This window comes from Vulpes lagopus, chromosome 1 (assembly GCF_018345385.1).
Source record: "Vulpes lagopus strain Blue_001 chromosome 1, ASM1834538v1, whole genome shotgun sequence".
In the NCBI taxonomy this organism is placed as follows: Eukaryota; Metazoa; Chordata; class Mammalia; order Carnivora; family Canidae; genus Vulpes; species Vulpes lagopus.
Window position 1 is genome coordinate 118,527,200 of NC_054824.1, and position 70,602 is coordinate 118,597,801.

Genomic DNA, 70,602 nt, shown 5'->3' on the forward strand with positions numbered 1-70,602 from the left:
AGGTTTTTATCTTGATATTGGGACTATTGGGTCTGTTTCTGTTGTACTTTCACCTGGATTGTCTGTTCCTACTTTTAAATATGCCCAATAATTTGATTGGGTACTAATCACTATAAATTACAGTTTTAGGTTGCTGAAATTTTTAAAATATTCTTTTAAATAATATTGAATTTTGATTTCATGCCATTTTCTACTCTGGCTGGTGGGGACAGGAATTATTCGAAGCCCTGTGCAACCTTAGGGACTGTTTTGTCTATTATTTACTTGGAATCATTGAATCCTTTCAAGCTAAGTCCTTTCATTAAAGCTCAGTCCAAAGCAGTCTTTAATCTTGGAAGATTTTTCCTCTGCCCTATTGAGGAATCTACCTAATGCTCCATGTATTACTGCCAGATCTTTTTTTTTTTTTTTTTATCAGGAACAGGTGCTATTCCTAATCCTGTGTAACCGCCAATAATTTTCTTCCCTGTTTTTCCTTGTGTCTCTCAAATTTTTCTCATTCATGTGCCTGTTAGTATTCAGCCAAAGATTAGAAGGGGTTCCTCTGTTCTCTACCTCCACATTGGCCTTGGGCTAATAAAAATAAACACTAATTTTTGTCTCTTCAGCTCAGTAACACTGCAGCACTCTTTTGGGGGCCTGCCTCCTCCCCCTTCCCCTTCGCTGCCTTTGCACTATAGTCTGTAGACCGTGATTTGGTACAATTGTAGGGTGCATTGTTTCCCTAGTCTTGGAGATGATGAGTATGGTCTCCCTATGGTCCATTGCCTGAAGTCCTTTCTTCCAAATATTTGAGCTGGTTTTCTAGCCATCTAAGATGGTAGTATAAATCCTGTCCTTGTTATTTTATTTTCACTAGAAAGAGCAGGGCTATTATAGTGGGTTTTTTGGTTTTTGTTTTTAGGGTCATTAAATTAGAGGGCAACATTTGGAATAGCAGGGTAGGCCTGTCCTAGTATAGTAAGCTGATAACAGTACTAACAGTTTTCCAAACAAAGTTCACAGTTTGCCCTGGGTGAGTCCTGGATAGAATCCAGGGGCTAGTGAGGAAAGCAAGCAGATCCTAAAGTAAACCCAGATTACCACAGGAAAACAGAAAATGGATTAGTTTATTCTGATATTTACCTCTGGGATCCAGCCCTGAACATGACTCTGAAAGCTCAGAAGGAACACGAGCCACCTCACCTAGAAGAAAAACTACTTATATACCTGTGCTGCCACATGCCCCCCTCTTCCACAATCACCAGAGACAGGACTTCAAATATTAGCTTCACAAAAAGGTAAAATGTGATTCTCAATAATAAATACTAACAGGCAGGGGATCCCTGGGTGGCTCAGCGGTTTGGCCCCTGCCTTTGGCCCAGGGCGCGATCCTGGAGACCTGGGATCTAGTCCCACATCAGGCTCCCTGCATGGAGCCTGTTCCTCCCTCTGCCTGTGTCTCTGCCTCTCTGTCTCTCATAAATAAAATATTTTTTAAAAAAATAAGTATTATATTAGCACCATAAAAGAAATTAACCAAGAACTAACACTTGAGGAATCAAACTTAATGGAGGAAACAAATGAAAACTTTGTTTTGAGAAGCTATGGCATCCCATTTTTTTCAAAAAGGGTGAAGGTACACTGATCTCCTCATCTGTGGTTTTGGTTTTGCTTTCCCTGATTTCAGTCACCTGTGGTCAGCCTGCTGACCAGAAGCATTCTTCCCGATGAATCCACAGGTCAATAGCCTAACATACTGCGAAAATGCCTAGTCATCCAAATTATTTCACACCATGTAGACATTTTCTCTCACGGCATCACAAGAAGGGTGAGTACAGTAAAGATATTTTGAGAGACCATGTTCACATAACTTTAATGTATTGATATAATTCTAGTATTAATCTCTTACTGTGCCTAATTTGTAAGTTAAACTTTATCATAGGTATGTATGTATAGAAGAAAACATAGTATATATAAGGTTTGGTGTGGTTTCAGTCATCCATTTGTGGGGGGATCTTGGAATGTGTTCCCTGATGGTAAGAGGGGACAACTGTACTATGAGAAAGAAAATTTGGAACTTTAAAAGGGAAGAAAAATAATCCAACACTAAAGGACAAAAGTTGGGGTGAGTAAAAGAACACAGTTGGAGATCAAATCTAAGTTGGAATATTAAGCTAAGGAATATATCCAGAATTCAGTACAAAAGAATAGAGTCCAAAAGTTTTTTTTTTTTTTTAAGTATGGATAATAGATTCAGAAGTTCAGTATCAGGCCAATTAAATTCCAGATGAAGAAAAAAAAGATTGGGGACACCTGGTTGGCTCAGTGGTTGAGTGTCTGCCTTTGACTCAGGTCGTGATCCCCAGGTCCTGGAATCAAGATTGGGCTCACTATAGGGAGCCTGCTTCTCCCTCTGCCTATGTCTCTGCCTCTTTCTGTCTGTGTGTGTCTCATGAATGAATAAATAAAATCTTTTTTAGAAAAGAGGAAGAAGGGATCCCTGGGTGGTGCAGCGGTTTGGCACCTGCCTTTGGCCCAGGGCACGATCCTGGAGACTCGGGATCGAATCCCACGTCAGGCTCCTGGTCCATGGAGCCTGCTTCTCCCTCTGGCTGTGTCTCTGCCTCTCTCTCTCTCTCACTGTGTGCCTATCATAAATAAATAAAATAAAATTTAAAAAAAAAAAAAAAAAAAAGAAAAGAGGAAGAACTATTAAAATAGAGAAAATTCTTCCAGAGAACTGTATTGCTTCTGGTTGAAAGGATCCCTCAGTTGCAGAACATAATTTTCAAATTAATCCTCAACATAAGTAGTGGTGTGTGTATATATATATATATATATATATATATATATATATATGTGTATATATATATATATATGAAGATTTTATTATTTATTTATTCATGAGAGAGAGAGTGGCAAAGACACAGGCAGAGGGAAAAGCAGGCTCCTGGCAGGGAGCCAGATGCTGGACTTGATCCCGGATCCCAGGATCACACCCTGAGCTGAAGACAGATGCTCAACTGATGAGCCACACAGGAGTCCCAAATAGTGATATTTTAAAGCCACAAAGAGAAAACCCAAACATTTCCTAGAGAGGGGAAAACCCCAGCTTATTTTTTAAAGAATGGGACTCAGGGGCCCCTAGGAGGCTGTTGGTTAAGCATTGGACTCTGGATTTCAGCTCAGGTCATGATCTCAGGATTGTGAGATGGAGCTTCATGTCAGACTCCACACTGGGCATGGAGTGTGCTTAAGAGAATCCCACACCCTCCCTCCCACACCCCTGTCTTCTGGAGAAAAAAAAAATGGTACTTTAACACTAAAGTATTAGTTTGAACTAAGACTTTTATATAGTAAAACCAACATTCAAATAGAAAAAAGACATCTTCAGAATACAAAGTACTTAGAATTTATTAACCAAGCTATAGACCCATTTTGAAAAAAATTGAGCATATATTCCAGCCACACACACACATACACACACAGGTGGGTAGAGCAGGACAGGGAAAAAGACTTTTATATTAACATTTGGATTTCAGACTTCTGTGGGAAAATGAAAACTGGAGCTGACTGGCTACTTCTTTCAGACAGCAAAGGCCCTTAGCTGCAGTCATAGTGCCCTGTTGCTTCACTCCCTCCTATTTGCCGTGGGGGCCCACCCAGCCTCAGTAGGCATTTGAGTTGACCCAGATCTGCAGCCTTAAGCCAAAGGAATTCATCCAGCAGGGTTATATGCATCCTTGGGGAGCAGAGGTGATGTGAGCATCCCTGAAGATGTCCCTGCCCTACCCACAGAGACACAAATTGATAGAATAACAGCTACAGCAGTGCTTCCCAAACATTTCATTCTTCAAAGCCTTCCCCACAAGATATAAAAGGGGGTGTGCTGCACCTGAAAGCAAAGGATCAGTGTGCCTCCTTAGCTTTTACCATGTTCCCTCTTAGAGTCCCAGTCCAGAGGACAGAGCCCAGGATTTGCAGCCAGAACACTCTACCATTTAACCTAACTAGCTGTGTGGCCTCACTTAACCTAATTTCTTTGAGTCCCATTTCTTCACGAGTAAAATGGAAATGACCTTGCAGAGCTGGACGGTAGGAGGTAACGTATTTAAACGTACTAAATTGCAGGTAACTGCATCAGAAGGGGTGTAATATATGATGACTTGTTTCTTAATTTATCAGGTAGCAACCTGGGGCTGAGGTCACTTAAAGAAAGACATCTAAGATTTAAAAAAAAAAAAAAAATTTATTCATGAGAGAGAGGCAGAGTCACAGGCAGAGGGAGAAGCAGGCTCCCTGCAGGGAGCCCGAGGGGAGTCTGGATCCCAGGACCCCGGGATCACACCCTGAGCCAAAGGCAGACGCTCAACCACTGAGCCACCGGGCGTCCCACACCTAAGATTTTATAGCGTCTCCCGGGGCTGCACCCCTATGACCGCTGCCTCAGGTCAAGCCTGGAGCTCGTGGCCCAACTGTGGCTCCAGGCGATCAAACTGTAGTCAGACCCTGCTCCTTCCTCTCGGGCGCCGCTCCCGGACGGTTACTTCCAGGAGTTTCCAGGCCGGGCGCAGCGCCCGGGCGCCGACGCCGCGCGGAACGCCCCCCCCCCCCCCCCCCCCCCCCCCCCGGTCTCGGTGCACCGCGGCCCCGAGCGAGTCGGCGCGGGGGCGGGGCGGGGAGCCGGCCGCCCCGCCCCTCGGTGCGCCCGCGCAGCCAATCAGCGCCCGCGGAGGCGGGCTCCGCCCCTCCCGCCGCTCGCGGGGCCCCGCGGGCAGCTCCGGGCGCGCAGAGACATGGTGCGGGGCAGGATCTGCAGCCTGTCGGTGCGCGACGTGCGCTTCCCCACGTCGCTGGGCGGCCACGGCTCGGACGCCATGGTAAGCGCTGAGCCGCCCCGGGCGCCCTGGTCGGCGCGGGGAGCCCGGCGGGTCGCGCAGGTTCCCGGCTTTGGACTGCCGCTCTTGCAGCGGGGGAGGCCGAGAAGGGGGATCCAAGGAACCAGAAACTCTCCGCCCTCCTGGGCTTGCTTTCTTTCTGTTCTTCGTTTTCTCCTTGTTGACGTTAACATTTCCTGTTGTTAATTTACGAAATGCATTTTGCTGTAATTGGCAGAATGAGTAATACGCAGCAACAGCGAAATGCTCTTGTTGGACCCCCAACCACGCCACCCCAGGGATCCCGACCGCCTCTGCACTGACTCCTTGGTGGGGTTCGTGGCGGTGGGCTGCCCCCTCCGCACCTCGCTGAGTGACCGACCTAGAGAAGACGCCAACCTCCCTGGGCATTTGGGCCCATCTGTGAAATGGAGTCACACTGCCGTTGGGCACGGGAGGGGAGCTCTCGTGAAATTGCCTGAAAACGTTGCTAGAAAGGATTTGTCACTGTAGAGAGGCAAATGCCGGCCAGCCTCGGGAGATGCGGCCAAGGCACGGAGCCTTCTGAATACTGAAGGGTGTGTTTGCTTATCGACCGTGGGGGGCCACCCCCCATCCCTACCACGGTCTAGTGCAGTGGCCCCCAAATCTAGGAAGGAGTTCTGCCCTGGGTCTCCCCGAGGGCCGTCACCCACTGGATCCTCACTGCCCCTCTCAGTCCACCAGGGAGACAGACTTACAAGGGTCTGTAATGGATGTATGAACAAATGCTGGGAAGTGAAAAGCATCCATGTTAGGATATGGTTACGGGTACCTGTGCGGAGAGCGGGGAATGCATACCAGAGGCCTCTGATTCGCCTTCTCTTGGTTGGCTAAGTGGGTGGAGGACACACAGATATCATTACATTACCTATACTCTTTGTGTACTTGAAATAGATGTTTTTAAGATTTTATTTATTTATTTGAGAGAGAGGGATAGAGAGCACAAGCAGGGTGAATGGCAGAGGGAGAGGGAGGAGCAGGTTCCCCGCTGAGCAGGGAGCCTGATGCAGGGCTCCCTCCCCAGACCTTGGGATCAGGACCTGAGCAGAAGGCAGCCGCTCAAGGGACTGAGCCACCCAGGCGCCCCTTGAAATATTAAAAAAAAAAAAAAAAAAAAGGCTCGTAAAAAAAGGCTGACTAAACAAAGCTATTACATTTGAAAGTATGTCCTTTATCCTAAGATTAAATTATTCGCGATTTTTAAAATCTTCGTGTTCCTTCTTGTATTATGTTAAATGACTTAAAAAAAAAAACAACTCCCAGTTGGCAATCCTTTGTGGATCTGCAAATAAATGTTTGGGATTTCACCGGCTTGTAAAATTCAAACACCTGACCTAATGCAACCACTTTGCCCTTCTGACGTGTCGCAGCTATAGGTAAGCCACTTAATCTCTCTTCAGCTTTGGTTTTATCAGTAACATGGGCATAATAATATCTGCTTCAAGGATTAAATGAGATGCCTGTAAAGTGCCTGACACAGAGAAAGCCATCAAAAAATATTGGCCATAATTACTTATTACATATGAGGAAACGGAAGTCGAAGAGGCTCTGGTCTACATTTTCCTCTGCTTTGAATTTGTGAAGTGTTAAAGTAGCCTGGCTTTTAAGTAGAATAATTTAAGAAATGGAACTTGTTTCTGATCCTTGAGTCGTTTATGACCTCAGGATCAGGAGAGGTCATCTGATAACCTGTATCGCACACTCATAAATACTTATATTTATATCTTCCAGAGATACGGGGTATGTTGTGTGCCGATTCTCATGTGCTTTCTAAATAGAAGGTGCGACTTTGCAGTTCTTGGTCGTGTTGCTTCCCGAGCCCTCCTGGCGTGCTGAACTCAGCAGTTCAGCTCTGTTCAGCACTTAGCAGCAGCGTGAGCCTTCCTGATCAGAAGCAGGATATTTTCATGAAAGAGTCCTGAAACTGTCCCTAAATCTGTTAAAGGATTCCAGTTGTGATTTTTTTTTTTTATCGGCCTTTTAGGAAATGGGAGTTCTCAGACCCTCATTGTACTTACACTTTGCTTGCTTGTCGAGGCACTCATCAAAGTTCCAGACAACTCCAGGGCTGTGGGCTCACAGCCCAGCTTACCCCCCCCCCACCTCCTCCACCTCCCCCACCACTTGCCAGCTGTACTTTTCCTCTCCTTTCCTCATTGTCTGCTGAGCTCCTGGGAGTGGCTGTGCTCCGGGACCACTATCCCTCCTCCAGCTTCCATTCCTGCACCCCCAGAAGTTAGAGGGGTGCCCACTACATCACCGAGAAGATTGGAGACAAAGGCACCATGGGCCCCATCTCCACTCATCGGTCTCCAAAACAGCCCTCTTTTCTTCCCCTTTATTCTGTGAGTCCTGTCAAATCTCTTCTGCTGTGTCCCACCCTCCTGACTGCCGAGCCCACCCTCACCCTGTCCCCATCCCTTCCATCTCCAGTGTTTTCTTCCTCCATTTCTTTTCCTGGCGATTCTGTGTCTATCCCATCTAGACAAGGATTCCCACTTTGGAATCACCTTTCCTTGACCCTAACCTCTCTTCTTCCTTCTGTGTCTGCTCCTTCCCCACCAAACTCTAAATTACTGGTTCATCCCTGTTGCCTCCGACCTTTACACTTACTTCCTCCTTCATATGAAATCACCTTCTGTCTCCTTCTTTGTCTTGGGATTGACTTTGTTATTTCTACTCCCAGGGTCCTTTCTCCTATTTTGGGTGTCACATTATCTGCTGCCACCTCTTTCTGCTCTCACTCTGCATCCTGGCTGATGCCACTGCTTCCTATACTGGCCCCCTTCTTTCCTCGTTGAAGGCCTCAAGGGCCCTCCTGTCTCATTGTCCACTCCCAGTAAGACCCCTTCTGTGTGCACAGCTTCAGTGCCCACTTGTATGCCAGTGATTCCCAGATCTCATTTCTGGATCTTCCCTCTCAAGAACCCAGTGGCCAAACCAGGGTGTCACCAACCCTTAATACACTCCAGTCTTTCCCATTTCTGTCTCTTCACTGCCACGGTCACCTAAGTTATCCTTCCGTCCCAGGTCCTTCATGCCCTCTCCCACTGCTGGAAAGTTCCCCATCCTCAACCAACCGACCAGCTCACATTCTGTTTTCATCATAAAGCCTCCTGCAACTTCAAGTGCATCCAGCACTCTGCCGGCCTCCCACAGTTTGTATCTCTCCGAGAGACTTACTGTGTTCTCGTGTTATTAGAGTTTCTGTAACCATGGCTTCTACACTATAACTTTCTGAAGGGCAGATGTGTCTGTGTCACCTCAGCAAACTGTACAGTCTCTGATACACAGCTGGTGCTCAGCAACCCTTCACACCGAATGCCCTCCACAAGGCTTTGATGCCAGACAGAGGCCTCCTGTCTACCATGTGTGCCTCCCCTTCCCTGAACACAAGGGTTTAAGTTCTGCCTCTTTAAACTCAGTTTCCTTATCTGTCAGATAGGGATAATAGTACCTACATTTAATATTGTTGTGAGGATTAAATTCATTCGAGTCACTTTTCAAATAGTGTGCCAGAACAACAAATATTGTGTAGTAATCAGAATAATAACAATAAAACCAGTAATTGGTTATCATCACCCTATGCAAAATTCATCAAAGTTGCATCCTCCATTCCTTACTGATGCATTCAGACCTTGTGCCTGGCCTTCGGCGCTCTCCATCACCTGCCCCACACTACCTATATCTATCCAGTCTTGTCTTCATTCTCTTGCCACCGGGGGCCTTTTCACTTCTGTCTCACAAGGCGCGGGGATTTTTTTTTTTTTTTTTTTTTTTTTTTATGAAGAGAGGCATTTGCCTTTCTTTTTTTTTTTTTTTTAATTTTTATTTATTTATGATAGTCACAGAGAGATAGAGAGAGGCAGAGACACAGGCAGAGGGAGAAGCAGGCTCCATGCACCGGGAGCCCGATGTGGGATTCGATCCCGGGTCTCCAGGATCGCGCCCTGGGCCAAAGGCAGGCGCCAAACCGCTGCGCCACCCAGGGATCCCCAAGGCGCGGGATTTTGATCCTGTTCTCCCTTGCCCCGTGCCTTCCCTTGTCCCTTTGCCCATCCAAGTGGCTTAGTCCCCTTCTTCCTCTTTGCTTCCTCTTTGCTCTTCTGTGGTACTTGACTGACCACATAGTCACGCATGACCTTGCACTGTCATAGCAATTGTCCTCACTTGGTTCTTGCATGTTGGATTCTTCTCCCCACTCTGAGAAGTCTCTAGAGACAGATTGGTTTTCCACTTCTGCATCCCTCATATCAACAGGTAGTGTTGAGTTTCATAGTAGTCGCTCAGTAAACACTTTGCAAAATACCATATGATAGTAGAAAGTGAAGGGGCACCTGGGTGGCTCAGTCAGTTAAGCGTCTGCCTTTGGGCTCAGGTGGTGAACCCAGAGTCAGAGTCCTGGGATCGAGCCGCACATCCTACCCTACATCCTGCCTCTCAGCAGTGGGCTCCCTACTTAGCAGGGAGTCTGCTTCTCCCTCTGCCTCTGCCCCTCACCCTGCTCCTTTTCGCTCACTCTCTCAAATAAATAAAATATTTTTTTAAAGGAAAGTTAAAAAAGAGAACAAAACCAAAAGTGGGCTACTTTGTCTTGAGGTTTTAATACTTTGTTTTCCCCCACTGACCTCCTCTGAACCAGCGCTATTATCCTTTCAGCCCTGCTACAGGCTGCAGCGGAGATAAGTCTAATTTTCAGTGAGGCTTTCTGAAGCCTTGGCTGCTTCCACTGGAGGCTGCTTGTGAATACAGCTCTGTGCAGAGACCTGGCAGAGGTAGCTTGGGCAAAAACTCCTGGATTAAAATCTTAGCTGATCATCAGAGGAGGCATAATTACAAACTGTCACTAAAAATGTACACATTGCCCTTGTTTAAAAAAAAAATCCCTTAGGAAGACTTTCCCCTTTGTTCATTCAGAACTCCTCCATTTCCTTTGGGGTTACACCAAGGCTTCCTTCTGACTGGAGCTCTTCTTGTATATCCCCTGTTGTGTTTTCTAATCGGATGTGATGTCCTGAGGTACACCTTTGGATTTCTCACGTTTGCATGGTGGGGTGGGCACATTTTTCCTGTAGCACACAGACCCTGACTACTCGGCTGCCTATGTCGTCTTAGAGACTGATGCTGAAGATGGGCTCAAGGGGTATGGAATTACCTTCACTCTGGGAAAAGGCACAGAAGTTGGTGAGTTGAGCATCCTTGTAAGGTTCCAGAATGCTTAATTTTCACTTAGATTCCAGCTGTGACCATACTTTTCTCTGTATTTACTCCGCTCAGGGTGAGTAAAAACAATGTTTTGTGGTTATTTGTTTCACTGGAAGAAATGAAAAGGTGGCTGAACTCGGTCCGCATCCTTGCAGTGGTTAGACTGCAAAAGTATCTGGGAATCTGGGCCTGTTTCTCTGTCTGAGAGAGGCAGGCGGATGAGGGACATGACAGGGATAGATGGGCACATGTGTGGCATGACTTATTGTGATGTGCACAGTGAGATCTTCAAAGTACTTCACACCCAGCAGTTTCAGGTTCACTGCTCTTCTTGGCGTAAGGGCCTCTGGCTGTCCAGTTTCAGAGCTGTCATCTGGGCAAAGCATGTTGTGCAGAAGGCACATTGAGCTGTGAGTGAAGCCCTCTTAGAGTTGGTGAGAGCTCAGTGGTGGTCTTGAAGCTCCTCATTTTTTAAAGATAAGGAACATGAGGCCCAGACAGCTGCTCAGCTAGCCATTGCCTGAAGTGCTTTCTTCCCATAATATTTAAACACAGATTATCTGTTTGATTTTTGTTTTGAAATACATAGTCCATTCACAAGGTTCAAAATTCAAGAAATACAAAAAGGTGACCTTTGCCAGATCAGTTTCAATGGATCATTAGGGTCTGAAGCCAAATGATGACAGTTGGAAGAAGGAAGGAAACAGATTACCTTTGGTAGTGATGCGGTGCCTCTCCCATGGATATCTGCATTGTTGGCTCTCCCTTAGATGTAAAATATGAATCTTGCCCCACTGAAAGATTTTAATATTATCAAGGAGAGGAAAGCTGTGTGTATGTATGTGTGTATAAGAACAGGGAATGTTTCTTGCATTTTAAGTGGAGACCACCAGGATGGCCAGGTTCCATTCTTCACAGGGCTGTCATTCAGTTGTGCTCTCAGCCAGTTCCATAGCAGACTTCTCCCAAGTGCTCCCATGTGTCAGGCACTGGAGAAATAATTTTAATAACAGAGACAGAAAGGAGACAGAGTCCCTCATATACAGAGAAGAAATGAATAAACTCAGGGACACAGACATAAAAGAAATGATCATACAGTGTGAGAAGGACAGTTTTTAAAAAGCTGGTACAGGGAATCCCTGTGGCGCAGCAGTTTAGCGCCTGCCTTTGGCCCAGGGCGCAATCCTGGAGACCTGGGATCGAATCCCACATCAGGCTCCTGGTGCATGGAGCCTGCTTCTCCCTCTGCCTGTGTCTCTGCCTCTCTCTCTCTCTCTGTGACTATCATACATAAATAAATAAAAAAAAATAAAAATAAAATAAAAAGCTGGTACAAGTTACCCAGAGAGAGGGTTAGTTCCTTGTCTGGGAGGGTGTTGGGCAGCTTCAGAACGGAGGTGAGCCTTTGAGATTAGTCTTGAAGGGTAGCTAGGAATTTGCCAGGCAGCAGGCCGAGAGTCAACAATGATTCCCTGTCCCCCTCTCCATTAAGTCAACCATTTGCTGTTAATGTTTTCCCTAAGGCAGTGACCGCTGACCATGATAGGTTTGTGTGTTAGCTTCTGCTGCAACTTTAATGGTCTCTGGTGTCAGCTGAGTGCCTTACGAAGCTGCCCTCTCCGTATTGCAGACCATATTGGGCGGCCCCCAAAGGTCACATAAACTCAGCAAGCTTACGAAATATGTTATGGGACTGGCCATCAGAACCACTTTGTTAATAGCCGAGACTTTGGACTTTGCTGACTCGGGCACACAGTGGAGGGACCCTGCATACCTGTCACTGAGACGGGAGACTGAGGGCTCCTCTCCCTGCTGGCTGAGCTCTGCGCTTTGGGGTCTTCGCTGACCTCTCCCTCCTCTGACCCCATCTCCTCCCAGCTGTCCTGATGGACATCACGGCCAGGAATTAGTGCATATGCAGCTCTCTGGGCCTTTAACACACGGCTCTTTTGCGGTGATGTCGTTGGCCTCCCCCTTTTGCAGACCACAAACTGATAGAACCCATTTTGACCTTGACCTTGCTACATATTTCAGGTGGTTTACCACAATCTCTCACCATCTGCATGTGTTACACGGCATTTGCACTCAAGTTGAAAAAATATTCCCTTAGCTCATCACAGTTCTGTGCCTCCATCAAGCTTACTTACCTGTTTATTCTTTTATGATCGAAAAAAAGAAAAGTAAAAAAGACTGGTTTCCTCATTACGTGAAGGCAGTTCTAGTATGTGTGAGTGAGAGGGAGGGAGGGTTACAGTTATTTTTTTAATGTATAGAATAAAACAATATAGTTTTTAAAGATTTTATTTATTTATTCATGAGAAACAGAGAGAGACAGAGACAGAGAAGTAGGCTCCACGCAGGGAGCCCAATGTGAGACTCAATCCTGGGTCTCCAGAATCAGACCCTGGGCTGAAGGCGGCGCTAGACCGCTGAGCCACCCAAGCTGCCCTGTTTTTTTTCCCCTGTTCTTCTAAAACAGAGGGAAAAAAGATGAAGAAAGAAGAATTTCTAAAGAGATTTTTTAAAAAAAGCAGCTATAAGGGTTCACAGCAGCCCTTGGGCTCAGACCACCATGGTCATCCACAGACTTTACCGACTAGTTCCTCCTGTGCCAGGGGGTCCCAAGGAGTTGGTCAGCAAGATACTGCCTTCAATGCCTAGTTTTTTCCAGATGAATTTCCCACCCATGGCAGCCAAGCACACCTGAAGTAGACTGTCCCATCCATTGGATGACCATGACCAACCCAAATTTCTGTCGAATGCACCAAATTCTAGTTAACTTCTTGCAGTACCCTCCTTTTGAGCAAGTACCATCTGCATACTAGAGATGAATATATGAGTGCTGCATCTCTTAGAAGCTATAAAAGAGGACATCATCCTCAACTTGTGTTAAATGCATTTGCATTTGTGGGGCCAACTGGAGGGGTGTTCCATCAGTGATTTCTAGCAGCCATCTCATCAATGAGATGGAGGTTTTATCTCGATAGTGGTGTAGCTCTGAGTGGCTGACAGACTCTTCAGAGGTCTTTGATCCAAGAGCACCAGCCATTTAGGCATGAGGAGGATTCTCTCCTCTCACAGTTCTAGGGAATGCATGTCTGAACTGGAATGATTCTATATCCCATTAACAAAAGCCCTAGAGGGTAATCCCTGGGTGGCTCAGTGGTTTGGCACCTGCCTTTGGCCCAGGACGTGATCCTGGAGTCCCGGGATCAAGTCCCTCCTCTGGCTCCCGGCATGGAGCCTGCTTCTCCCTCTGCCTGTGTCTCTGCCTCTCTCTCTCTCTCTCTCTCTCTCTCTCTCTCTATGTCTATCATGAATAAATAAATAAATAAATCTTAAAAAAAAAGAAAGAAAAAGAAAAAAACAAAAGCCCTAGAGAACACAGAATAGTTGGTCCAGCCCAAATGCTACTTTTGAGATCAAGTGTGCAATCATCTGAGTGCTGTTCCACATAGAGGCAAGACATGTCCTGAGAGCGTGTTTCTAATAGTTCGAAAGTCTTTTCCCTAGGATCTAGCAGATAGTTAAAATTGCACCTCTGTCCTATGAAATGATCTGAGTTATATTACAGAAATGGCAACACCAAGCAGCAAGTTTATTCAAAAAATTTATAACAGATTAAATGCTTTGGGGCTAAGTAGATGACTTGATTCAATTATTTTGTCCATTTATGCATAGACTAAGTGTTTTCTGGAATGACTAAATGGTAGAAGGCTGTTTCCCATTCAATTTGCTACTTATTCTTCATCTAAAATAACACAATAAATCCTTTTTAAGTAAAATACCAAAAAAAAAAAAAATCAGTTGTCATGCTGAACCAAATTAAATGTAACCTTCAAATTACTTCATAAAAACATAGTATATCATAAGTCAATAAGAAGAAATGTAATATTTAAGAAAAGTATTTCTATGTACTTTAACATTTTACATGTATTATGCTTATTGCAAATTCATCTTTAATAGTGTGTTATAGGGCAGCCCGGGTGGCTCAGCGGTTTAGTGTCGCCTTCGGCCCAGGGCCTGACCCTGGAGACCCAGGATGGAGTCCCAGGTCGAGCTTCCTGCATGGAGCCTGCTTCTCCCTCTGCCTGTGTCTGCCTCTCTCTCTCTGTGTGTCTCTCATGAATAAATAAATAAAACCTTTTAAAAAATAGCGTATTATATTATGAATTCAAGATATTTTCTATACTTGACAATAATTAGAAGGTAGTTCCTTTTTTGGTGGTAAGTCAGAATCTTTTTATTCCTTAGGAACAATGAACTAGCAAGGTTTGGTTTTGAAACTGACTGTACAGACACTTTACAAAGTGAACAAGAAAATAGATTGGGAATATGATTTAAACCTTAGTATCTATGGCTCTGTTTTTCACCTGGCAAACATACAAAATGTGTTAGCTCTACTCAGAAATGAAGCTCAGCATATGGATTAATAGCTCTTCTACATGTATGATATTACTTATGGCAAACACAGAAGATGTATTTGGGGCAGTTTTTATTTTTTTAATTTTTAATTTTTAAAAGATTTTATTTATTTATTCATGAGAGACACACCCACAGAGAGAGAGAGAGAGAGAGAGAGAGAGGCAGAGACACAGACAGAGGGAGAAGCAGGCTCCATACAAGGAGCCCGACGCAGGACTCCAGGATCACACCCTGGGCTGAAGGTGGTGCTAAACTGCTAAACCACGGGGGTGCCCTGGGGCAGTTTCTAAAAACACGTACCTTTTGTGTTTAAAGTTTCTTTCATAAAATGCCCACATTAGTTTGTGGTGTTTTCATGTCTTAATTTGACTTCATACCAAAACATACACAAGAATCGAATCTTTATTAAATAGTTGTCTGTGCTGTGAATGCCCTCGCCCACCATGTGCTTAACAAGGACCTCGGCGACATTGTTGGCGACTTCAGAGGCTTCTACAGGCAGCTCACAAGTGATGGGCAGCTCAGATGGGTAAGGGGCCTATTTTAACAAATGCTTCTATAAGTAATGTTACTAAGATCTAAGATGTCCTTTGCACCAAATGTGAAAACAGAAACAGGCTTACAATTTTAAGGTAAAATATGGTATTGAGATAAATTAGGGCTTCAACCATTTAGACAGTGTTTTGAGCTAATTGATTCCTTTCTGTAAGACTTGAATCTGGACATATTTGGATCCTGAGAGCCTTACGGACCTCCTCTCCACTCTACTGCTTGAATGGAAGAAGTTTTCTAGACCCTCTAGAAGATAAAGTACTGATCGGGCATCCTTTCTAGAGGAGAGATAATGTGGATAGTCCTGGAGTTGGGGGAGGAAGTTATTAAATCCAGAAACATAAGAATAAAGTTAAGAAGATGGAGACCAGGGCACTTTTACATATATAGGTCTATATTTTGAACCCTAAGTTTAAGTCATGAAAAGAGTGAGGCTCTAGAGGAAAGGATTTTATCACAGTAAGCTCAGTCCAATACCCGGGACCTTACCCTTGTCTCCTGACATCAGCTCTATCTTTTGCTACCTTTGCTCAGTCTCTTGTCCATGCATGGAGAAAGGCACAAGGGAAGACACTTTCCATATTGCCTTGGATTTTATTTTGAACTTTTCTGCAAAGCAAGTTGAACTTGCTTATAAAGGCATTCCCTTGAAGAAGCTCCCACAGGCCAAATCTGGGACAATTCAAGAATCAACATAAATACGTTAGTAATGGCTTGTAACTCATTGAATAACATAAGAATCCATGAGTTCATTTAGGTCTTAAGCAACCAGGAAAAGCTTGTCCTTAGAATACAAACTTACTGTAAAAGGAAGGATAATGTTAGACAATCACTGTATTGCAAATATTGTAGCCATAATTGATCAAGGCAAGGATCACCAGTGGATGCCCACATTTGGGGACAGTATTAATCTCCTTACTTAGAAAGGGAAAATGGTAATCTCCAATAGAACAGCCCAGTGGACACTGACTTATATAAGTAATGAAAGATAACAGCCCTAAAAAACAAAATGATATTATTGCCTACTGAGAATTTGTGCCAAAAAGTATGACCTGAATCCCAATCATGAAGGAACCCCAGATTAACCCAAATTGAGACACTGTTACAAGTCAACCAGCCTGTGTGCTTTAAAAATGTCAACAGCATTTTTTAAAAAATAAAAATTGTTCCACATAAAAAGAGACTAAAGAGGACAACCGAACACAATATGTTAATAAAGTACATTATTGAGACATTTGGCAGAATTTGATTATGAACTGTCTTTTAAGCAACAGTATTCTATCATTGTTATCTTCCCCAGATTTGATCATTGTACTATTATGGTTATGTGAGAGGATGTTTTGGTTTTTAGGGCCTACACCCAGAAGTATTTAGGGTCCAAAGGCATGTATATCTGCAAATTAAATGGTTCAGTAAAATAAATTTTATTTTATATTATATATATTCTATTTATATATATGTGTATATATATGTATATATATGTGTATATACATATGCACATATGGGGGGAATATACAAGAGCTTTTTGTGCTGTTCTTGCAACTTTTCTATAGGTTAGAAACTATTAAAAAAAAAAAAAAGCTTAACCTCTACATGAGCTTTTACTGATGCCTTCTAATTCTTGAAATGTGTCCCTGGCTAGGAGACCTAAATACCTCTTTCATTTCTAAGAAGTTCTGGTGTGTTTTGCTTCCTAACCAGATTGGTCCTGAGAAAGGTGTTGTGCATCTGGCTACCGCAGCCATTCTCAACGCTGTGTGGGACCTGTGGGCCAAGCAGGAGGGAAAGGTAACTCATCAAAGGAGCACTTGTGAGGCTGTGTGGAATAATCCAACACGTGGCAGAGGGATGAACACTTCTTCTGTGAGCAGCCGTCTGAAGACAAAGGACATACACAGCAGGCCTCCAAAAGAAATATAGAGAAGTGTTTGATTCTTTTTCTCCTTGACAGTAGTTAGGAAACTATAGGAGTAGGTTATAAAAGGCTGAGAAAGAAATGGGTTAGGAGACAGCATTGGAGACCCTGGCATGCAGGTGGGCCAGGGGCAGGTGTTTGAAATAGGAGGTTGTATTTACTTTCAGGAAAAAAATGAGTACTTTACACACATTTTATAATTCTTTTTTTTTTTCCAAGCCTCTGTGGAAGTTGCTTGTTGACATGGTAAGTAAATTCTTTAACATTATAATGTTAAATAATTATAATAATGTTGTAAAGGAGATGGATTTCATGGATTACTTGCCTTTTGATAATCAGTAAATATATTCAGGATTGTCTTTAGATCACTGTCATGATGATCAAGCAAAAACCCAGTAAACTCTAATATTTGTTTTCTGATATTTGAAGTAACAGCTGACTGTGCTCACACAGTGGTCCAAGGGAAGCAGAGTTTAGGTCCTGCCTCCTACTCTGTGGAGTTTTCACGCATAGTGCAAATTCCCTGAGCCTCTGTTTCCTGACTATGAAAAGGGGATAGTCATTACTTACTTCCCCGAGAACCTTAAAGAATTTGTTTGAAGACCGACTGATAAAAGTGCTTCCTGAAAAGCAAGTGGTTATTATTAACATGTAATAATATAACATAATGTGATTGTTATATTAGTATATTATTAAGATATCATCTGGTCACTTTGAATTTAAAAGAAAGTGACACATCAGACTGTTGTAGTCTCCACTGTCTGATTCCGGAAGGGAAGGAGCCAAATGCTAAAGATATGCACCTCAATGTTTCCTTTATCCTTGGCATGTTTCTGGCCTGGTCGAGCACCTGGCATCTGAAGAGGAAAAAAGTCTAGGCAAGTTCAGATCTAGGCAGACCTGGCTTTGAATCTGGGCTCTACCACTTGCTGGTGGGTTGACCTTGGGCATGTCACTTAACCTCTTTGAGCATCAGCTGCCTCAGGGTAATGTCTTGTGTGGTTGCTAAAATTCTGGTAGTCAACAGATGAAGGCCCTGTTATTATCTGGCATCCCACTAAGGAAACACAAAAGACCACCATGGTCTTGCAGGCTGTAGGTAGACAAACATCGCTTCTTCTCTCAGAGCAAGTAAAAACAGGAGGATGTCACAACATCTGACATGGATGCAGGTGACATGGGGGCCCCATCCTAAGGGGAAGGACGTGAGTTATCTTTAGGCTCAAGGTCAGCCTTTCAGAGGTGTGTAAGAGGCAGCTTCCAAAACTGAATGATTTGCGTGCCTCTAGAGAGATGCCTGTGCCTTCATTCTTTTGGATCCTATTTCCTGTTTCAGTAGGGGCCAGTTGTCTTGAAAGAGTTAGAATCTCAGTACTGAAAAAGCTTTTACAATTTTTAATAGACCAGTGGAGTACTACTGGTGACAGTAAAACCTGAGTGGGAGTGAAGCGACTGGTTGCTTCCCAACCATTAGGTTGGGATGAGGAGAGGTCTCAGCCAGAGGCCAGCTGAGGACGTCAGCCCTGCCAGCCTGGCCAGACCAATGGACAAGGGGCAAGAAGAGGTGGGGTGAGAACAGCCAGCCATTGATGGGCCGGGGCCAGGCCGTGTGCTGAGCTGCTCATGTTGAATCCATTCTGTTCCTGTCGGCGAATTGTCCCAGTGTAACAGAGGAAATGGCCCACAGTCAGGCTGCTAATAAGCGATGGGCATGGGGTTGACCCTGGAGGGCCTGGCTCTGAGACCAGCCAGCCTTCTTGCCTCTCCTGCTCAGCTGCTCCTGGATCATGGTCAGCCCCGGAGTGTGGAGCAGTGATGCACGGAGGGCCATGGGTGCCTGCCTCCTGCCGGGTCCGTCCTCCAGCAGCCAGGTTAGTTAGGGTGACCAGAGCCTAGGTGTCAGGAGAGGGAAGGGACAGGGCAGCGGGGGTGGGGGGTTACAGCACGAGGGTCTTGGAAAGGCGGCACTGACCTTCTGAAGGACTCTACACCAAGGAACGACAGAACCAAACAATTTAACGCAAATTGTGAAGGCCCTTTCCCAGAAAAGGTAAACCCATCCGTAAATCATAAGCTGTTTGTGAATTGTTCTGGGCCTTTCCCCTCTGCCATCGCGCTGCCAGGACCCCAGGACGCTGTTATCCTGCATTGATTTCAGATACATCACAGACGTCCTGACCGAGGAGGAAGCCTATGGTGAGTCATACTCAAATGATGGAACTGAAAGTTATCTGGTACACGCCAATGTACAAACAACATAGTAGCACACTTTGTTTTCTAAAAAAGTGATGACACTTCTTATTTTTTTCCAGAAATACTGCAGAAAGGTCAGGTTGGCAAAAAAGAGAGAGGTGGGTGGTGAGGAAATTTCCTTCATTGTTTCTGCTTTCATTGTCCTTTTGAGCGTCTGTGTCCACTTGGGTTTCATTCACACTGTCTTCCCCAATGCCCCGGGCCCAGCAGCCAGGTCTTCTGACAAAGGGTTGCATCTGGATGAAGAAGCTTCCCAGATGTGACAAAATAGGAAGACCTGGGCTAGTTTGACATCCTTGGTATTTGCATGGTCGTGAATGTGGCCAGAGGCTGGGCTTAGGGCTGGGTACCCTGGAAAGGCGGGATCAGAAGGAGGCTGGATTCTTTGGGGGCAGCAGCTTACCTAAAGGCAGTTGTAATTCTGAAGGTCCCTGGAAAGCACACAATGTTGACAAGCACTGTGTTCCCACAGAAGGGCAAATGCTGATGCACGGCTACCCTGCCTACACCACATCGTGTGCCTGGCTGGGGTACTCGGATGACACGCTGAAGCAGGTGGGCATTCAAACCTGGTTTTGGAGACAAAGATATTCCTGACTTTCTGAAATTTTCTTGTTAGCCTTTCTAAATCATTATGGATCCAAGGCCTTATTCCAAAAGTACTTATACTGGAGCAAAGTAAAGCCATTCACATTGCAGGTATGGGACTCTGTGACCTAGTAGGTCCCACCTCGGGTTCTGGAAGGTGACAGCCTGGGATTTTATTTCCAGGCAGAGGCAGCAGTGTAACATTGGGCAGTGTTCATTGAGCCATGCTGAGCCTTGGTCTCCCCACTGAAATGGGGAAATAATACGTATCTTGTGGGTGGTTTGGGGGATTCAGAATAATGCTCTGAGTTTTGTGATACTCGCAGCCCAGTGGCTGGCACACACACTGTGGTCAGCGTGTGATTGATTTATGACTCCCATCATGCTGTACTCACAGCTGAGAGAAAGACTGGTTTCTGTTTGTTTCTCTTACATCCAGTAAGTTCTGTGGATGCTGCAGAATATCCTAGCTTTAAGGAAGGGGATATAAATGCTCCATTTCTCTTCTAGGAATGTTTGAACAATTAAAGAAATTGTTCCCATAGAGATGAGGAAAGAATGTCATCCTACAAGTACAAAGAGTTATGGTCTGTTGGCTAAGCTATTTGGGCTCTTAATTCACCAATGCCTGGTTGCTCATCTGGTTCATGCTGCAGCCATAGTGTTCGTGAAACCAGATCAGAGACAAGCGGGGTACTCATTAGACCCAAGAGAGTTGGGGCACCCAGGTGACTCAGTGGCTGAGTGTCTGCCTTTGGCTCAGGTCATGATCCCAGGGTCCTGGGATGGAGTCCCACACCAGGCTCCGCGCAGGGAGCCTCCTTCTCCGTCTATGTCTCTGCCTATCTCTGTGTAGCTCATGAATAAATAAATAAAATCATAAATAAAAAAACAAGACCAAAGAGAGCTTTCTGGTGTATGATGGTGGCTCTGCTCCTTTCCCCACAGCTCTGCACAGAGGCACTGAAGGCCGGCTGGACCAGGTAACTTGTTTGTGTGATGATGCATTTCACTCTCCCATCGACCACATGACAGGCTAGCAGTGGAGAGGAGCCAGGAACAAAAGGCAGCAAGGAGGCCAGGGATTCATCCAGGAACAGGCTGACATGTAGGGACACATGGGAGAGGTTTCAACGTAGGCCAGTCTCTTTCTCCAAAGATGAGATGTGAATCCTATTTAGAATCCTAGAACATCAGATCTGAAACAGACCTTGAAGATTGTCACGTTCAAGCATCAGTCTAGCATAGAAATCCATTCTTTACTGTCAGTAATAAGCATTGGTTCAGCTTCCACTTGAAAATCTGCAGAGGCAGCAAGCCTAACTTGTAAGGTGCTTTTGCATCATTTGAGGGCTCCATGCATTAGAAAGAGCACAGTGGGGCAGCCCAGGTGGCTCAGCGGTTTAGCGCCACCTTCAGCCCAGGGCCTGGTCCTACAGATCCCAGATTGAGTCCCACAACAGGCTTCCTGCATGGAGCCTGCTTCTCCCTCGGCCTGTGTCTCTGCCTCTTTCTCTGTCTGTCTCTCATGAATAAATAAATTAAAAAAAAATCTTTAAAAAAGAAAGAAAGAAAGAGCACAGTGTGTTAAAACCTTTCCCTTCCATAGAACTTCCAGTCACTGGTTCCAGTTTTCTGTGGAGCCTCCAGGTGCCTCCTCTTCTCCTCGAGTGACAGTCCTCCTCATGCTGTTCTCTCTAGACCAAATGTTGGCTCTTCTCTCCTGTCTCTCTCCTGTGTGAATATGGACCCCTGGACATCCGAGGGTCTTCCTCTGGATAAATGGTGATTGTCATTGGCCCCCAAACCTACCACAGTGCAGGACACAGAGGGACCATCATCTCGTGATGTGGTGGTCCCCATGAGCCTCTCGGTGTCAAATCATTTTAAGTGCAGTACGAGTTGTGTAAGGAGGAGCCTGTGTGGATGAGCCCATGGTGTGGCACCTGTCAGTGTAAAGTGGTAACATATGCCTCTATTTCCAGAAGTAAACAAAATTAATTTTGGAGGGCTTTCAATATTTTCCCCTGAGTTTTTTTTTCTTGGAGTCTTGTTTTTGAGTGAAGAGAAAAATCTTAACATAAATCTTGGATGGAATTGCAGCTCTAAATAGACAGTTCAGAGTGCTATAGTTTTATTTCATGGAAGAATTAATCCCTCTCAGTGGCATAAATTAAAAAAAAAAAAAAAGTCCATGTCCTGCCTGTGGTAGTTCACCAGGCTCTCTGCAGGGCCCTCGGCCTGGCCTCCAACCTCCTGCTGCCACTTCAAGAGTGGCCTGTGAAACAGGAGCATCAGCATTTCCTGGGAGCTGGTCAGAAATGCACACCCTGCAGCCTCTTCCCAGACCTGCTGCTCAGGAATTTGCATTTTTAACAAGATCCCATGTTAAAGGGTGATTTGTGTGGATGTTCAAGTTTGGGAGGCACTGAATTCTTGTTGACTTCTCCACTAAATAAAGAGCTGGGGAGCGAGAATTTGAAGAGGGCAACATGAAGCAGTGGAAAGAGGCTTGGGATGTGATGGATTTGGAATCAACCTCTTGGCTTTTCCCTTCTTCCCTGCAAGTACTTGCTGTATGATCATGGGCAACGTGCTCAACCTCTGCAAACCTCGTTTTCTTTCTCCATAAAATGGGAATAATGCTAACTCATGATTCTCCTCAAAGTTGCTATATCTGGGATTTATAACAGGTGCTCAGTCAGAGTCTATCCCTTCCTGCCCTCCATGTGCCCAGGAAAGGTGGGAACAGCTGTTGCCGGTGAGTCACAGAAGGCTGAGGAGTGAGGGTGGAGGCCTCCTGGCACAGAAGCTGGGCATCTGGATACCGAAGCTCCCATGTGGGAGGGAAGCGGCGTCTTTGGTGCGTTAGCGCTGAGTGGGGGAGAGAAGCAGCAGATGCCAGAGTGTATGCAGTGAGCACGGTTTCTGTGGGCATCGAGCAAAGCAGAGGATGTCGAGCAATCCCTGAGTGAGGGACAGGAGGCTGGCCTCCGTGAGGCAGTGCCACGCTCTCTCCTGACGACTGACCCGAGGCCTGAGGTCATAGGGAGCAGAGGCCCGGCTCTGGAGAATATTTGGGCATCAAAACAGATGAAGGGGGCTCCCAGTAAGTGGCCAGCTGTGATGAGGCACAGGAGGCCTCTGCTGCGTCTCATTCTGGGACCAGGTCACGTGAGTGCCCGGCCTCCGGCCCTGGCCGCACCCCGAGGCCCACCTCTCGCTGGGTGGAGTAAGGGGGAGGCCGCGGCGAGGGGCTGCTCAGGTGGGGGGTGTTTTATCAGACTCTTGACCTTCAGCAGGTGGTGGCGCCCGGGGGCTCAGCGGTTGGGCGTCTGCCTTCAGCCCGGGCGTGATCCTGGGGGCCCGGACTCGGGGCCCACATCCGGCTCCCTGCGTGGGGCCTGCTTCTCCCTCTGCCTGTGTCTCTGCCTCTCTCTCTAAGTCTCTCATGGATAAATAAATAAAATCTTAAAAAAAAGAGAAAAACAGACATTCAGGATGTGACGGGCCGGCTCCTCTGCCCAGCCTCCCTCTTCGCCTTAGTTCTGAACGTGGCTTCTTGTTCCTCACTGCTCGGCCTGCCGCAGCAAAAACTCAGTGTGGGTGGAGATCTGACTGCTCTCCTGGTCCCTCGACTAAGGGTCAGCGGGTGATTTAGCCTTGTTGCCCCTGTGCAGGAACAGGGTCATTTTCAAGTGGCTTGTCTGAGACCGGTGGGAAGAGGGCAAGAGGTTATTAGAAGACATGACCTGTGAGTTACCAGCAGAGGCAGCCGCTTCTGCAGAACCCGCATGTCTTTGCCACGTCCGGGGACAGACCCTACTACCAAACCACATTTATTTTCTAGGTTTAAGGTAAAAGTGGGTGCTGATCTCCAGGATGACGTCCGTAGGTGCCGCCTCATCCGGAACATGATTGGACCTGAAAAGACGTTGGTAAATGTCCTCCCCTCCCGTGGAGAAAGAGCAGCTTCGTATGAAGCCTGTGTCCTGGGCCAGAATAGAGCTTATTTCAAGCAAGGAGTAAAGCACATTGGGAATTTTAAGCTGAATGTGAGAGGAAGCATATCTTTGTGGTCTTGCAGTGGGCCAGCTCTTTAAACAACAACGACAAAAAGCAACTGAGGGAGCTGATAGTTTTAAATTTTTCCGTTCTGCAGAACTCCTTAAGTAAGATCTGGGTTAGGGACTGTTCCTTCTTGCTAGCACGGATACACCTGAGCAAACAGGACCCCCCTTGGTGTCCTGGTGTGTCATTATTTAATTTCCCTTAACAAATATGTCCTGCCTGGTTCATCACGTAGGCTGCTCTCGGGGAGCTAAGGTTGAAGAAATGCCAAACTTTTCTGAGATAAATGTAAGGATCACGCATTCCTGAGTACATATTTTTATAAGATGTTTCTTATTCCATGCAAAATATTTTTATGAAGTTACAATGAAATGTTTTTGTGAAGTTTTTGGAGGTGTATTTCTGTATTTCATAAGTTAACAAAAATAAAAGTCGAGTCATTGAGTTAGGATCAGAACTGCTACTATTTATACACGAGTTACTGCAACTTTTGTCTTATGGGGCCATCGTTATCCAAATAATTTGTGATACAGATTGATTCTAGATATATTGTCCTCTGGTCCTCATAGTGTCCCCTGAGGGACTTCACACCACCATGTCCATCTCCATATCTGTCTTCTGTAAGCATGATAATGTCAGGGATGGAGAGGCCCTTTCTTAGCGTCTACACACCCAGCACCTGGCTTCCAGGGAGCCGGGACCTAGGAGTTCAAAGGTCATTTACATGATTTACTGTTCTTGACCAATTCCTTAACTGCTCTGCATGTCAATTTTCTTTTCTGTAAACTGAGTTAATATGAACTGCTTCATAGAGTTGTTGTAAACACTAAAGGGGACAAAATCCATAAAATGGCCAGTTAAGTAGGTGCTTCATTAATAGTAGAGTTTGGATTATTTATTATTGTGCCAAACTCATAGTTAGCAGTAGTCGATAAATGACCAGTGATCAAATTCAGAATTGGTGATGCTTGATTCAGAATGTGATAAAATAGTTTCCACAATAATGAATACTGCAAGACAAATGTAATTGGGTGCCACCTAAGTGAAGATTGGGCCAGAGCTCCAGGGCCATTGAGCACTTCTGGGTCTAGCCCAGGGCACTTTAGGACATCACAGTAGCTCTGTGAGTGACTTGCATCTCCTCCAAGAGCCACAGTTCCAGTCTTGGTGGCTGCTCTTTGGCCACCTTTGTGCTGGCTGCATGCTGGTCCTCCGTGGAGGAAATGTCAGGCTCCCTCCAGAAGTCTTATCAGTAGTCAGTGGCACCAAGTGATGGCATTTCCTCGCTTAGAGCCATAGTCACAAGTCAGCACCAGGCAGACCGCACAGTGAAGGGTCTCTCTCTGTCTTCTTGCAGATGATGGATGCCAACCAGCGCTGGGATGTGCCCGAGGCAGTAAAGTGGATGTCACAGCTGGCTGAGTTCAAGCCACTGTGGATTGAGGAGCCCACCTCCCCTGATGACATTCTGGGACATGCCACCATTTCCAAGGTAGAAAAACTGCTCTTGCCCCTGACACTACTGAGATAGATAGGTAGATAGATAATTTTTGTTGTTGTTGGTTGGTTTTCTGAAGTGGCCATGACAGATCTAAAATTCTTTTGCTTATTTCTTTTAACCTTTCTATTTGTTTTAGAGATAGTATATTGCTAAGAGTTGAAAGGCTGCCAGCAATCCAAAGATTAATAACATGGCTCCATACTTTGTAACTATAGAAATCTGACTGATATTAAAATATTTTATTCACCCAGAATGAAAAGTGTAGATTCCTCTGGTTGACCCAAAAGACAAGATTCGCTTAGCTAAGGCCAAGGTCAGGCCGCCCCAAGAGAAGGCTGCCTAGAGCCCTTCCACCCGGGCACTTCCCGCACAGATCACAGATCCACCCAGGTTCCCTACCTGTTGGGTTTAGGGAGACCCGGATACATCAGAATATCTGAGGAACATCCTTTCTCAGGAAGCGTCTCCCTTTAGCCAGGTATCTGGCACTGATGTATATAAAGCCAGAATGCCAGGTAATAAATTTATAAAGAGAACTCCCAACTTCTGGGAGCACTAGATTTTTGTATCCTCTGACCAGAGCAAGATCCCTGAGGAGCCACATTAAACCAAAGGCTTTTGGATAAGCAAGAAATCAGGGCAGGTTGTTGATGTGAATATGCGACCATGTCATCCGAGGAGGCCCCAAGCATCCATCCACAGAGCGCGGATGTGCCTGCCCCTGGCACTGGGCATGCTGAGTCTTAAGCCTCACCCCTCCCCGGGGAAGCACTCACCCCTACGTAGCTTCGCTGGCCTTATAGTCCACTCCTGCCTGCCTGGGAGCAGACGATCCCCCTGAGCTGACTCTGCATTGCTATATTCTCCCCTACTCTGAAAATGATCACTCTGAGGACAGTCAGTTCCAAGTTCTGGGAGGGACACGTTGGTGTGCCCTGTGTGAAGCTGTGGGTCCTCCTGGGGCCATCCTGCTCCATTCCTTTCAGTCCATGAACATAGGAGCTCCTGATGTCAGGCCCTGCGCAGAAGCCTGTGTCGAGGGCTGCCCTCTGTTCCTCCCACGTCACAGCCTCGCTGCAAAGAAAGGAAGACATGTGAATCCTAGATAGGTGGCATGCTGGGTGGGGCCCTGAGCCTTGAGAGAGTAGAAGGAAGGTTGCTGAAGGGAGACACAGGTGTGGGCCAGGACGGTGGAGCGCCCTCGGGAGGTAAGGCAACAGCTGGTCCTGAGCAGAGTTGCACCAAGGTCGGGGTGACTGTTGGCTTAAACAGACCTGAAAGCTTCTGAGGAGTCATTCTGAAAGGAGAATCTGGTGAGAGGCCATAGTTTGACAAAGACTTCCATCTTGGGGTTTTTCTGGGTCGCCATGCCCTAGTGCTGCCCGCTTGCCCACACAGCAAGGACCTGCACCTGCCCTCCACCCCCACCTGACGAGTCTCCTTGGAAGCTCGTCCAGGCTTCAGCCCTCTGAGGTTTTGTGCCCGTGGAGACGGCCATCCACTCATTGCATGAAGTGGGCACAGACAGACCGGGGCGGGGGGAGGGGGAAGCTGCAGAGACAGCAGGCACAGGCGGGGCCGTGGGGATACCCAGCACAGTTGAGGTATACGTGGGGGGTTGTGGGAAGCACGGGTCCCTGGGACTGAGGATGAGTCCATCCGTGCAGAAGACGCAGCCCAACACTGTGAGCCACTGTACTGTTCTGAAGGAGAGGATGGGATTAAAGATTTCACTGGAAAAAACATGCCGGATGGATTGCGATGGAGAACAGGGGAGTGTGGTACGGACAGAAAGCAGAGCTAGGCTTTCCCAGTGATCTCGGAGAGTGGACAGTGAGGGAGAGGGCAGCCTGATGATAGAAGGTTCAGGAAATATTTATTTTTTATTTTTTTAAAGATTTTAGGGATCCCTGGGTGGCGCAGCGGTTTGGCGCCTGCCTTTGGCCCAGGGCGCGATCCTGGAGACCCGGGATCGAATCCCACGTCGGGCTCCCGTTGTATGGAGCCTGCTTCTCCCTCTGCCTATGTCTCTGCCTCTCTCTCTCTCTCTCTCTGTGTGACTATCATAAATAAATTAAAAAAAATTAAAAAAAAAAGTTAAAAAAAAAATTAAAAAAAATAAAGATTTTATTTATTTATTCATGAAAGACAGAGAGAGAGAGAGAGAGAGAGGCAGAGACACAGGCAGAGGGAGAAGCAGGCTCCATGCAGAGAGCCTGACATGGGACTCGATCCCCGTCTCCAGGATCACGCCCTGGGCTGTAGGCGGCGCTAAACCGCTGGGCCACCCAGGGCTGCCCTCAGGAAATATTTAAAAGGAAGAAATAAAAGTTGATATCTATTTAGTGTCAGAAACATATGCTCTAAAATGGTAGAGTGAATAAGGCAAATGGCTGGTATTCCCCACTCTGGTTTTTTGAGATAGAGAACTCATTTAAATTAGAGGTTTCTAAGAAGCCTACACCAGGAAGCTAAAAGGTGCCCCAGGGACCATCCACTTTAACTCCTGACCTGGGGACAAGGAGGCCAAAGCTCTGGGTGATCCATGACTCACCTCCGTCCACACATAGAGGCAGGACAGGTAGCAGGGGCGGGGACACCTGGCTCCCAAATTAAAGGTTTTTCTAGAGGGAAGTTTTCCTATCTAGTGGTTCAGATGCTTCCCCTGGCGATGGTGTTGGCCTGGGTTCTATCCCCAGTTCTACACCTTTGTAGCTTTGTACCCTTTGTAGCTCTGCTTACTTGCCCTGCGTCTGTTTCTCACCTGTGAAATGGGGACGATGGTGGTCCCTATCCCGATGGGCTGTGACGGGGAGTCGTTCAGTCAGGGTTTCAAACCCCACAGACAGGCAGTAAGAGCTCAGATGGTGTTAGCTGTTGGTGCCATTGTTATTACTCCCTAAACATGGGGAGATAAGCTGGGCAGAAACCGAAGGTGCTTGAGGAAGGGGCCTGTGGCATCCCCAGTGGGGCCGGGAAGGGAAGAGCCCCAGCCTAGGTGGAGGGGGTGAGGTGGGAAAACAGAGAGAACTGTGCTGTGTCAGGTAGACTCCAGCATTCTCCAGGTGAGGATTTCACCTGTAGGAGTGAACTCAGCCGGACCTGTAAAGTGAATCTAAGGCCACTCACTGAGCTTGAAGGGAGATTGTTCTAGAAGGACCACCGAAGGGGGGCGGTAGGGAGAATCTGCAGAAGGATGGCCAGGAAGGAGCTAATGGCAGCGCCTGGACAGGCCCTGGCCTTCTCACGGGCAGACACACCCAGCCCCTGGCCGACCTTCTGTCATTCCTTACATGCCCCACAGCCCCGCAGCAGGGACGTTTCCTTCTTCAGTTCTCAGTAGTTAAACAACTGTAAATATTTTTAAACATTGAGAGCTTCAGTTCAAAGACTTAGGAAAATAACCAGGTTGCCTTATATTTTATAGGCATTGGCCCCGTTAGGAATTGGTGTTGCCACAGGAGAACAGGTAAGTGACATCTCCTTGGGGTTGGTGCACGTGGCCACCCACTGAGGACACCAGTGTACATTAAGCCCTGTCACCGGGGCTACTTTGGGTTGGGAAGTTTTCATCTCCAAACTTGGGATGTTTTACTGCACATCATTAGAGCCTGGAGTCAGATACAGTCAAGTTTATATTTTTTTGCTACGATTTATATGATGTACGGCCATTAATCTTTGTCAAGGTATCTAATTAAAATTTATAAGGCAGCAATTTAAAGCTGCTTCTGCAGGGGCGCCTGGGTGGTTGGGCTGGTTGAGTGTCTGACTTCGGCTCAGGTCATGATCTCAGGGTCCCTGGATCAAGCCCCACATTGGGCTTTGCGCTCAGCAGGGAGTCTGCTTGAAGATTCTCTCCCTCTGCCTCTTCCCCTGCATTCTCTCTCTCTCTCTTTCTCTCTCTCTCTCTCTCAAATAAATAATCTTTAATAAATAAAGTTGCTCCTGCAAGGGCATAAGATGCACTGAATGGTTTTAGGAAAGCCAGCTTCCAAATTGAATAAACATTACTGCGTTCACTCTTTGTGCTTATAAACGAAGCCCCAACGCCTGCCAAAACCTGCGGCAGTCCACCCACGAGCAGAGCAGTGTGAAGGAACAGATTCTCGGTTCTCCCAGCAAAAGGAGCAATGCTGTTTAGCCGTGGCTTTCTGGCATCTGAGCCACCTGCTCATCCGCCGTTGCCGTATTTCTTCCTGATGCTCCGCTTCGCCTCCCACTTGCCAGCCGCTCTGACGGTTATTCCTTAATAGATGTCAGGCCGGCGTGACTTTGGTGTGACTCACACCCCGCCACTAGCAGATTGATGAAGCAGGGAGCAGTAAGGTCTGTACTGTCAGGGCTTGCTTCGTGCCAGGTGAGAACAAAGAATAGATAGACGCCCGGCTTCCTGAAGGCCCGTGCTGAGCACCTTGGCGTTGGCGCACTGCCAGGTTCGCAGGCCCTGAAAGCCAAAGCTGACTCTTCTGTTGGTTTTATTTTACTTCTGTTTCCAGTGCCACAATAGAGTGATATTTAAGCAACTCCTACAAGCAAAAGCCCTGCAGTTTCTTCAGATTGACAGCTGCAGGCTGGGAAGTGTCAATGAAAACCTCTCAGTGTTGCTGATGGCCAAAAAATTTGAAAGTAAGGGCTGCTCACCAAACCAAAGCTCCACGTCCCGCCCACCGCACGCCTGCTGGTGGGGACCCTCTTTTCAGCCTAATCAGGGAAACTTTGATGATTTCGGTCCTGGAATTTCATCCCTGAATAATAAAGAATGATCTAATCACCTGCAGGCAATGAGAAAACCCGCAGGTTTCTTTTCATCCGCCCACCCCCACCCTGCTTGGCATTAAGTACAAATTTGTCTTTCTTGTAGTTCCTGTTTGCCCCCATGCTGGTGGCGTTGGCCTGTGTGAGCTGGTTCAGCACCTGATTATATTTGACTTCATATCAGTTTCTGCAAGCCTTCAGAACAGGTAATGTGGAGTGAACTTCAGGAGTGTCCTGCAGTCCACCCAGACCTTCTGCATCTCTCTGCTCTCGAGACCCGAGGAGAGCTCTGTCCTTTGCCATGTCCTAGAACTCAGAGGCCGAGCTGGTTTTGCTTCCCCTTTCTCATATGGGGCAGTTACACTGGTGCCCCAGCAGTGAACAGAACTTTGAGGGGCAGGTTTTTGGGAGCCACCTTTGTCTTCTAAGTACATGGTGGGTGGGTGGGACAGAGGAACCCTTGGAAACTAGAACTCCTTTTTTTAAGTAGACTCCACACCCAGCATGGAGCCCAGTGCAGGGTTTGAACTCATGATCCTGAGATCAAGACCTGAGCTGAGATCGAGTCGGCCTCTCAACCGACTGAGCTCCCAGAACTCTTTCCTTTTTAAAGCCTTGCTTTCATCATACATATATTCTCTGCTTCTGTCCAATGTCCTGGTGCCAGCGCTGGAGTCTTTTATAATCTGCCTGCATCTAGTTCCACCTTGTTTCTCAACATGTCTCAGGTGAACTCTAAGACAGTCTTCCAGTTATCTGCACACATACGGCTTTATTTTTATCGTTATTTTAAGGATTGACTTATTTCAGAGACAGTGAGCGAGCAGGGGGAGGGGCGGAGGGGGAGAGATTGAGAGAGAGTGAGCGAGAGCCAGCTGGACATGGGGCTTGGCCCCAGGACCCTGAGATCATGAGGTGAGCTGAAATCAAGAGCTGGCTGCTTAACCGACTCAGCCACCCGGACACCCCCACATACAGCTTAATTACACATTTCTTTCCTCCTAGAATTAAATGTGGTATCACAGAAAGATCACTGGCCGTGATCTTTATATGGTGGAGGCACTAATACATGCACGGGAATAGTAAATACCAAGTATGGGACCATGGGAGAGAAATGGGACCTGTAAGGGTTGGTAGGGGGCCTCGGTGATAAGGTAATGGTTTCTCTCTGAAGTTGGAGGCTGAGTACGTAGATGCTGGCTTTTATTTCGGAAATATTATGTATGATAAAAAGTGAACATTCCAGGGTTATTCTGCTATTGCCCCTTCTCACTTCAGTCCTGAAGGTGGGACCAAGGGGAGGTTCAGTCCAACCTTGCAAGGTCCTGCAAGTCTTGAGGGCTGAGAAAGGGGCAAACCCAGAGCGTGGTGTGCTGTGACCACCCTCATGTGGGCGAGGGTGCCTCATGCCACTGCTCTGCTCGGGAATGCTGCTACCGTGTGAGCGGAGCACCTCTGCTCTGTGCCTGGAGCACCCAGTCCCTGCACATTCTTTAGGGCCAGAATGTCCTCTCCCATGGGGTTGGCTCTTCTGTAGCCTGTCCTTTATAGATTATACATAACGCATATCCTAGTCAGTAACTTAGTATCTGTGTCCACTGAAACCAGATGCTCAATCCTTGAGCCACCCAGGCATCCCTTAAGATGTATTTAATGCACCTAACCTATTGAACATCATAGCTTAGCCAAACCCACCTTAAACATACTCAGAACACCTGTTATTAGGGGATCCTTGGGTGGCTTGATGGTTTAGCGCCTGCCTTCAGCCCAGGGCGTAATCCTGGAGTCCTGGGATCGAGTCCCACATCGAGCTCCCTGCATGGAGCCTGCTTCTCCCTCTGCCTGTCTCTGCCTCTCTCTCATGAATAAATAAAATCTTTAAAAAGAGAAAAAAAGAATACCCGTATTAGCCTGTGTCTGGGCGGAATCATCTGACATAAAATGTTGATGTAATTTGCTGGATACTGAGAGTGTGAGACAGAACGGTGTTGTGGCTCAAACAGTTGCTCGAGTGCATCGGCTGCCGACCCTCACGCTGGTGGGTTGATGGGACTGCTGCCACAGCCCAGTATCAGAGGGAGGATTGGCTTGCCTATCACGACGAGCTGGGAAAAGATCCAAATTCCAAATTTGAAGTACGGTTCTACTGAATGCATATGGCTTTTGCTTCATCGTGAAGTTGAAACATCTTAAGTCAAACCATGGTAAGTCAGGCATGATCTGTAGGGTTACAAGAGAACTCTTTGGTCCCCTACCCCCACGAGACTTCGTCGGACCCCTCACAGTGCTTTATTTTACAGAGGGAAAGAACCTGCAGAGGTTGAAAGATTTGCATAGAAACACATGCCTGATGAAGTCTGCCCTTTCTTTAGTGTTGCTTGTCCCTTTGCTTTAACAGTGCCACACCAATAATCTAACAGTACATTAGTGCCCTAATCCAAGTCCTTCCTCCTAGGATGTGTGAGTATGTCGATCACCTGCATGAACATTTCAGGTATCCTGTGATAATCAAGAAGGCATCCTACATGCCTCCTAAGGTGAGTTTGGCCAGGGACCAGCCCCTGTATACTTGTTCTTGTAGGTTGGACACTAGAGCAAAGCTATCTCCTAATTTTCAGTATCTAGAAATTACAGAATATCAGCAATATCAGAAATTACAGCAATATCAAATAACCAAGGCCTGAAGGTCAGGGGTCAAGGGTGAAATTGCCCTGAAAAGGATTCTCTAATGCCAGCCTTTCTCCCCAACACCTGCTGAGGCATTAAAATGTATACTTCTTGTGCAAGCCCCCCACCCCCGAAAAAACCCAAACAACAAAAACAAAACTTGACACCATCTAGCATGTTACTGAACTGAAACACTTAACTGCAGATGTTATCTGGACCATTTATCTTCATCATGTCCAAGACATGATGTCATTTTCACTGACAGAAGTTGAATTGTCAAAGGAAGTATGATTAATACTTTAAGATGTAGCCAGTAAAGTGTATCCTTCTCCATTTCAAACAATCTGAAAACTTTCTACGAGCAGCAGAGATACATATAGGAGTTTTGTTCCAGGTGGTTATTGACACGACTCAACTCTTTGTTTGATAGGATGCTGGTTATTCAACAGAAATGAAGGAGGAGTCTGTGAAGAAACACCAATATCCAGATGGTGAAGTCTGGAAGAAACTCCTTGCTGCTCAAGAGAATTAAATGTTCAGCCCTAACACTCTTTTCTAAGTGAAAACTTAAAAAACTTTTTGGGTATGCTTTTGTGAAAACAAGGGAAAGGATCATCCTAGCAATCAAAACAAGTTCAGCTAAAAGTCCTCGTAACCTCAAAAATCAGCTCAGTTGTCATTCCTTGATTCTTTTAGCAAATAAACACATATTCTCCTAATTAATCCTTGAACAAATTTAGATTGAATTCAAAGTCTAGAAAGATGTTAACAAAATTTCTATCAAGTGCTGGTACCTAGACATTAAACTGTACTTTGAAAATAAGCAGCAGCTTGCACAATTATTGGAACAATGCCTTATTCTAACACTTGTCAAAAATTAGCATAGTAAAAATAGTTCTGCAGCACCATGGGGTAGCTGGTGTGTAACAAAGGTAAAAGGTTTTCACAGGATTAGACTGAGCAAGAGAAAGGCTAAACTACTCCAGGGCTAAGTGTGTTAGTAGAGGATTCATACCATACTGAAACCATGGCAGCGGGAATGGGCAGGAAAATGGCATTTCATCCATTATTTTCCCATTATCTTTAAATAAACCTTTATCCTAAATAATCATCATGTGCTAATGATAAATGCAGCCAGAATTAGATGAACCACAGAAAAAATATAGGGCAAAATACTTAGCATTTTAAAAACATACTAAATCTTGGGACACCTGGGTGGCTCAGCAGTTGAACGGCTGCCGTCTCAGTGTCTCAGGATTGAGACCCACTTCGGGGCTCCCTGCTTCTCCCTCTGCCTTGGTCTCTGCATCTCTCATGAATAAGTAAAAAAATACCTTTAAAAAAAAAAAAAAACTAAACCTCTGAGCAGTATCCAAATGAGAGTAGAGCATAGGTTTATTTAGGAGGGTTCAGTTAAATCTATTTAGGGTAGGAAGTGAGCAGAATGGCAATATAGAATAAAAAATTTAAAAAGATGAATGCAGAACACAAATGCAATACACACCTTTATTATAGCAATATATAAAGCAAATAACTTTAAATGTTCATAGCCACAACTGTACATTAAGAATGCTGGTGTTACTCAGCTTGCTTAAATTTGGGGTGAACAGCTGATGTGTAATTCTTGAAATTCGCAGACCTTCATAAAAACGGATTGAAATGCATGTACATGTTTTAAGTGTATTTCAGTGTTCACTTTCCTAACTTTATTCCCAAACTCGGCACTTTCACACCTTAGTGAGTCAACCAAACTCAAAGCTTTTTGTTACTAAGAGAAGCCACAAGATTATGTTTGCCAGTGGCAAAATCTTACAAGTTAATGAATAATAGCTGCTGGTCACCGAGAGATTTTTGACCTAGTTCCTCCTCCTCCCTCTAGGGCAAACAGTGAAAGCCTGGGCATTCAGTCAACCCCTACAGACTGAATATCACCTCTTTTAAAAGCACTTTACACAGCCATTTCCATTTTAATAGTTGGGTGAGGATTGTACCCCTCAATCTGAAAGTCTTCAGCCTTGAAGTCATCAATTGTCTCAACTCTTCGAAGGATTCTGAGCTTCGGGAAAGGCCTTGGTTCTCGCTGCAGCTAAAAACAATAGGAGACCATTATTTTGCCATTATCCATACAACCTGCTTTAATTCTGCTCCTTGTGAAACAGGTACATAGTATTTTATCAACAAAATATTATTCCACTGGAGTGTAATAGTGCAGACACCTGCCCCTGTTTATGGAACACTTCTGAAATGTAACCAACTGATTTCTTTCCCACATGTAGAGAATGAAGGATGTCTGGGTGGTAGCACACCAGCTGAGGAGCCTACTGGCTCATCTTATAATTGACTGCTCTTGGTAAACGTATTAAGGATGGGACACAGTCTTTACTTTCATATCTGTGACTCCTATTAGACACTCAAGTATGGTTGAGTCCCATAATCCCTATCTCAACTGTTCCTGACAAAGAGGGTGAGGGAAGATGACATCTGTTGACAACAGAGAGGGATGCAAGCCAGGGTTCCTGGCATGAACAGATGGCGGCAATAAGGATGTGAACATGGGTTCCAACCTCACATTACTCTGTCCAGCATCTCTGGAGCAGACAGCCAGAGAAGCAACTGGGTAAACCCTGAAGTAACCCTCTACCCAAAAGCAGCCAAGCTCCACACAAAGGAGGAACTTTCAAAACCTGGATCTCATCTGGAAGGGGCTCAAAGGGTTTGGTTCAGTTTTTTTTTTTCTGGGGACTCATTAAGCATTAGACACATTTTAATTGCCACTTCAAATCATTTGTTGGCTGCTGTTAACTTGGGATTTGGACAAACTTTTGAAAGTTAATACCTGTGTATGGCATTTAATATAATAAAGGGAAAACATCACCATTTAAATTCTCCAAGTAAAAATAAGTCGAGATGCTACCTTGGGAAGGTGCCACACCCACCGGTCTAACTACGGGCTCGCGCTCTCTCTCTCTCTCTCTCTCACAGTAGTCTCTTGTATCTCAGGGCACTGTCACATGAAGTGCCTGTGGTTGCTGAAATGTGTCTGCCTTGTCCCTGCCCATCTGCCCACCACACACCCCTAAGCTGAAGCCCTGCAGCCAGAGCAGGGCATCTTATTTCTGCCCCAGCACAGAGCAGTCTGTTACACAAGGGATGTTCTATAAGGGAGCCTTTTATCAAGAGAAGGTACCAAACTCCATAGTGACAAATAACAGTCTTACCTGTATTTTCAGCGGCTCAATGTGATTCAGGTAAATATGCGCATCTCCCAAAGTATGTATGAAGTCACCTGGCTAGATCCCACCAGAACAAGCAAAATGGTAAATGTTTTAGTTTCAATTTAAGACACATCATTTAAAAGCACATTATGGGGGCGCCTGGGTGGCTCAGCGGTTGAGCGTCTGCCTTTGGCTCAGGTCATGATCCTGGGGTCCTAGGATGGAATCCCGCATCAGGCTCCCTGCATGGGGCCTGCTTCTCCCTCTGTCTATGTCTCTGCCTCTTTCTGTGTCTCTCATGAATAAAGAAATAAAATCTTTTAATGTAAAATAAAAAGCACATTATGTAGATATGCAGACATTCCAAGGCTTTTCAGAAAATAATTTCACCAGTGTAGCTTTTGAGAAAAGCTGATATTCACAAAAGTTGTCTTGTGTTATAAATAACCTATCTAAACCTGTTTGTTATACAAACCACAAAGACAGGATAGCTTCCTGGAAGCTTGCCAGGTGACCAACTAGATTTCTAACGTCACATTTTAAAATTAATCAGACACTGACTTCTCTGCAATCAGTCTTTCCACATTAAATAATCTAAGTGCTCAGCGCTTTCAGCTGGCAGCAGCTGTTCTTTCCTGAGAGCAGCCCACCTTCAGGCCTGTGATGTGTGCGATCATGTAGGTGAGCAGGGCGTAGCTGGCGATGTTGAAGGGCACGCCCAGCCCCATGTCTCCTGACCTCTGGTATAGCTGGCAGGACAGCTCACCGTTCACCACATAGAACTGGCAGAGGGCATGGCACGGAGGTAGGGCCATCAGAGGAAGATCTGCCAGCACAAAGGAAAATGAGGCATGCGTGGTTTTAAGGAATGCAGCTACCCACAAATTAAAACAGGAGAGAAACAGAAGCGAAGTCATATGGGGCAGATCATGAGAAATAGCCCCTGGGCCACTGCCCCATGACCCACACCTCCCTCTCCATGTCAAGAGCACCCATTCCAATCCTGAGGATGGCATAATGCCTACAGTGACCCATCCATCAACAGAAGACTCCTGCAGATAATGTTTACAATTGAAGCAACAATCATCCAAGCTCAAATTATTTGTGCCACCTTCATGGCACCAAACTACAGTATGGGAGAAATGAATTCATTTCCAGGGGCCACAGGAAACTGGCACACCCTCCTCTATTCAAACCTAAAGCAAACCTTCCACTCTGGCCAATACTTATTACACCTTGGTAGAGTTTAATTTTACAATATAACGTTAAAAGGTTAAGAGCCAGATGGAGGAGATATGAAACTTCACCTGCCCCAGTTTAAACTGTATTTAAAATCCTAGGTATATTTTTATAGGTAATTTAAAGCCCCCCCTCCTTGAAGTAAAACAAGTATAAATACACACATTAAGATCATCTTCACCCAGCTCCATCATCTGAAGTTGAAAATGGGCCCAAGTGGGACTTGCCCAGGGTCACACCAGCCATGTGGCTGGGAGTGGATCCCAGGGTCCAGCCTCTTAGCAGTGGCCTCCATGCAAGGCAACATGACTTCCCTTTGTGCTAATGGTACAGTTAGGACACAAGAGAATAACTGGAATGGTTTCAACCTTTTGGATTCCAACCACACAGAATAATTCTTCTGTCGTCAGGGTTGGTTTTGATTGTGTCAATCACTTTTTGCAGCTGGTCGACTCCTTGACCTGAATAATCTGTAGAATTGTCAAAAAAGAGAAGACACACCTATATGTCAATCACAGCATCTTGTGAGATGGCTTTAGAGGCCATCTATCACTGTCCTACCACAGCCCTCTGTGGCCATGCTACAGGATATTTAATGTACTCTACAAATTCCTCAGATCTTGTAGGGTAAGGCTGTTATCCTCTAGAGCCATAACAAAGTCTATTTTCTTTTCTGTGAAAGAGTCCCTTAAATATTTAATCTGTCATCGTGCCACCTCTCCCCCATTGCTAACTTTCTCTAATCCCAGCAATCAGTTTCTTCCAGGGGTTCCCACCGGACAATCTCTATGCCCAGCAACCATTCTTGTCACACTCTGCTGCCATGGAAAGTACTGGATCTTACTGTGAACTCCTTTCTATGCTCCAGATCCTCTTCTCCCAACACTTCTACCTAAAATTACAATCTAGTAGCAAAACACCTGATTTATAAACATCAAGAAACCTCTGTAACTCTCACACAACCTTGTACTTTTCTCCCATTTCTGGTCTCTGGACTTTAATTCCTCGCCTTCCTTCTGAAATGGAACTGGAAAGCTACAACATCTAAGAAGTGCAGAGCTTCATGTGAAGTTTCATGTGAAGGTTAAACCTCCTCTTACTGGTGTCAGACTATGTTCTGTCCAGTAGTTCTTAACTTTGGGGGGGCGGGTAGAAAGTCCTGTCACGATCACAGCTTCAGAAAAAGTAATAAAGATTAAGAAAAAGATGCACTGTGATAGTACAGTTCTGGCTTTTGGTTGTGGTGATCCAACCAAAAGGAGAGGGTGAAGAGAGTGATCCAAAAACCGCTATCACACAGACACCAGCTAAAATGTGCTGGGTGGCGCAGTCTTAAAAAGGGAGATCAAGCCACCATAAGGCAATCCCGAGGCTTTATGTTCCCTAGATGAACTTCCCCTACCTTATCCTCCAGCATGGCATCCAACTATCCAACTACGTTGCTATCTGCTAATACAACACAGTATGGAAAGTACCAAGCACCCAATAAATGCTAACAACCAAGAGTGTGATCTGACTTCTACCTGAATTTGAAACAGCCTCTCACGAGGTCAAAGTTATACATCAACTCCCCAGACACAGGCTTCTTACCACCCGCAAGCAACTTCACTCAAAACGATGGGGCAAACTCACGCTGTGATGGGTACTCAGGAAATCTGAGGCTTCGTTTTTGTTTTCTCACCTGAATCCTTATCTTTGTATTCTGCCCCAAAATGCCTCCACTGAAAGCCATAAATTGGGCCTAAATCCCCTTCTTCTCGGTTGGCGAATCCCAGGCTGTCCAAAAAGTCTCGAGACCCATTGGCATCCCAGATTTTCACTCCCCTGGAAGACAGTTCCTTAGCGTTTGTGGATCCCTGGAAGAGACAGGAGAGCAGAGGAGATATCCAAGTGAACTGAGCCATAAGGAGTTGACACCCTAAGAGCCTCCACCAATTTCCCCTCTGGCTTGTGCTAACATACCAGAGACAGGCACTCAACATGTCCTGAACAGTGTGTCCTATCTTAAGGGCCAGTCAAGGCCCCAACTTTTTGGAGGCCGCTAGGACAGTCTCCCAGAATCACTTCCAGGACAGGTGATTCTTGGAAATACCCTTTCAATTCGTTTTTCTACTCCTCTCAACCAAACATTCTAGATAAAACACCTCCAAGTCCTTTCATTATTCCCACCTCACCTAACAGCTCTGTTTTTCAACCAAATGTGTTTTGTGTCTAAGCATGATTCCCCCAAAATGCGTTTAATGCCTCACCTACAATCTGTTCAATGTATCTTAGATCTGGTATATAGGATGTTTAATTGGCCTAATCAGCATCGGCTTTTCTTACAAATCTATCAGTCATATTATCTCATGTGTACCACTGTGAAATTATGTTTACTCCAACCTGTATTTGCAGTTAAGGTGGGCTTTTGTTTTTTCCCCAAGTATAAGCCTGTGTTTATTTCTTTTATGTCATCTCCTTAGATTCGGTTGATATCATCCTAACCTGTGTCCTGATCATGCATCCAGGTCAAAGACAGAACTCACAGCAACCTCTGGGTATGATGTGCTGTAATGGTGATAAGCAAGCAAGCACACACACCGTGCCTGCCCTCCATCATCCCTCTCCCCTGACAGCTCCCTGACCCCACCCGTGGAAGAGCACAGCCTTATCCCCACACATCTTACTGTGAGGGTTAGAGAACACAAGCAAAGTGCTCAGTGTTCGACAGATCCGAACCTCGGCACAGGCCCCACGTTGCCATCTTGCCCACAGATGCCAGATGCAGTGTGGGGTCATCTTGACCCCAGTGTTTCATCCAGTTACCCAGGTAGCAACTCTACCAGAGGTGAGTCTGAGTAAAGAGTACTTAGAATCCTGAATTCAAGCTAAATGAAGATAAAATCAGTGAATGCATTTTATTTCTGAGCATCTCATTTCCACCCTTCTGAGTTTGTACTATTTTTTTCACCTCCAATAAGTAATTTTTCAATCTCTCTCATGTTGCTCCTTCTTCCTTTTTTTTTTTTTTTTTAAAGTAGGCTCCATGGCCAGTGTGGAGCCCAATGTAAGACTTGAATTCACAACCCTGAGATCAAGACCTGAGCTGAAATCATGAGTCGGATGCTTAACTGACTGAGCCATCTAAGTGCTCCCTCCCATGTTGCTTCTAATGCCTCCCCTTTCATCCATTCAGACTGAGCTCTAGCTGGTTTACAAATGGCCTCTTCTGAGGTTTCTGATGACACACCTGAACTAGATACTCACTGCCAGCTGAGGTAAGATAACACAGAAGAAATACCTCAAGGACATGGAAGTAAGGAAGACTAGATCCAAACCTAAATAAACCCTTTCTAAAATGCAGTAAGAAGTCTTGGGTCTGGTTTGGCCAAAGGCCATATAAGCCACACTGATGCTCTGCAGGAGGGATCCCAGCTTCTACACGGCCCACAACTGGGCCCATTTCCTCAGGCACCCTCTGACCAGCACTGGCCAGAACATCACTGATCTGGACCGGGAGACCGAGCGAGAGGAAGCTGTCCATCGTCACAGCACTCCAGCCTTTGCTTGAGGTACCTACTTGGCCCTTTGGAAGAAGTACAGCTTGTAACTCCAGATCCTTCTAGCTTATACAAATATGAGAACATAGCTGGGATCTATACTCAGTGATCAATCTATGCTGAGTACCTACTATATGGTAGGCTGTGTTCTAGCCTCAGGGAATATAAACATGAAGAAGAAAAAACAAAATTTTCTGCCTTTATGAAGCTTCTAATACATTTTACTTGTTTACTTGTTGTCTACCTTCCCCCTTGTATGGGGAAAGGGAGAGGGTAGACATTATAGATCAGCTGATGATATTTCTCTATGGAGAAAACAAAGAGTAGGGTGTGTGTGTGTGTGTGTGTGGGGTAATCACAGTCTTAGATTGGGAGGTGAGGGAAGGCTCATTCAGTGGGGACTTGAAGGTAGGGGAGTGAGTCATGCTACATCTAGGGGAGGAAGGTTCTCGGGAGCAAGACTGGCAAGCATCAGAACCTAGGTGGGAATGTCCTGACATACTCAAAGATTAGCAAGGAGGCCAGACGGGTGGAGGACAGTGAGTGCCACTTTGCTGAAGCCAGAGCTAGGCCAAAGGCCCCAGGTGAGGGCCCCAGCTCTTACTGAATGAAATGGGAACCACTAAGGGCGACAGGTGAGGAGTGACATGGTTGGGCTTGTAAAAGGATTTCACTGGAGCTGGGTTGAGAACAGACTGCTGATTCCAATAGCAGCAGCTTCCTTACCTTGATAAACCACAGCAACTCCTCCAAAACACCCTTCCAGAATACACGTTTGGTTGTCAGCAGAGGAAATTCATCTGAAAAACAGTTCGCAAGATAATTTCAAGACGGGAAAAGAGAACACATCATCCAACTTTCTCTGTGGAGGAAGACTGTCCTGGGACCTAAGGCTGTTGAGCTGCCACAGGACCAACTGGAAAAGTGTGACTGCAATCACATGGGTGCCCCAGAATGGGGTAGAGCTCCCAGGCTACAGCGCAATTCAGTGACACAATTCAGACTGAGACCGCCCTCCTCAATCCTTGACCACCACAGAATTCCACACGGTGAGATGGGGCGCTGGCCACATGCCCATGTGGACAGGAAAACAGCTACCATCCACTTCCCAGTTGATGTGATTCCTTCGCGGAGGTGTTTAGACAACAACATGTGCCCTAGGACAAAGGCTGAAGGCTCCCAGGGCTATTCCATGATTATCCTGCCAAGGAAAACTGGCTCAAGTCTAGGGAAGAGTAGATATCACACTAACCAAAGCCAAAGAGAACAGTTTTCATTATTTGCAAGGCAAATTAACCTCTATCATTTAAGTGTAAAATAGTAACTGCTTAAATACTTGGTATGCATGACCCTACTGAATCCTGAAAACCAGCTTCCTTGAGACATCCTTAAGATCTCCATCTTCCAGGCGGGGAGGGGGGGGGGGGGGGATACACATTTGCATCAAGCAACAGAGAGATCAAAATGTAAAAGCTTTTCTCTAAATTCGGTACCTATTCAGTTCACCTCATCGGTTTTATGGCTGATATTTGTGTAACAGGTGCTTTTCAAGCACCTACTTTTATCAGTACTGCCTACTGAGCTGATTTCCTCTATTTTAAGCACACGAGGAAGCTGAAGACCAGAGAGGTAACTTGCCCACGGTCTAGGCAGATGGGCTGGAGGAAAATCGAGGTCTGTGGCTCCTCCCAGGCGGCTGTGTGGAGCTGCAGGAAGGTGGATCCCTGTCTAAGGCCGAGCAGCCACTGCGGCCTGGGCAGCTTCTGGTCTGCAGGATGGGCCTGGGGTGGAGGGAATCAGCTTTACTAATAGAAAAGTCTGGGCAGCCCGGGTGGCTCAGCGGTTTAGCGCCGCCTTAATCCCAGGGCCTTCGTCCCACTCCGGTGGCCGAGTCCCGGGATCAAGTCCCGCGTCGGGCCTCCTGCGTGGAGCCTGCTTCTCCCTCTGCCTGTGTCTCTGGTGGTCTCTTTGTACAATCAATCAATCAATCAATCAATAAATAGATAAATAAATAAATAAATAAATAAATAAATAAATAAATAAAATCTTTAAAAAATACTATTAGTAAAGTTTCCCTCCTCAACACCACCCCCGACCTGTGTCAAGGGTACCTGTCTTGTGCCCCACCCCCACTCTGTGTCCCCTGGAAGCCGGACTCTAACAACCCTCGAGAAGCTTCCCGGAGCCATCTGTATGCATGGAAAGGGCGAAGAAGAACTTGTCGGACTCTGGCGTTCCTGTTCCAGGGTTTAAGCGGAGAGCTGGTTCGTCAGGCCCAGACGGAAAAACTGACAGGAACCGCAAGTTCCGGCCCAGCCCCTCTCCGTTCGCGCCCTCTTCCCGCGCGCCGCTGACCCGACCTTATTCGTTCGCTCCAATTTTTAAACACTTTGCAAAACCGAGGGCCAGGACGGGGAGGTGGGAGGAGGAGCGATAAAAAAAAGAGGGGGATCTGCAGCGAAGCCCGTGGCCCAGCCCAGGCAGGTCCCGTCCCGGTCTCTAGTGGGAGGCAGACAACCCCACACCGTGTCCGCTCGTGGGCCACAGTGGTCCGCGGTGTCCACGCATGATCTGGAGCACAGGCCTCGGAGCCAAAGGACCCGGTTTCACCTCCCACTGCTGTCACCCCGGTCCGCGTGACGTTACGCAAATCGGCTCCCTGACGCGAGCCTCCGGTTTGGGGTCCGCAAAGCGGGGCTACGGAGTCCCAGGGCCCGGCCCGGCCCGCCCCCTCCGGCGCCCGCCCCGAGTCCAGCCGCCGCGCGCGGTCACCTCTCAGGCTGTAGCGCGCCTGCATGCCGAACACCGACAGCGTGCCCGTGCCCGTGCGGTCGTGCTTCCGGGCCCCGCAGCTCAGGATGTGCTCCACCTGCCCCAGGTACTGCAGCTCCCCGTGGGGAGGCGGCTGCGGCCGGGCGCGCGGCTTCTGCGCGGCGGGCGGCGACGGCGGGCGCTGCAGCTCGGAGCCGGGGGCGGGCATGGCGCGGGCGGCGGCGGCGGGCTGCGGCGGCGGGCTGCGGCGGCGGGCTGCCGCGGGGCCGTGCCTTCCTGCGCGCCTCTTTTCCCGCCGCCGTGGCGGCGACTCCGCCCCTTCCGGCCTGGTGACGTCGGCCCCGCGCCGCCCCCCGCGACCCGGGCGGAGGCGGAGCCCCAGGCGGGCCGGGCGCGCGCTCGCACCCCGAGCTCCCGCGCGGCGGCGGTTCGCGGGACCTGAGCGCTGTCGCCCTGAGCCTGGGTCTCGGTGCCTTGGCTGAAAAAGGCTGCTCTGGTTAGGAAGCGTCCGGGTCCGCCGCGCCTTTCAGCACTAAGGGGAACCTGCGGCGCCCCCACGTGCTCGGAAAATCTAAAAACAGGGGCACCTGGGTGGCTCGGTGGTTGAGGGTCAGCCTCCCGCTCAGGTGGTGATGCCGGGGTCCTGGGATCGAGGCCCGCATCCGGCTCCCTGTGGGCGCCCTCTGCCTGTGTCTGCCTCTCCCTGTGTCTGAGTAAATAATTAATTAGCCTAAAAACAAAACTCTGTTCTTTGAGGTATGTTCCCTGCAACTAAGGGGGTCATGCTGCCAAGCAATGTGCATTTGTTTTCGCCATCTTCACCGAAGGCCAGTAGCTGGAGCAAGTGAAATGGGCAGGTTTTTTTTTTTTTTTTTTTTAAGATTTTTATTCATGAGAGACACAGAGAGAGGCAGAGACAGGCAGAGGGAGAAGCAGGCTCCCTGCAGGGAGCCCTAGGTGGGACTGGATCCCGTGTCTCCAGGGTCACGCCCTGGGCCAAAGGCGGCGCTAAACCGCCGACCCACCTGGGCTGCCCAATAGGCAGCTTTTTTTATTGGATTAATGACACCCAGCCATTTTCAAGTTTTTAATACTAAGATATGCACTTACTGTGAGATGTTTATAGCGAAAACACTGATCAGAGCTATTTGATAATGAGTTTAAAATGTGCTAGGGGTTCTTGGCTCCCTCAGTCAGTACCATGGGACTCTTGATGTAGGAGTCGCAGGTTCCAGCCCTATGTTGGGTGTAGAGATGACTTAAAGTTAAGGGCGAGGGGGGGGCGGGTGGCTGGGTGGCTCAGTTGGTTAAGCCTCTAACTCTTGGTCTCAGCTCAGGTCAAGATCTCCCTGCCTGCATAGGCTCAGAGCTGAGTGTGGTGCCTGCTTGATATTCTTTTTTTTTTTTTTTTTCTTAGAGGAAGAGCAAGTGATCCCCTATAATCAGATCTTTTCCTTTTTTTTTTTTTAATTTTTATTTATTTATGATAGTCACAGAGAGAGAGAGAGAGAGGCAGAGACATAGGCAGAGGGAGAAGCAGGCTCCATGCACCGGGAGCCCGACGTGGGATTCGATCCCGGGTCTCCAGGATCGCGCCCTGGGCCAAAGACAAGCGCCAAACCGCTGCGCCACCCAGGGATCCCGCCTGCTTGATATTCTTTGTCTACTCTCCCTCTGTCCAGTCCTCCCACACCCCCTTTTAAAATGTATATATAGGGCAGCCCAGGTGGCTCAGTGGTTTAGCGCCCCCTTCGGCCCAGGGCGTGATCCTGGAGACCCAGGATGAAGTCAGTCCCGCATCAGGCTCCCTGTGAGGAGCCTGCTTCTCCCTCTGCCTGTATCTCTGCCTCCCTCTCTCTGTGTGTCTCTCATGAATAAATAAATAAAATCTTTTTTTTTTTAAAGTATATATATATATATATATATATATAAAATCTTTAAAAAATAAAATAGGGGTGCATGAGTGGCTCAGTTGGTTAAGCATCTGCCCTTGGCTCAGTGCCAGGGTCCCAGGATGGAACCCCATGTAAGGCTCCCTGCTCAGCAGGGAGCCTGCTTCTCCTTCTGCCCCTCCACCCACTTGTGCTTGCTCACTCTCTCTCTCATTTAAATAAAAATCTTTTAAAAATGTACTAATACATGTACATACAACAAGCAGTCTTTTGAATCAACAACTGTTTATTAAACACACAGTAGATGTTCAATGTATTTCTTGTTACTGGGCCTACGATTGTGAAAAATATGATCTTGGCTCTGAATGAAACATACCGAATGCTATTTCTTGCTGTTCAATAAATTCAACATGTGTTTGTGTTTTCTGGTTATCTCAAGTGAATTTGTGCAAGTTTCTTTCTGCTAGGATGCACCTTTCAACATCAAGGTTAAAATTTTTGTAACTGTAACACAAATTCTAGGAAGAGGTAAATATCTTTCATCTGCAGCTCAAATTAATCTCAGCAAGAACAATCTTGCACGCCTTTATGTGACATATAGTCTATAAAAAATAAATCAATTCTCAAAGAAAATTTATAAAATACCTGGCCTTTTCGGTTAATTGAGGGAGAAAATACTATGAGGAGATTCAGGGAGTGCTTCAGGGAACATTTCACAAGCCTCATAGTTGGAAAGTGCGTTCTTGCCATCCTCACAAAGGCCACAGTAAAAATTGCATTGGGTTGCAGAATAGCAGATATTTTAAATCTATTTAATCCATCACAGTACTAGGCTGGTCTTTCATAGGCCAGCATTAAGTTCATTTCCCTCTCTTGCAGCATGGTTCCCACCCTAGGCCATCCCAGTGTATTAATAGTTTTAAAGAGTCCCCTGCCTCTGTTAGGAATGATGGCTCTCCTGTGTTGTGTTGTTCTGTTTGGACAGGGTGGGTAGCACCAGAGGCAGTGGGCATTCTTTTGGGGGGCGGCATTCTTTTTGATGGGCATTTGGGAAGAGATGTGCTTAGTCAGAAAACCTGAACTCAGAAAACAGACTTTAGACAGGAACAGGGACTCATGTTGTCTGCTCCATCTTGAGGGTGCCCCTGGGTATAAGAAGCTAAAATGCTATGTGGAAGCACGGTCCTGGGTGGGCCAGAAAATGCAGAGTTCTTTGCTGGGCAGGACTGTCCTGCATATTGCAGGGCTTTGGCATGCCTGTGGAAAGCCAGCTAACTGCAGGTATTCCTTCAACCCAACCTCTACTGAGAAGTGTCTCCACACATCTCCAGCCATGGGGAGGATCCCAGGGCTGAAAATATCCCAGATTTTCCAGTTGTATGTTACCCTCGGTATTTAGTCTTCTTTTGTTATAAATACCAGTTGTACAACAAGGAGAACCCCAAGACATAAGAGTAGGTTCACCTGCCCATGTGGAGATGCCTCTTCTACTGTGGTACTTGGAGGGTACTGGTTTGATGATAATAGAGAGAGAATGGTTCCTTTCCCAGGGGCTGTTCCATAAGTGAATGATCCTCTCAGATGAGCATATCATTTATTCATTCATCCAAGAAGAATTTATATCCCAGTGCCTACCGCATGTTAACACAGAGCAAAATAGACAAGGTCTTCTCACAGAAACTGATGTTCTAGCAGAGACAAACAATGCATATGTGCCCAAACAAGACACCTGCAGATAGTGACAAGTGTTATGATGATTGCATAACTCGGTAAAGGGCTACTGAAGGTACAGAGGAACTACTTTATTTAATTTTTTTTAGTTTTAATTTTGATTCCAGTATAGTTAACATACCGTGTTATATTAGTTTCAGGTTTACAATACAGTGCTTCAACAGTTCTATACATTATTCAGGGCTTAGCATGATAACTGTACAGAGGAACTATTTTAGGTCCCCGAGGGAAAAAACATTCCAATCCCCAGTGCATTCATGCTAGCCTGTTTCCTAGCACTTGCATCTTTGAAAATAAAAAATAGGGATCCCTGGGTGGCCCAGCGGTTTAGTGCCTGCCTTCGGCCCAGGGTGTAATCCTGGAGACCTGGGATTGAGTCCAACATTGGGCTCCCTGCGTGGAGCCTGCTTCTCCCTCTGCCTGTGTCTCTGCTTCTCTCTCTCTCTGTGTGTCTCTCATGAATAAATAAATAAAATCTTTGGGAAAAAAATAAAAAAAAATAAAAAATAGGGCTAGTATGGATGCTAAATCCTATGTTATTCTAGGAAAGAATTGTATCAATGGATACATTAACTTATTAGGGGGAAAAGCTCTTCTTTCTCATTAAGAGATGTATTTCTGTTAAAAATTGTATTTTATATGTTTAATGGTCATAGAAATGTATGATATATTTGTGATTTTGATCAATATGTATTCCTTTCCATAACTTGAAAGACTGACTATAAATATATTTCCAATGTAACCTTAAGTGACATAAACTGGCAAATGACTCTCCAATTATTATATTGCACCAAGGTTCAAATTATGAGGTTAAGTGTCACCCAAAGACATCTTGTATTTTCCATAAAATATGTATGGCCTTGCTCTAAGGACACCCTGTTGTGCCAATTTTATTTTATTTGTATTTATTTATTTTTTTAAAGATTTTATTTATTTATTCATGAAAGACATGAGAGAGAGAGAGAGGCACAGACACAGACAGAAGGAGAAGCAGGCTCCATGCAGGGAGCCCAATGCGGGACTTGATTCTGGGACTCGATCCGGGGTCTCCAGGATCACACCCTGGGCTGAAGGCAGCGCTAAACTGCTGAGCCACCCAGGCTGCCCTGTTGTGCCAATTTTAAAAAACAATGCCTAGAGGAGGCAAATTCATAGACACAGAAAGGAGAATAGTGCTCAAAGGGACAGGGAGAAGAGATAAATGGGAAGTAGTGTTTAATGGGTATAGAGTTTAGTTTGGGGAAGATGTAATCAGCTCAAGATGGATGGGAGTGATAGCTGCACAATAATGTGAATTTACTTAATGCTACTGAAGTGTACACTTAAAAATGGTTAAAATAATACAGTTTGTTCTATATATTTTACCACAATAAAAAAATAGATGCAGAAGTTACAGGTTTTTACTAAACAAAGGAGTGAATTATAGATTTTTTTCAAAATGTCAATTATTGTAAATTCAAAAGCAAATTGAAAGAAGTGTCCTTTGTTAATTGGCATATTTGTAGTAGAAATGATAGAAAACAGTCACGTTGGTAATTTTAGATTTATTTAATATACAAAGAACTACTAACCTACCATAGAATTTAGTAATGTGTACATGTGATTTTCTTAAGAAGGAATTTTACTTTAACTCAATTCCAATAGCTATGAAACTGCCATTCAACATAAGAAAATTAACAGTAGTTCATAATATGTAACTGACATGCTTTCCTGATATTTCATTTATTACATTATCTTATACATTTGGGATTTTCAGATCTCAGAGGTACCCGAAGAGATAATTCTACTTGGCAGGTATAGGATGCTTCAGGTCTTACCTTAAAAAAAAAAAGCAGCAAAAACCAAAATATTAATAAATTCTTTATAGACAGTATTTTTTCCTTGTAAAAGTTCAGAATAGAGTACATGTTCTTGGCTTTTGAAAAAAAAAACTACCAAAATGATGGAAACCCATTTTTTTTAGAAGAAAAAAGAAAGGGTGGGAGGGAAGGAGGGTAGGGAAAGAACAAAGGAAAGAAGATAGAAGGCCAGTGGGAAAGGAAGAGGAAAAAGGAAATATATACAGTCGAGAAGTTTATTCTTTTCTGGAAAGTCAAGTGTCCTCCTCATTTCCCAGAGGCCCCCTGCCTTGGGACTGGCTATATGCCACCTTCCATCACTGTTATATGTGTGTCTTATAAACCTCTGCCCCATTCCCTGCTGGATAGGAAGCTTATTTGGGAAAGAATCTTGTCAAATTTATCATTTTCTCCACTACAATACCTGGGTTCTATGCCTTCACTTAAGAGATACTAAAAAGATATCGATTGTTTGACTAAAACAACTTGAAAAAAAGCTTTCCAAAACTCAGAGGTAAAGGGACAGGCAGAAAATTATATAATATCTAGCTTAATTATACATTGACCTACTAACAATGTCCCTTATGAATTAAAATTTAATTATTATTTAAGATTGGTTATGTCACTGAAAGAGAATGTTACATATAGTAGTAATGTGCCACTAATTCAGAAGATATTAAACCACAATCTATTAACCGTTCTCTTGCTTTTAGACATTAAGATTGTTTTAAAATTTTTAGTATTTTAAATAATTTTGCAAATATATATTTTGGCTTGAGGGTACTTTAAAAAAAAAAAAAGCTCCCTGACCAGGGTGGAGCCCAACACAGGGCTGGAACTTACGACCCTGAGATCAAGACCTGAGCTGAGATCAAGAGTCCACTTAGCCTACTAAGCCACCCAGGCACCCCTGGGGAGTGGGAGGACAATGATGAAGATGATAGACACACACCTTTTAATCAGATTTAGATTTATTCCTTAGGATTAATTCCAGAAATTGATTTGTTGTAACAAAAAGAAGTTTTATGGCTCTTGACATGCATAATCAAATAGTTTTTATTTTCAGGGGCAGCCGGGGGTGGCTCAGCGGTTTAGCGCCACCTTCGGCCCAGGGCGTGATCCTGGAGCCACGGGATCAAGTCCCATGTCAGGCTCCCTGCATGGAGGCTGCTTCTCCCTCTGCTTGTGTCTCTCGTGAATAAATAAATAAAATCTTAAAAAAAAAAAAAAAGAAAAGCTATTTTCAGGGGCACCTGAGTAGCTCAGTGGTTGAGCATCTGCCTTTGGCTGAGGCCGTGATTCTGGGGTCCTGGGATGGAGTTCTGCATTAGACTCCCTAGGAGGAACCTGCTCCTCCTTGGATGTGTTGTTTACAAATATCTCCTCTCATTTTGTATGTTGCCTTTTAGCTGTGGTTGTTTCCTTCACTTTGCGGATGCTTTTCAATTTGATGAAGTCCCAATAGTATTTTTGCTTTTGTTTCCCTCGCCTCAGGGCAGAGGGAGCTCTGCCCATGTCTCTGCCTTCTCTGTCTCTCATGAATAAATAAATTATATTTTTAAAAAGCTATTTTCAAAAACAGTTTGTGTTCCTGCCAATAACATATAAGAATTCCCCTTTCATCACATTCCTATCATAATTTTTTATATATATATATTTTTTAGATTTTATTGTTTATTCATGAGAGACACTGAGAGAGGCAGAGGGAGAAGGAGGCTTCCTGAGGGGAGCCCAACGTGGGACTTGTTCCCAGGACCCTGGGATCATGACTTGAGCCAAAGGTAGACACTCAACCACTGAGCCACCAGGCGTCCCTGTATTTTTTAAAGTTTACACATTTGAGAGGCACACACTGCTATCTTGTCTTCATTTTTATGTCTTTGATTATTAATGAGGTTGAACATATTTCCACGTATTTTTTTTTTTTTAAGTTGGCTCCATCCCCAAAAAGGGGCCTGAACTCATGACCCTGAAATCAAGAGTCAGATGCTCTTCCCATTGAGCCAGCCAGGCATCCCTATTTTCTAGGTATTTAAAACTGGTTTTGTTGTCTTTTCCTTTTATGAATCGACTATTCCTATCTACAAGGCATGTCTAACCAGTGACTCTGCTTACCAAGTTTTAAAGTGTTTCTTAAAATGCTGCACAGCTTTCTCTAGCATGTAGCTAATGAAGTTAGAAGTCTCAGCACTTTCTTCAAGAGGGATCTTGAGTGTGAAGTTGGGGGAAGACAGAATGTTTAAGTCTATCATCGTTTCATCTTGTTTGGAAAAATTCCCTTCATGTATGTTTGGAAGCATCTAAGAAAAAGGATTACACAGTAAATGATTACTAAACCCCAGTGCACATTCAGGATTAATTTAATAGCACATTAGTCAGGCTAGGCTAGGCTGTGCTGAGGTAACACAGTAACCCCAACAACCCAATGGCTTCACACGGCAAACATTTCTTTCTCCCATATATTTCATGTCCATTTCAGGGACTCTGTCCAGCCTCCACCCCTCAGGACCCTGGTTGACAATGGCATGTCATCTCATGCCTGTAGCATGAGGAACACCTGGCTTTCTTTGTGCCCATGGCAGAGACAGAGAGAGCACACACAGGCCCTTCATCTAAGTCTAGAAATAACCTTTGTCAGTTTGGTTCACGAGGCCAGAACTTGCCACATGGCATCACTTAACAGCAAGAGGAGCTAGAAAATAGGAATGAACAGATGGAATGTTTGGTGAGCACAACTGACACTGTCACAAATATTAATGTGACACACCAAGTTTTATACTGAGTGTTCCTAGGAAATTTACAATTTATGGTTGCATGTGTGGTTTCTGTGAGAACCAACTGTCTGAAAGTCACGGCGGTTACTCTTCATGAATTCTCAAGTACATATACTTCGATTTCAATAACTTAAATGAAACTGTACTGACATGCAAGTTGATGTAACCTTAAGAGAACTATTTTGAAAATGTTTTCGAATAACCCCCTTATCCTAAAAAAAACTAAAACAAAATATTAAGAAGCCAAATAAAAACTGAGAACTTCTTAATTCCAGTTTGTAAAGGAATAGCTAACATGATTTCCCCCCTTTTCCTTCTGGTGACTATAACCCACATGGAAACTGCACAAAGCATTTTTGTCTAGTTTAATAAATAATGATAAAACTAACACCGTGTAACTACAACCTGAGGGGCATCACTTTTTTCACCTGCTGGGATTTGTGCATTCCTCTTCGGTACTTGCTGTTTTATGGCTTTGCACTTTCTGTTACATGATAAAGTAAGAGCTGTTTTGAGAAAAATAACATTTACAGGTAGTTTGGCAAAGTGGTTACGTCCAGCAATTCTGGAGAAGTTCTACTTGGTTTTGAATTACGGTTCTGCTGCTTCCTAGCTGTGTGACCTCAGACAAGTTATTTAACTTCTGTGTGCCTCATCTGAAATATGTGAAAAAACAATACCAGTAGGATCATTGAGAGCATTAAAGGATCTGATGTATGGAAAAAAGTCTTAAAAAAATTGCCTGACACATAGTAAGTGCTCTTCAGTGACAATGATTATTAGAACAATGTATCCTTGAAAACCATAATCTTATTTTATATGGAGATTCTTAGGTAGAACTGCCTTTGTTATCAATATAAAGAATTTCAGGTAAGTCTGTTAGCATTACCCAGAGATACTGGAATAGAAGCCAACTGAAGCATAGAATGGAAAATGCTGCTGCTGCTGAAAGCAATGAACTCTTGGCTGTAACTTTTTAAAGACTGAAAGCGCTGCTCAAACTTTTCTTCAAATTTTATTCTTCAAGACAAGACCTTTTCCTCATTAGCTGAAAGTCTGTATTTGTGAGGATGATCAATTATACTGAATTATTTTACTCTCCTTGGGTATGATCTATCTAATGAAGTAAATGAATCAGAATCAGCTGAGATGGGAGAGTGGTTGTCAGAACCGTTTGTGATGTTTTGCATCACTACTCAAAAACACACATCTTACATATATGTATACACACGTATTTACACACACACAATGGAAATGAAAGTTCCATGATATATGCATATGATTTGTTAAACACAACGCAGTCTAATATTTTCTCTTCTAGTCTGCCCTATTCTGTTTTTGTTTGTTCAATGTGCTGGTTGTGACTCTCTAACCTGTCTTGAGCCACACAACCACAACTTTGCAGTCTGAAAGAGACAGAAATAGTAGGACACAGAATGTTTTAGGTTAGATTCCCTGGAAGCAGAGCCTGGGACTGATGCAAGTGATAGATTAAGGGTGGTTTCAGGTGAAATTTTTCTGGGAAATGAGGCAAGCAACAGACAAGAGGAAGAAGCTAATCTAGAATATGGCTTCAGGTGATCTCTGGCTTGCAGCTGCAGGGAGCTCTTAAGTGGCCCCTTGGGCAATCCTTTGGAGAAAGTTTAGGGGCCGGATGAGCAGTTAGCAGCAGCACCAGTGAAAGCTGGCGAAAGGATCTCTGGGTTAAGGCTCTGACTTTACATGCTGCATAAAATATTGCTTCTTCAGTTGCTCTGCCCAGTGATTTTTGCATCCAGCTCTTTTTAGGAACCGGTCAGTAACTAACCTCATCAGGAGTCACTAGCCTGGTGTATTTGTATATTAATGGTATGCGTGTTGTGGGAGTGGGGGTTGGAGCAGTTGGTCAGAAGAGAAATTCAGTCACTGTTTTATTCTATGCCACAGGAGTTAATTGCCTGAATGTAGGAGACACAGTACAAGCGCAATTTAAGATGGCAATATGTTTTGATGTGAATATTAGTATACAAATATGTTTAATTCTCAATGTTGAAAAGCTATTGAGAGCTGTAATTTACAAAGTTCTTGCTCTGGATAAAGAATCTATACTAATTGCTTTACAGTCCTCTGTTTTAAGGTATCTTATTCTTATCTCCATTTTTCAAGTAGAAAAACTGAGATCTAGAAAGGTTCCAGAACATTCCCAAACTTGCTGCGCTGCTAAGTACCAGTGTCAGCATTTGAACTGTTGCTTCACCTGGAAGTCTCCTCACTTAAAAAGTACATTGTCAGATTTCTTCAAGATTACTGGAATCAGTTAAGTGCATCCCTGTAGCTCTAAGCAGAATTGGCCATGTCTGGATTAGAAAATATTTTGCATTTTAAATTGGTTTTCTTTATAGAGTTTCTTGTTTCTAAGGACATGCACTACATTATATCAAGTCAGCCTCAATACAATCATGATGGAAATATGAATATCCTCCCACAGCTTGTTTTCAAATGCAGAGTGCTTAAGAAGTGAATTAACAGAAAAAAAAATCATAGTATGCACATGTAATCTCCATATCGGTTCTTGGGTCTCTCCCTTACCTTTGTGGAATCAAAGATGTTCTCAGCTCCTGAGGCCTGGTTTGCCAGGTCAGCCACCCAGCCAAATTCCTCTCTCATCTTCTCCATCAGATATGTGGTGTCCTCCAGGTGATGCTGGGTCATCTGGAGAACCTGGGCATATTGCTGATGGGATATGTTGACCAATTCGAGGGCCTCATCTACTTTTGTGTGTAGTTCAGGTACATCGGGACAGTCTAGCAAAGAAGAAGACAACATGGTAAAGAAAAATGCCCCTGAAATTTGGGGTTGGGTGGTGTGGGTGTAAATCCCAGCCCTTAAACTTTCCATTTCCAGCTTTTGGACCTTGAGTGAATTTTCAATTAGGTAAAACAGGGGTAAATGAAATTACACAGTGAAGTGCCTGCTTCAGGTCAGGCACACCCTGGAGATTTAGCAAATGTTCCTTTTTCTTTTCCTCCTTTCTGTAGTGTTTCTGAAGGGTCATCAGGGCTACTCACTGACATTCTGACCAGGACACATGGGAGATTGTGCTTCTCCACCACCTTGAAGTGGACTGTGGCAATCTTCAAGGTGATGTGTCTCACTTCTGGAGGAAGCCTATGAAACAGTTCAGGATTTATCCTGTGTCCTTTCCCCTGACGGCAGAACTGGGTTTGCTCTATAGCGTGGAAGCTGCATCACCCTGAGAGGTGCAGGAGGGCCTCCATGCAAGCTGCAGTTGACACAGCACAGAGAAATAGACCCCTGTGCTTACCAGGCACAATGATTCTGCAGCTCTGTGCTGTGTTGCACAACAGCCATCTGAACTGAACCAGGATTATAGGAATTTACATAGCTGTGCTGATGAGCATCTTGATCCTGTGGAAAGATTATCTGAAAGCTATGGAAGTGTCTGTGTGGTAGGGCATTTAGGGTCATAAGAGGTTGTTGTTGTGGAAAAAGACCACAGACTCTTTAAACTGTGTCTTTTACCGTTTATCAAAAAGCCTTGCCTTTAGGAAAATAGGGGCAGGAGAGGATCCGCTAGCCAGAGCTGGGTGACTGCCTCATCTGAGGTCTTACCTTCAGTTTATTGGTTTCTTTTTGATGCTTAAGATTATAACACAGGATTCCCTGGAACCGCATACATTTTCAGAAATCGTTTTGGGATCTTCAGGAGAGGGAGACCCTGGTACTTAGAAGTAGACAAATTTGGGACGCCTGGGTGGCTCAGTCGTTTGAACATTCAACTCTTGGTTTTAGCTCAGGTCATGATCTCATGGGTTGTGGGATCGAGCCCCGCGTCAGGCTTCTTGATTGGTGGGGAGTCTGCTTCAAAGGTTCTCTACTGCTGTCCCTCCCCCTACTCACTTGCTGGCACCTGCTCTCTCTTTCTCTCTCTCTTAAAATGAATAAATCTTTTAAAAAAGTAAACAAATTTGCAGTAACATACGTTGGAAAAGTGATTCAAGATAACATTTTGAGGGGCGCTTTGGTGGCTCAGTCAGTTAAACGTCTCCTTCCGCTCAGATCATGATCCCAAGATCCTGGGATCGGGTCCCACATTGGGTTCCATGCTCAGCAGGGAACCTGCTTCTCTCTCTCCCTCTCTCTCTCTGCCTGCTGTTTTCCTGCTTATGCTCTCAACCTCTCTCTGCCTGTCTGTCTCTTTCTCAAATAAATAAAATCTTTAGGATCTTAGGAGTTAGTAGATCTTTAGGATTTTATTTGAGAGAGAGAGAGAGAAAGAGATTGAATCGTGGGGCGGGGGGGAGGGGCAGAAGCAGACTCCCCACTGAGCAGGGAGCCCACCACGGGGCTCAATCCCAGAACCCTGGGATCACGACCTGAACCAAAGGCAGATGCTTAAGGGACTGAGCCACCCAGGTGCCCCAAAACAAGCTTTAATTTACAAGCACATGTCAAGCCTGCAGTTTGGTCACATTTGCCACTATCTCATTTAGTAAGGACAGACCCATGGCCAAGCCCAAATTCATGACTAGAAAAATAAAAACAATAAATATAAAATATAAAATAAAATATCTCGATGGAAGAAACCGTAAATTATTGTGGTTATTTTGTTCTAATCTGCTATATATATGTCCCCTTCTGCCTATGAGATTTCCCAGTTTATGCCTATTGTTTTTAAGTAATTATTCATATACCCATATCACTTTCAAAAGAGATCTAGTTTGGGTCGCCTGGGTGGCTCAGCGGTTTGGAGCCTGCCTTCCACCCAGGGCGTGATCCTGGGGACCTGGGATTGGGTCACACGTCAGACTCCCTGCGAGGAGCCTGCTTCTCCCTCTGCCTGTGTCTCTGCCTCTCTCTCTCTGTGTGTCTCTCATGAATAAATAAATAAATAATCTTAAAAAAAAAGAGAGATCTAGTTTAATTAATAATTATATGGTCTCATATAACAAAATGGGCAGGAGACAGAAGTTCCTTGGTAAAATCCCATATGCCTTCCCCTTATATTAAGAAATGAAATATGACCTAAACAGATGAAGCCCCCACTGTGGCCCCTCCACATCAAAACTTCTCTCTGTCCTCTCATAAGGAAAACTACTATTATAAATTTGGGAGTATATATCCATTGCCAGTAATTTATATGGGAAAAGAGGAAAAGAGTCACAGTAGATCTGTTTAAAATCAGGGCCAAAAATGTATGGTAACTAGTGGGAAAACAAAAAGATTTATGACGTCTTGGAAAATAGTTATCAAACATAAAATTAAGATATAGAAGATCTTATATCTATAATTGTAACAATGTGCTTCATTTTAGAACAAAGAATGAATCAAATGTTGATTGAAGAGACAAAGCAAAATGTAGAAGAATTGAGTATAAGAGCAAAACATGGAAGCAACTTAAATACACTTAAGGAGAATGGTAAGTTGTGATATGCCTACACAAATAGCAGTGAATTAATGAATTAGAACACGTAGTCAAATGGCTAAATCTCACAAGCTCAACTGTGACAAGCCAAGTTGCCAAAGAATACATAAGCAATAATATTTCTATTGTTAAGAAAAATTATCCAAAATTTGGAAATAAGGCAGAAGAATGACTACATTCTTTTCAAGGTTACAAGACTAAATAAAGACTCTGATTCTCTAGGGAGATCATCTTTTGTTGGATTTACTGTTTACTGTTGCTCAGGGCCAGATTCCATGTACTTCTATGTACTTAAATGAACATCTTAAATTGAAAAGCTACAAATGTTTTTTGTCCAGTAGAGATATAAATTATTTTGGTCTAATAGAAAACATCACTGCAAAACTTAGTTTTATTGCTCATTAGAACAGTAACTAGTTTTATATTTAATTTTGCAATCTGACTTCAATGTTTTATCTTTGACTATAAATACCTCAGTCTCTCCTGTACTCCTTTGTGGGTTTTTTTTTTTTTTTTTTTTTTTTTTTTTTTTATGATAGTCACACAGAGAGAGAGAAAGGCAGAGACACAGGCAGAGGGAGAAGCAGGCTCCATGCACCGGAAGCCCGATGTGGGACTCGATCCCGGGTCTCCAGGATCGCGCCCCAGGCCAAAGGCAGGCGCCAAACCGCTACGCCACCCAGGGATCCCTGTTTTTTTTTTTTTTTTTTTAAGATTTTATTTATTTATTCATGAGAGACACAGAGAGAGAGAGGCAGAGACACAGGCAGAGGTAGAAGCAGGCTCCATGCAGGGAGCCTGACCCGGGACTCAATCCTGGGACTCTGGGATCATGCCCTGGGCCAAAGGCAGGTGCTCAACTGCTGAGCCATGCAGGTGTCCCTCCTGTACTCCTTTGAAACAGCTTTAACACTTTGCTGATTCCCTCATTAATAGGATAAATTAATCTTGACATGTGCTCATTTTATATTTGTATGAGTCATAGTTTTATTATTTTTTTTAAATTTTTTATTTATTTATGATAGTCACACAGAGAGAGAGAGAGAGAGAGGCAGAGACATAGGCAGAGGGAGAAGAAGCAGGCTCCATGCACCGGGAGCCTGACATGGGATTTGATCCCGGGTCTCCAGGATCGCGCCCCGGGCCAAAGGCAGGCGCTAAACCGCTGCGCCACCCAGGGATCCCCGAGTCATAGTTTTAAACTTAAAAATTATACTTTGACAATATAAAATTAAAAACATGTAAAATGTTGCTATGTATGTTGTGTGTGTGTTATATACATACATGTGACAACAGGATAAAGAAAAGCAAAAAAATAATAAACACTAATATCAGAATAGCAGTTTCCTTTTTGAGGGCATCAAGAGGATGTGCTCTGGAAGGGACACAAAGGGCTTCTTAATCCAGGTTGTAGGCATGTGGGGTTTTTTTCTTTTATCCTTTATACCATTATACAAAACGCATTTTATAATCAGTTTTTAAGGTGTATGGGAGTGCAATAGAGCATTCTTTACTTGATGTTTTATCTATGCAGCAGCCAATTCACATTGCATGTATTCTGTGTTATCCACTCTGCGTATCTGATGCATTGTCTGAAGTATATTGATTATCTGAGGCAATTGTACTATATTATCTGATTTCTTCCATATTTTTTCCAGTTTTATTGAGCAATAATTGCATATATCACTGTATAAGATTAAAGTATACAGTATGATGTGATTTACATATATTGTAAAATAACTATTGGAATAGATTTAGTTAACATCCATCATGCCATATACATAAAACAAAAAGGAAACAAAATTTCTCCTTGTGATGAGACCTCTCAAGATCTTCTTACCAACTTTCCTATAAATCACACAGCAGTATTAACTACAATCATGTTGTATATTGTTACCTGCCTTTCACCTATTTATAACTGAAAGCTTGTACCTCTTGACCACTTTCTTCCAATTCCCTCTCTGCATCTTCTGTATGATTTTATGACAGTCAGGGAGAGATTATTCATCAAAGCTTTCAAATGGATGAAAGGAAGTAAATGATACACAGATGGGATGTTTGAGTGGGACTATTTTTGTAAGTGATTAGTGTATTTGTGCATATTTTTCTGTTATAAAAACTTCTAGGGACATGTGGGTGGCTCAGTCAGTCAAGTGTCTGCCTTCGGCTCAGGTTGTGATCTCAGGGTCCTGGGATCAAGTCTTGCTCCCCACTCCATGAGGGGCCTGCTTCTTCCTCTGTCTCTGCTTCCCTTTCTCCTTCTGTGTCTCATGAATAAATAAAATCTTAAAAAAAAAAAAAACCCAAACAACTTCTGTTTCTGTATGTAACCTTGTAACTATGACTTAAAAAGCAAAAACTTGAATAATGAAAATCATTAGTATGGTAGATTTATTTATTTTTTTAAAGATTTCATTTATTTTTTCATGAGAGACACAGAGAGAAAGAGGTAGAGACACAGGCAGAGGCTCTCTGCAGGAGCCCTATGTGGGACTTGATCCCAGATCTGGATCACGCCCTGAGTCAAAGGCAGATGCTCAATAGCTGAGCCATCCAGGTGTCCCGGTAGATACTTTAATCTGCAAAACACCTGTATACATAGATATATTATTCCCATTCTCCATGTGATGAAACAGAGGTGCAGAGTCACTTAATTAGCAATGCAAGAGAAATAAGGTCCAGTTTATATTCAACCTTCTTGGTTTTTAGCTTCTCCTTCCTTCAGGGCTTTACTGAGTTAAGAAGAAGAAGCATAGGAATCAAAATTATGGTTTGGCTTTTTAAGAAAATATGTGAGGGGGCAGCCCTGGCATGTGGGAGGAGTGACTTTAGTTAGGGGTAGGGAGAAGAGATGAGGAGAGGCCGGGAGGACAGAGAAGGGCCAGAGGAGACCAGGATTTCTCACCACTCTTGGTCGGATCTGGTGGGGAAAGGCTATGTGGTTTCTGAGGAGGAGCCACTTTACATATTTAATTACTAGTTAACTCACCAACTGGAAAGAGTTAATGCCACTAAAAGGAAAAAAAGCTCACTTGGCTAACAATTTGTTTATACAATAGGAAGACTGCTTCCATGGTGGGCTTTCTTTCTCCTTGCAGTGAGAAGGAAGGAGTATCCTAATTTGCTCCTACTTCTTTTTTGCACACATGAGTGTTTCTTGGTCTTTAACCATAAAAAATTTCACAGGAACAATGAGGGAATTTTAAATTAGGGAAAAGGCAAGTTGACCTTTGGAATAATAAAAGTTTACATACCTACACTGAGCACCCGAGATGGGAATAAGCTGGCAAAAAAGTGCTCTAAGGAAAGTAAATGAACCCATGATGCTTGTAAAAGTGCAATTTTGACCTCTGACCAGAATGCTATTGAGACACTGGAAAATAATAATTATTTACCTTCCCACAGGTAATCCTGACATTTTTGGCATCTGGCATGAAACTGGAAACATTCTGACAAATTCTGGCCAAATTCTCCGTACGGTCCTCTGTGCTGCACAGGCAATATCTTTGAACTCAGGCTTCCATGGTTAGAATCTGCAGGTAACATAGTGTTTACACATTAATCTCATTAGAGTCTGCATTTTAAAGGTGCGGACATGATGTCATTTATTTTTCTTTTGAAAGTTCTTTCAAAGTCTTTCTGTATTCAGCCATAGGCAGGCATATTGTTGCAGCCATTTGCTAGGACAATTTGACATCTATTAAACATTGCATATATTCTTTGATCCAACAATCACATTTTGGATCACATATATATATAATATATTACATTATATATTATATATAAATATATTTAAATATATATAAAGATTTTATTTATTTATTCATGAGAGACACAGAGAGAAAGAGGCAGAGACACAGGCAGAGGGAGAAACAGGCCCCATGCACGGAGCCCCATGTGGGACTCGATGCCGGAACCGCTATTGTTATTTCTGATGTCAGTGGATTAACCTGTAGATAATAGGGAACTTTTCTCTTTCAATTTCTATTTAAAACATTTTATTATAATTGTTTTAATTTTTTAAAGCTATAATTGGGAAGTATATTGGAGTTTCAAAGTACTGGGAACGTCTGTTTCTAAGCTGTTCCTTTTGCATTACATATATATGATGTTATGAATGATGGGTCAAAGATTTAGGAAAATATCTAAAGTTGATCAACTTTTGAGAAAACTTTTTCCTTTTTCTGGAGGAATTAATAATTCATATGAAAATGATGATGTGAAAAAAAAATCTAACATAAAATTGACCGTTCTCAACTGTTTCACATTAGGAAACATTTACTATTAATTTACAACCTGATGATTTTCTCTTATATTTAATCATCAACATTTTAAAATGAAACGTGTCATTTTGAGATGAATTGTGAAGCCTGTCAGTTAAAAACCTGAAGCATTGGCTAGATCATGTGGTGTGTAAGGCAACCATCTCTTTTTGTTGAATAGAACGTCTTTTCCTCCCACCTGCCTTTCTGAACTGTCCCCTGTAGAATTGGTAGCGTCCCTTGTCACCCCCACAGAACCCCTGTGAGGAGTTCTGCTGTAGAGCTTGCCTCTGCTTTATGTACTGTTTGCTTTCTTGTCTTCTCTGTTAGATTCCCCTCACTGAGGGAAGGGATTTGCTCTTGTCACTTGAATCACGCCATTCTTAACTTCTTTTGTCATTTCACTTATAATATGGTAATATAATTGTCCAATAATCTGTTTTCCTTTTTCTGGACTGAGCTCCTAAAAGTCAGGGGCTGTGTGATATTCATTGTTTCATTCCCAGCATCTACATTAATATCTGGTATATAGATAAGGGATGGCAAATTACAGATCCATAGGATACCAATTCTTTCTCCTGTGCCATGGCATCTGGTAGTAACCCATCACAGAGCCTCCAGCCCTTCTAGGCAGCTACTTCTGGTGCCATCCCTCCTATCAATCATCTACTCTCCCTCCGTCTCCCCACTCCACTCAAAGGGGAAATTAAAGTCAGCAAATGTTCTCTAAAGTAGGATTAGAACTCATATCTCCCAGCATCTGGCACTGCATTAAGCTACTACACCACACAGTTTTATTGAACACAATCTTATCTATCCTATCCAGTCATTTATAAGGCACGTGAGGCAGCTGCAAGAGCTATTTTATTGTTTTTCAACAGATTCAGGAACTGAGGTTTAGGAAGATCAAAGTAGGAAAGAAATTCTCCCATATGAAGTCTAAAATGAAACCACACTCAAATAAAAATATTAAAAAACAAAATATTTCAGACTTTTTTTTTTCTAAGTAGGCTCCACACCCTTTGTGGGGCTCAACATGGGGCTTGAACTCACACCTCTGAGATCAAGACCTGAGCTGAGATCAAGAATTGGGCACTTAAGCAATGAACTACCCAGACACCCTAATGTTTCAGATTTTTTAATGGTGCCTCTTTTCTTTTAATGATACTCATTATTCAATTTTAGGTGTTTTTCTAATTTTAGTTCTTAGCACAATCATGATAACTAAAGCCCATCCACGAATGTTGTCAGATACACAGTGCTCGCTTGGTCATTGTTGGCCATTGTAGCTGACAAGAGGCTTGTATTAGTTTCCTGTTGCCATTGCAACAGATTACCACAAATTTTAATGGCTTGAAACAATGCAAATGATCTGGTTCTGGAAGTCAGAAGTCTGAAATGGGTCTCACTGGCCTAAAATCAAGGTCAGCAGGGATTTTTTTTTCTTTTTCTTTTTCTGGGGGCTCTAAGGGAGAATCCATTTCCTTGCCTTTCCAATTTCAACTATAGTCCTTGGCTCCTGACTCCCTTCCTTTACAAAGAAAGGTCGAGTACTTTTCATGTTACCATCTCCATAGATTCTATTCTGCCTCCCTCTTCTACTTTTGAGATCCCTTGTGGCCACGTGGATAATTCAGAATAATCTCCCCATATTAAGGTCAACTGACAAGCAACCTCAACACCATCTACAATCTTACTTTCCCCTTCCTGTGTAACACAACAGAGTCACAGATCCTGAGGATTAGGGTGTAGATGCTTTTGGGCAGCTATTATTCTGTCTACCCAGGGGCAAAGCTCAAAATATCTTCTCATTAGGCAGATTTTCCAGGAGGATTAGGTTTATTACTCACCTACCACCTGTCCAGAAAAGTGATGGAACTCACTTGCAAATGCCCTATAACCCCTGCCTGACTATTCTTGATAAATAAGCCACATGTGCTCATCTGAGAAGAAAATGTCTCACCCGTTGAGCTAGCTGTGCACTGTCTGCTTAGGGGAGGGACAGCAGAGGAAGGAGGGTATAAGAGTGTAACACACAAGGTGGAAGTTGTGCAGAGGGCCAGCTGAGCTGGGGCTGGTGCTGGGGTGTGAGAATGGGGAGGGAGCTCGGGCAGAGGTTGTGGAAACCTACATTCTTAGTCGGTGGGGTGGGAGGGAGTTGCAGTGATTAGGAAGTTATTTAGATTTCAAAATCAACGGATCACTATATACTCCTGTGCACATTTGAATGTAACAACCCACATGTGAGGTTGTGTACAGTGTGAAAGATGGGGGGAGGGCACTATTTTGTTCCAATGAACACATTCTGAATATTATCCCCAAACAGTTGACATCTATTTAAAAATTCAGGCAAAAATTATTTAATATCACCCCAGCATTGATATATTTAGTCTACTGCATTGATGCTTTTCCTGAAGATTGATGAATTTGGAACCTCAGAATAGAATACTAGAAAAAACACTTGACTTACAAGAAAAGTCCTCCAGACCCTGAAATAGAACCCAAAAATGATTCCAGGAATGATGGCAGTTCCCTGCTCATGGAACAATGGGACGGGAAGGATGTCAGCCGTTGTTTTTTGGCTTTAGCTTCTGGTACCGTGAGGTAGGCCCCTTCTACATAGAGACCAGTGATGCAATGTCATGGTAATTTTGAGAATTTGATTCAGATGTTGCCAATTATACTGCTGATATAATTGGAAAATATCTAGAAGGAGCCCATTTCTTTCTACATACAAAAAGCTGTGCATAAATAATATATACAACTTAGAGAATTTGGAGAGAAGGATAAGCCTATGAAACCATCAGCACAATCTATGCCATAAACCTATCCATCACTTCCAAAAATGTTCTCCTGCCTTCTTATTTATCATTATCATTGTCATTATTAAGAATGTTTAACATAAGATCTACTCTCTTGGGAAATTTTTAAGTATACAGTACAGTATTTTTAACAATAGGCACTAGTCCAGCAAAGTCCAGCAAAGTTGGACTTATTCATCTTGAATAACAGAAGCTTTGTACGTATCTCTGACCAACATCTCCCCATTTACCCCTCTACTCAGCTCCCAGCAACCCCATTCTGCACTCTGCTTCCATGACTTGGACTAGTTTAGATTCCTCATATAAGTAGTACTATAGAGTCTTTGTCCTTCTGTGTGTAGATTTCTTTAGTTAGTAGAATGCCCTCCAGGTTCATCCATGTTGTTACAAACCGCAGGATTTCTAGGAGCCCACATTATTTTTCATGTCAGAGAGGAGTGTTCTTTCACTCCTTTCACATGGGCTTGTGGTCTGTAAGATTAAGTCTAAGGAAATGTAGATCCTACCTTAGCCCACGCAGCAACTCTCATTTCTGAGATGCTGTGTTCCAGCCACTCTACAGAAGGCCAAGGAAGGTATCTCCATTGTTTGCAACATGGAATATCTTGGGGCATGTTTGGTATTGGTAGAAGGGAATTCTTATCCTTTACAAACATTCTGATTTCTGTAGTTGAGTTTGTGAACATCTTCTGTGGTTTTGTGCATAAATGTTACAATTTTAGGGATTATGGCAGTGATGCGGTGGGTGGGTGGGTTGGCTGTGGAGGACACTAAACGTGACCTCGTTAATATTTGATACTTGACTCCTACCCACACTGGGAGTTGAGGAGTCAAGACTGATTTTTAAGGAAACCATGTGGTGTTCAAGCAGAATAGAGCTGAGCATACCTACAAGAGTTTTAATAAAGGAGGCAACCAGTTTTTTTAACTTCTCACGCATTTTGTTTCTCAGCTTTGAAAATTTGCTTTAAAAAGAGAGAACTGCCCCACAGGGCTCTTGACAATGATGGAGGAGGGATGGTGTTTGGGTGACTTCAAAGTTTTCTCTAAGAGGCTCTGCAACTTTGATTATCCATAAGTTGTCACTCTTAGAAACATTGTACAATGACTTAGAAATGTCTACTATTTCTAAAGGTAAACAAAGCTTGACCTTAGTATTCACATCTAAGTAAAGATCATCTTTTAATACTTGCCATTGTCTTGTTTTGGTAAATCCTCTATTGCATTCAGCGTCTTGGTGATTGTTGTGCTGATACTGTGATAAATAGAGAGACTGAAATTATAAAACAGCTGGAAGAAGCTGGGAATATCCCAACTTTGCACAGGATCTTCTTTTTTCCTTGGCTCTTTAGATAAAGCTGGAAGAAAGTTAGGCTGCATTAAGTCTGTATCTGACATAAAATATGATTGAAAAGTCTGGTCAAATTCTTGCTGCATCTGTTTGAAGACATTAAGACTTCTGTTAAAGAGAAATCTCACATCCACAGTCAGCTGGCTGAACACATTCTCTATTTGAGCTACTTGTGCATCCTCCTCAATGAACTTTTCACCGACAGGGAGATCTTTTTCATTATCCTCATCAAAAGGAAACAGGTATTGATATATATTCCTGAAAAACTGTTCGACCTGCAGGGTAGAGGATAAAAATGGAATAAGAAATTCATTTTCTTTCTGGACCATTTCTTTTTTTTTTAAAAAAAATCAATTTTATTGTATTATTTTTAAAGGGAAGGATAATTGACATGGATAATTTCTTATTGTAAATTTTAAAGTCAACTTACAGTGGTCGTTGTAAATCAAAAACAATTCTGGGCAAGCTAGGAAAAGATGACTCATTTTAAGATAATTTATTAACATTCTTGTACCTTTAACTTTGATCTGAAATTCTTCCTTGTTTTTACATGCCTACCAAATACCTAAAAAGGCCATATTTTTAATATTGTTGACAAGCCACAGCCTGATGTACAGGCAGTAGTTGACATGCCATGGTTAAAGGTATGGTACTGGTTGCCCCAAAACTGTAAAGAAAGCTCTTGTCTTTCACTTCTGTCTTAGGGCTTAGGGTTCTTTGTGGGTTTTGTTGTTGTTGTTGTTTTGTTTGTTTGTTTTTTCATTTTTGGTTTGTTTCATTCAGTGGAACATCGTTAGTGCCTTTATGTTCTCCTCTTTCTTGTCTCATAAATTAGTCCATAGAAAGGAAAAGGTAAACACATTCACACTGAATTATAGATACCTGATAGAGTTAAATAGGTTACTTAGGGATGATTACATATTAGTAGTGATCAACACCGTCCTTGGCTATAGTCAAAGAAATGAAGCTGTGATTGCAGAATTTTACACTCCATGGGAGAGTATTTTTCAGCAATCATACCGTGCTCTACATCTATATGGTACCTAAGTTTGTGCAAGAACACAGCTGCCCTTCTATGGTAATGATGTGGCCACGTTGAATGTTATGGAGCATACCAACTATCAAACATCACAGATGTAGCATCCCAGTGCTATTCAAAGAATTCTCCAAGAATTCTTAGATTACTCGTGCCTTCCTCAAAAAGTAATCTGGGTAGTTTGTCTGCCCGTCTCTCTGCCAGCTTTTATTACCAGAATCGATGCATAAAAACAAACTTTAAAGTCCCAAGAAATTTTTATAAAGTCATACAACTGGCAGAGACAGGAATGGTTTCCAAATCTCCTGACTTCCAGTCAGTGCTCATTCACTGGATTCTGGTATTTTGGAGAGTGACAGTGGCTATAAAAATAGAACAGATGCAATTAACAGTGGAGGCAAATTAACTTGGCAAATGAATTGTCCTAGGGGTTGCTCCCTCTTTAATTGGGTATGGCACTGCCAAGCCAGGAACATACTCTAATTAGATCATGCTCTGATATGGAGAGGGAAATTTCACTGGATTTCATATTCAGCTCATGTCTTGAAGGGACGAGAAATTCAGGCCAATACAATAAGAGCCTTTTATGGGGCAGAGCTCATCCTATTCAGGTCACCACCCTCTGCGATTCCCTCTGCCCAGATGGTAGCCAAAGGGAACAAAAAAGAAAACATGCCAGTCCTATTAGACATGCACAGATATGGCTAAAGAGGACATGAATGTGTACACATGTGTGTGTTGCCGTAAGAGGGCAAACCTATCAAAGGAGAGATTCGGGAATCATAGAATTTCTTCAAATCTTTGGCCTCCAGGGAAAAAATTAAAGCAGGTTAAAATCAGAGACTATAATACTATTATTCAGAATGCAACTCAGCATTTATTAGATACCTACAATGCTTCATTGAAGACAGATAACTTATGGTTCCTGCCCTCAAAGAGCTTACAATCTAGTGGGAACATATTCATAAATAACAAGAGGCAGAAAGATTCAGAGTGTTTCTAAGAGAGATACATATAGTATCATTAAAGGGAGAGACAAACACCAAATGGCTGTTTTATCTTATAAATTGAATGTACAGAGGTGGTTCATACATAAGCAAGCATGAATGTTAGATTCTAGATTCCAAAAGGCCAATATCCGGTCAGGCATCTCTATTCTAAATAATGAAATAAATTAATTTTTAAAAATCAAGCTGGCCTAAGTACCTTAAGAATTCTGAAACCTTGAACTCTGTTTTTCCCTTACCGTATTTTTCATAGAGGACCAACTAGGTTGGCAGGTTGTGTGAAATCTCATGCAGTTACTCTCCAGGCAGGACTTGCATTCATCCCAGGAATCTGTCAAAGACACCTGGCATAGACTTTCTTCTTTTTCCAGATGTTCCTGAACTTCATTCATGAGTTTCAGGGCTTCCTAATTAAAAAATAGACACAAACACCTTATTCTGTTGCTTAATTCTGTGTGTAGAATCACCGTAGCTGATTTCACCCTTTAGAAAATAGGCATATTCTGATGTACTCCTTCATTCTTTCTTCTGGCCCCTAGCTGCTGACAAATCTACTTGAATCAACCTTTCTGTTTAAGAAAACGGCACTGATTGATCCCTACTCAAAACTGCAGGGGATCCCTGGGTGGTTCAGCGGTTTGGCGCCTGCCTTCGGCCCAGGGTGTGATCCTGGAGTCCCGGGATCGAGTCTCACGTCGGGCTCCCTGAATGGAGCCTGCTTCTCCCTCTGCCTGTGTCTCTGCTTCTCTCTCTATGTATCTCTCATGAATAAATAAATAAAATCTTAAAAAAAAAACCCTGCAAATCTTACCCATCTATTCATTTGTCCATTCAACAAATTTATTTATTTATTGGGTACTTGTTATGGGATAGATATTACACTAGATGTGGGTGAACCATGACATGGTCCCCACTCTGGAGGACAACAATAATTTACTTGTTTACTTGCCTTTCACATCTAGTTCTTGGAAGATGTGGAAAGTAGGCTTTAAGGCTTATAAAGCTTAGAAATTGGGATCCCTGGGTGGCGCAGCGGTTTGGCGCCTGTCTTTGGCCCAGGGCGCGATCCTGGAGACCCGGGATCGAGTCCCACATCGGGCTCCCGGTGCATGGAGCCTGCTTCTCCCTCCGCCTGTGTCTCTGCCTCTCTCTCTCTCTGTGACTATCATAAATAAATAAATAAAAATTAAAAAATAAATAAATAAATAAACCAACCTCCTCTCCGCAACTGATATTAAAAAAAAAAAAAAAAAAAAAAAAAAAGCTTAGAAATTTATTTCCTTTATTTATGCTGCCTTTAATTTTTGTATGTGCTTAAACATTGCAAGGAAGTGCAATTCTTGTATCTAATCATATCTGCCTAGCAAATTACACTCTAATTGCAGAAATGCTGTGTTGGCAGTGAGGTTGAAGATGGGGGCGGGGGTGGAGGGTGGGGGGGGGAGGGGTTTTTTTTTCTCATCTGTATTCCAAGTACTCCCTCTCCTGGTGATTTGCTGTAATGTCCAGGTTCCACTCCGGGTGATAAGAGACAGCTGTCCCTGAGAACCTCAACTCTACTCCAGGACCTTCTCTCAAGACCAGCACCCCTGCCTAAACCCCTGGCCTCCTTGCAAGTGTGGAATTTTAAAGACTGGCTCCCTCTAAGCTGGAGACCTAGTGCAGGGGAATGATGGTGTATAACAGATTCCTCCATAAAATAGTCTCAAGCTAACAGTGACTCCCTTAGGTGAAAATCACATGAGGGAGCAAAATTTCTGTACTTAAAACTGATTTAGTGTGCATTTTTACCTAATGGAAGAGAAAAAGAAATCACCCTTCCCTGGCATATTAAGCCCAAAGAACCACTTGGCCACTGAGAATCTTTTGAGGATTTTCTTACCTCCTTGGTCATTGCAGAACGATTTTGGGTTCCTACATCTTCTCAAGAAAGTTACCCTACCACAGCAGGAAACAATACTTCCCACACTTCCTCAGTCAGTCCTCATTTTAAATATCCTGTTCATTGTGACCATAAACCGAAACCCCAATATTTCCAATTCCAAACTACACTAGCTGTGTACCTTTGGGCAAATTACTTAACATCTCTGAGCCTCAGTATCTTCCTTAGCAAATAGGAATAGCAATAGGCTTTACTACTTAAGGATTTGTATTGAGATAAGCAAGCAAGTCACCTAGTGTTTGATTATCTGATTTCTTTCCAATCACCTCCAAGAGCACAGCAAAAACCAATTACCAAATCACATGTTACAAGCTTCGGTAATGAAATGTCATGGAGGAAGATCTCTGGTTTAGGAAAGCCCTGCCCATTCCTTCCGTTTCTCCTAAATGTCCCGCCCACTGATTATTCCTGTAGTTTACAGTTTATCAAAGTCCCATATAAACTTGGTGTGAGGGTCAAATCACTTTAAGCCACCCTGGAGTTTCCTACGTCTGATTCGTTTCAGATACTCTCACTAAATATTACTAGGGAGGGGCTGCAGAGGAGTCCCTAATGACACTGGCTCACCTGAGGACATAGGTGGTGCTCTGTAGTAGGGAGACAGGGGCACCAGTCTCATATTTGCTAAGTCATAATTTGTCCTCAGTTTAAAGTAATTTTAGGGAGGCTCAGAGTTAAACAAGTTTTTCCATTTTTAAATGGACTTTTTGAGTGTCCAGACTTTAAGAGTATGTCAATGAATTTTTATATAATAAGAAGGCTTTTTAAAAAAGATTTTATTTATTTATTCATGAGGCACACAGAGAGAGGCAGAGACATAGGCAGAGGGAGAAGCAGGCTCCCTGTGGTGAGCCCGATGTGGGACCCGCTCCCAGGACCTTGGGACCTGAGCCGAAGGCAGATGGATGCTCTACCACTGAGCCA

General features: G+C 44.1%; 3 protein-coding genes across 9 annotated transcripts in view; 1 reads left to right on the top strand and 2 right to left on the bottom strand.

Moving 5' to 3' along the window:
- Positions 1-1,685: 1,685 nt before the first annotated feature.
- On the top strand, positions 1,686-34,497 carry ENOSF1 (enolase superfamily member 1). 7 transcript variants are annotated; one of them, XM_041756463.1, is made up of 16 exons: positions 4,741-4,862; positions 9,977-10,085; positions 14,945-15,060; positions 16,785-16,871; positions 17,218-17,244; positions 19,122-19,194; positions 19,311-19,349; positions 19,724-19,806; positions 20,788-20,822; positions 23,690-23,777; positions 25,268-25,402; positions 28,839-28,880; positions 29,908-30,037; positions 30,273-30,372; positions 32,622-32,703; positions 33,264-34,497. In XM_041756463.1, the coding sequence occupies exons 1-16, from the start codon at positions 4,779-4,781 to the stop codon at positions 33,363-33,365; spliced, it is 1,332 nt and encodes a 443-aa protein (XP_041612397.1). In that variant the 5' UTR covers positions 4,741-4,778; the 3' UTR covers positions 33,366-34,497. The 7 variants fall into 7 exon arrangements, with proteins under 7 accessions (XP_041612405.1, XP_041612424.1, XP_041612397.1 ...); XM_041756471.1 differs by lacking the exons at positions 4,741-4,862; positions 9,977-10,085 and adding an exon at positions 1,686-1,810; XM_041756490.1 differs by lacking the exon at positions 9,977-10,085 and having other exon boundaries at positions 4,740-4,862.
- Positions 34,326-43,909, bottom strand: TYMS (thymidylate synthetase). Its single transcript, XM_041756529.1, has 7 exons — positions 43,599-43,909; positions 41,553-41,626; positions 38,969-39,143; positions 37,656-37,757; positions 36,699-36,874; positions 36,052-36,123; positions 34,326-34,919 (listed from the first exon to the last, which is right to left on the bottom strand). The coding sequence occupies exons 1-7, from the start codon at positions 43,804-43,806 to the stop codon at positions 34,782-34,784; spliced, it is 945 nt and encodes a 314-aa protein (XP_041612463.1). The 5' UTR covers positions 43,807-43,909; the 3' UTR covers positions 34,326-34,781.
- Positions 43,910-51,170: 7,261 nt separating this feature from the next.
- CLUL1 (clusterin like 1) overlaps positions 51,171-70,602 on the bottom strand; it is a 24,075-nt gene continuing 4,643 nt past the window's right edge. Inside the window, exons 3-7 of the mRNA XM_041744070.1 lie at positions 67,976-68,143; positions 65,536-65,968; positions 60,654-60,791; positions 54,402-54,616; positions 51,171-51,359 (exon numbers count right to left, since the gene is read on the bottom strand). Of these exons, the coding sequence (XP_041600004.1) occupies positions 51,171-51,359; positions 54,402-54,616; positions 60,654-60,791; positions 65,536-65,968; positions 67,976-68,143 (1,143 nt within the window). The remainder of the gene's footprint in view (positions 51,360-54,401; positions 54,617-60,653; positions 60,792-65,535; positions 65,969-67,975; positions 68,144-70,602) is intronic.

Excerpts from the sequence above, each read along its gene's own strand:
- TYMS (XM_041756529.1), bottom strand. The coding sequence starts at position 43,806 with ATGCCCGCCCCCGGCTCCGAGCTGCAGCGCCCGCCGTCGCCGCCCGCC. Across the intron at positions 39,144-41,552 it reads AGTTGCTGTGGTTTATCAAG|GGATCCACAAACGCTAAGGA; the intron begins GTAAGGAAGCTG and ends TGTCTCTTCCAG. Across the intron at positions 36,875-37,655 it reads GTGTGGTTGGAATCCAAAAG|ATCTTCCTCTGATGGCCCTA; the intron begins GTTGAAACCATT and ends TTGTGCTGGCAG.
- ENOSF1 (XM_041756463.1), top strand. The coding sequence starts at position 4,779 with ATGGTGCGGGGCAGGATCTGCAGCCTGTCGGTGCGCGACGTGCGCTTC. Across the intron at positions 20,823-23,689 it reads CTGAAGGCCGGCTGGACCAG|GTTTAAGGTAAAAGTGGGTG; the intron begins GTAACTTGTTTG and ends TTTATTTTCTAG. Across the intron at positions 32,704-33,263 it reads CATCCTACATGCCTCCTAAG|GATGCTGGTTATTCAACAGA; the intron begins GTGAGTTTGGCC and ends TTTGTTTGATAG.